This window comes from Sceloporus undulatus, chromosome 1 (assembly GCF_019175285.1).
Source record: "Sceloporus undulatus isolate JIND9_A2432 ecotype Alabama chromosome 1, SceUnd_v1.1, whole genome shotgun sequence".
Classification (NCBI taxonomy): Eukaryota; Metazoa; Chordata; class Lepidosauria; order Squamata; family Phrynosomatidae; genus Sceloporus; species Sceloporus undulatus.
In genome coordinates this window covers 252280186-252338670 of record NC_056522.1, presented here as the reverse complement: position 1 = coordinate 252338670, position 58485 = coordinate 252280186, and the positions used below count along the sequence as shown (strand labels likewise).

Genomic DNA, 58485 nt, shown 5'->3' with positions numbered 1-58485 from the left:
TCCCAGAATTTCATATCAAGGAGCCGTGACAGTCAAAGGGGTGCCAAACTGGATTATTTCTGCACTTGGTGCCCCCATGAAAAAAATCCCCAGAATTCCATACCATGGAGCCATGGCAGTCTGGAAACCATCCCTTATGAGGAGCGGCTAAGGGAGCTGGGGATGTTTAGCCTGGAAGAGAGAAGGTTAAGACGTGATATGATAGCTCTATTTAAGTATCTGAAAGGCTGTCATATTGAGGAGGGAGCAAGCTTGTTTTCTGCTGCTCCAGAGAACAGGATATGGAGTAATGGATGCAAGCTCCAGAAAAAGAGATTCCACCTCAACATTAGGAGGACCTTCCTGACAGTAAGGGCTGTTCAACAGTGGAACACTCTTCCTGGGAGGGTAGTAGAGTCTCCTTCATTGGGGGTCTTAAAACAGAGGCTGGATGGCCATGCTTTGATTGAGATTTCCTGCATGGCAGAATGGAGTTGGACTGAGTGGCCTTTGGGGATCTCTTCCAACTTTATGATTCTATGATTCTATGATTCCAGAATTATTTTTAAAGGGGTGGGGCTCAATTTTGGTAGGCAGGTTGTAATTTATTTTAATCTATTTTCAGGTACATTTTCACAAAAAAGTGAAAACACGGAATCCATTATATTGAAACAACAAGAACTAATTGAAGCAGGAAACACTCAAACTACCATGAAACCGAATAATAGATGAAATATTACAACATTATGTGAATAAAAAGGGGAAATATGTTAATAATCTATTAAGTGAATGCAAAGATCTCCTAACACATCTACACCTCCTCTACTACACTATTTAAAAAGCTGAAGCTGTGGAGATATGTTAGAAGGTAGCAGAATACCCTAACAATAAAACGCAGAACTTATATATCTACCATTCTTAGGGTACAGAGCATATACTGATGGAAAACCTGAAGTTAGTGATATACAGTGTAGTCGACAGATTTGCTCATGACAACAAATGATTTAGGGTGGTGAGAATAAAAAGAATTTGTAAAGGTTCTGTTTAAACTGAGAGAATGGACGTTTATATGATATATGAAAACTGTATGAAACCAAATGTAAAATGGTACGTAATGGAACAAAAATGTCCTGACTTTACATATAGACTGATGGATGTGAGAGGTGGTAGTGGTTTGGAACCATGGAGACCAGGGTTGAATCCCCACTCGGTCATGGAAAACCACAAGGTGACCTTGGGCGAGTCACACTCGCGCAGCTTCAGAGGAAAGCAATGGAAAACCTTCTCTGAACAAATCTTGCCAAGAAAATCCTGTGATAGGTTTGTCTTAGGGTCTGTGTAAGTAGGAAATGATTTGAAGGCACACCACAACAAAATGTGAGCTGGCAGGAGCTGACTAAGGCAGTGGTTCTCAACCTTCCTAATGCTGCGACCCTTTAATACATTTCCTCATGTTGTTGTGACCCCCAACCATAAAATTATTTTCGTTGCTACTTCATAACTGTAATTAAATACTGTACAGTATATGCTTTCTGTGAAAGGGTCGTTTGACCCCCAAAGGGGTCCCGGCCCACAGGTTGGGAACCGCTGTAAGGGATCTGGGGGTCAAAATTAATATCTCTGTAAAAATGTCAACCCAGTATGTGGTTGCTGTTAAAAAAAAATGTATGGCAAATTCCAAAGTGGAAATAATCAGAATGGAACCAGAAATAGCACTGCCAGTATCATAGCGCTATGACACAAATAAATGGTATGACCACATCTGGAATTCTGGTGACAGCACTTAAGAAGGATGTTGGATAGAAAAGGTGCACAAAAAGAACAATGAAAATGATGACAGGATTGGAGGAACTCACCTTCGAGAACTGATTACAATGGCTGAGGCTATTTAGCTTAGGAAAAATTCAAGGAAGGGAAGACATGACTCAGCTGTAGACAGTTATGCATCTCTTATAATCCTAGAACCCAAGGTCATCCTCTGAAACTGAATAGCTGGAGATAAACGTAAGTACACAGAGCATAGCTAAAGTGGGGGATTTACTGCAACAGAATGTAGTAATGGTTGCCAAGTTGGATGGCTTTAAAAGGAGACTGAACAAATTCATAAAAGATGGGCCCTGCTAGTCAGGATGGCTATATGTTGCCTCCTGTATCAGAAGCGTATGTCTCTGTGTATGCTGCTAAAGAGCACAAAATGGAGGGTGCAGCTGCACTCACATTCTGCGAGAGGATTTCCCACAGATAACTGACTAGCCACTGTGTGAACAGAATGCTGAACTAGATATTTCCTCCGTCTAATCCAGCCTGACTCTTCTTATGATCTTGAATCAGTCCCAAAGATGAAGGATAATTAAAATTTCTGGGAGGCTTCAAAGCAGTCTTAAAAGTAATAGAATTTTAAAATGCAAAAATGTAGCTTATGCAGAATTCATTTATTGGATTTATATCCTACTTTTCTCCCAAAAGGAGCGTCAAGAAGGAAACACTTTGGGAATAGGAAGTCCCTCCTTCTGACCAAAGAAATGAATAGCAAAAGATGTAAAAGACTTTGGGAGATGTCTTATACATCCCAGCCAAAAACAAAATGTGTAAACCATCCAGAAAAAAGAAGGAAAAAGACACACGTGTATTTCCTTGTTAATACAAATCTGTACCAAGGTTTCTCAGCCAGGATTCCCTAGAATGCTTGGTTTCTATAAGAGGCCACTAGAGTATCTGTGAAAGATCGTGACTGGAAAAAAACTTTTTTAAAAAGCTGTAGATATACTAATTTTTATGCAAGGCTTCCCTGAGACCTGACATTTATTTCAGGAGTTCCTTCAGGGTTTAAAGTTTGAGAGAGGCTACTTTTAGTCATTCAAACTTGTCTTGCAGCCCTTTTGGTTGTTACTGATTTTGTTAGGAATTTGCTCCAGGTACAAACTACTGTACTTTTATTCCTCAACCTATCACAATAAACATAGAACCAAAAATGAATTTTAAATGTTAGTGAGACCTAGGCCTGTTACAGACTGCTAAAATAAAGCTGCTTCGGGTCTCTTTGGAGGTATGCTGTTTAAATGATGCATGCATCCTCAGAGTCCGGAGGTCGTGCCAAAGCCACACTCCATTCCTAAGCACTGGAGTGCAGCTTTGGTGCAGCTTCCAGATTCTTAGGATGCATGCATCATTTAAACAGCGTACCTCCAAAGAGACCCGAAGCAGCTTTATTTTGGCAGTCTGTAACAGGCCTAAGAGATTACAAATAATGTATCAATGAGCAACACTTTTTTTTTTTAATGCACAACAAGGTCACTTGGAGGATCACTTCTTCACTGGAGATGTCTGAGCAGAGATTAGATGGCCACCTTCCAGTAATTGTTTACTATGCACAAACTGGACTAAATGACCCTTGGCATTTCTTCTAACTCTATGATTCTATGATCCAAATCTGAGCCATCAATGTTCCAAACTCATAGAATCATAGAGTTGGAAGAGACCACAAGGGCAATCCAGTCCAACCCCATTCTGCCATGCAAGAATTCACAATCAAAGACCCCTGACAGATGGCTATCCAGCCTCTGTTTAAAGACCTTCAAAGAAGGAGACTCCATCACTCTCTGAGGGAGTGTGTTCCACTGTCGAACAGCTCTCAGGAAGTTCTTCCTAATGTTGAAGTGGAATCTCTTTTCCAGTAGCTTGCATCCACCGTTCTGGGTCCTATGCTCTGGAGCATCAGAAAACAAGCTTGCTTCATCCTCAATATGACATCCCTTCAAATATTTAAATAGAGCTATCATATCACCTCTTAACCTTCTCTTCTCCAGGCTAAACATACCTAGCTCCCCTGTCTCTCCTCATAGGGCATGTTTTCCAGACCCTTCACCATTTTAGTTGCCCTTCTCTGGACACGCTCCAGCTTCTCAACATCTTCTTTTAATTGTGGTGCCCAGAACTGAGGCCTGACTAAAGCAGAATAGAGTACTATTACTTCCCTTGATCTAGACACTATATTTCTATTAATGGAGCCCAGAACTGCATTGGCCTTTTTATCTGCTACATCGCACTGTTGACTCATGTTCAACTTGGGGCCTACTAGAACTCCTAGATTCCTTTCACATGTAATCATGTTAAGCCAGGTGTCCCCCATCCTATATCTATGCATTTCATTTTTCTTTGCCCTAAGTGCAGTATCTTACATTTCTTTGTGTTGAAATTCATTTTGTTAACTTTGCCCCAGCTTTGTAATCTACTAAGGTCATTTTGAATTTTGATCCTGTCCTCTGGGGTATTAGCTATTCCTCCTAATTTTGTGTCATCTACAAATTTGATAAGCATGCCCCCTACTCACTCAAGGATGACTCTAAGTCATCATGCTGTAATAGGCATTTATTCAGATTTTTTTTCCCAACAACATAAAGTTGAAAATGGAGCTAAAAGCTCCCTTGCTCCATTTTGCTACTTCAGGAAGTAAGCCCACCCTTGGCTCAGTGGACCAACTGAAAGCATAAATATCTCAATGGTTCTTGAGAGTAGGACAGCCTACCTGGTATTGTTATTGTGAAACTTCCATCAAGCCATCACAACATTTATCATAGTGCCTGAGGAAAATTATTTTTCTCATCCATTATCATTAAATTATCCTTAATCAAGACTATTACAAGCACAGTGTACTAGAATTTCCCTTCATGTTCTGAGTATAGCTCACTCCCAAGTAAATAGGTATAGGCTAGGCTGCATATAACATTTGTAATTTCTTGGAGAGCTCAGCTAAAATAGCCAAATCTTTTTGTGGCGTCTAATCATTTTGGACACTTCTGATTGATAATTCATGATGGGGCTCAACTACATATGAGTCTTGGTGATCCAGTTTTGCCTGATCTTTTTTGGAAGGTGCTTGAGCCCCCTGGGCTCCCTGTTCTGGAGGGCCATGTGAATGTGCAACATTTAGGGTTGGCCTTACCAATAGGTTACAGCAAAGCAGCCACCCTAGGCAACAGATTTTGGGTGTCAAGAAAGGGCAGAAAAGTGTTACTCAGCTTATTATTGTTTTACTTTTACTGCCAGGGAAAGACTGCCTGTGGGACTTTCTGCCTTAAATGTCAAAATAATTTGACTGGTCTTAGATACTGTGTACTGTGAATTGGCGGATGGGGGAATTGGCTGTTCTGCCTCGGGGGTAGCAAAATACGTGGGCTGGCCTTGACAACGTGTTGATAGCTAAATTTGTGGATTTAATCAACCACACATCAAAAGGAATCGTTGTGCTATATGGGACACAAAGAGCAGATCTGCCCACTCCAAAATTAGATCTGATCAAATTACCTTCAGCTATTTTGTCAAAAGTGTATTAACATGAATGACAGAAACAACTGTTGGCCCAATAATTCATCCATAAGGGAAGACTTTGACATGAAGAATTAGAGCTTCTCTGCTGGATAGAGGAAAGCAGAACTGTTCAGTCTGTATAGCTGAGAAATCTTAACATATTTGTTAGATTCTAATTTGGGGATTGAAATGTTTGGTATGGGTTTATATGGGAATGTTTCCTTCCCTCTTCGTTTATTGGTTTATGGCCTTTTCTCTCTTCTTAATCCTTTTCCTAAGCTTGCAACATGTATTGGTTACATTAGCTATCTAGGTACAGTATATTTGTTGTTCTTTAATACAAACTCTGGCTGTAGTGATTTTCTATTTGTTGGTTTTCTGTTTTTCTGTCAGGCAGAGTGTAATCACTAGGCAAATTTGGCAACAGTTGTATATTCCTTAATGTACTTTTCAATTAGATTACTGTATTACACTTTACATGGGGTTGTTTATGAAAATGCAAAATGTTGCACCTAGACTGTTTTTGGGGTGCCTTTAGGGACCATATAATGTCAGTCTTATGAGAATAGCACTTACTTCCAGTTGGCTTCCAAGTACAGTTCAAGGGGTTATTTTTGACTTTTGTGGTTGTTGCCTTCAAGTAATTTCCAACTTATGATGACTCTAAGACAAAACTTATCACAGGGATTTCTTGGCACGATTTGTTCAAATATGCCTTGCCCTTCACTGAGGCTGAGAGAGTATGACTTGCTCAAGGCTACCCAGTGGGTTTCTCTGGCCAAGCAGGGATTTGAACCATGGCTTCTCAGAATGCTAGTACAACACTCAAACTGCTGCACCATGCAGCTGTCACTATACGACACTAGCGTTGACCTAGATACTCTAAATGTCTTGAGGCCGGGCTATCTGAAAGACTACATGCACCCAAAGGAGCCTTCCCAAAACTTGTGATTCCATGTTGCATGTCCTCGGTGGGTATCCTTGACAGGCTTTCTCTGTAGCAGCACCCCAAGAGAAATCAGGCTTACTGCATCTCTTCTGAGTTTCCAGTAGACAACCAAACGTATGCATCTGCACTGCAGAAATCATGCTGTTTGACACCATGTTAACTGCCATGGCTTAATGCTATGGAATCCTGGGATGTGTAGTTTGTTGTGGTGCTAGAGCTCTCCGACAGAGGTTAAATATCTCACAAAACTACAAATCCCAGAATTCCATAGCATTAAGCCATGGAAGTTATAGTGGTGTCAAACTGCTTTATTTCTGCAAAGCAGTGCTGTTTCACATAGCCTTTGGTCCTTGAAATTACTCTGGCTGCCTTAGCTGTCTGGTTCTGAATTGTTTTAAGATGTGTTTGTAGCATTTTTGAAGTCTATTTTTTAAAGTTTTTATTCATGTATTTTTAAGAATGCTTCTATCTACTTTACATTGTACATTTTGTTCACTGTATATTGCCCTGGCAGGATGAAAGGTGATACATAAATGTTTTACATAAATAAATAAATGAGGTGCCATGAAAATAAATAAACACATAAATAGTAAAATAATTTGCCGGTAGTTCCTTTTGAGGCTCTCTGCTGCTCTTGGCGAGGAGAGGGTGAAAGAGGGCTAGAAATGGTGAAAGAGAGTTATGTTTCACTTAGCTTCATGTTGTCTGACTTTGGCCAAATAAACCGGACTACTTGTTCAAATATGGTGAAGATTCTCTTCCATTGCCAGCATTAAAACTAGATTCATATTGGCTGCTTTATGTGGAATGACTGGAGATTTCGTCAGTATATTTCTTTGGTCGGTCCCAGCTACAGTATCCAGGACTTTGATTACCGGTACATTTTAGGCTTGTATTCAACGCTGAATTACACCCAACAGTAACCAGGGACATGCTGTCATACAGAAACAGAAGTTCATGGCAACTAAATTACTGAGTGGGTTTTTAAAAATTATTACTCACAATTATTGGATTACAGCTGCTACAGATGTAGGCTGCACACTTTAAAGACGGTGTGGGCAGAAAATGATAGGAAAGGATTAAGGTGAAGGGCCCACAGTTTGTAGAAGAATGAAAAAATGTAGAAGAAGGACTGCCTCTAATAGTTACAGAATGAATATAAATGAAATAAAAATAAAAGCAAAAAGACTGAAGAAGTAACTTAGCTTTGATTTGCTAGTATAACTCCTAGCCGGAGCATTAGGCACACATAACCTGGTGAGAGGAGCCTCTGGAAGCAAAGATCTGTCATGACCCAATAGGAAGTGTAAATCTTTGCAAACAGATGTCAAGTATGATAACCCTCACTCTCCTATTGATTAGCACAGCTAATAGCTCTGTGAATAAGAAATTCAGGAATCCCATATAAACCCATACCAAACATTTGAGTAACACAATAACCTCCAGGTGACTAGAGGACTCAGCTGCACACAGCATGGCTTTATTTATGTTTTTATTAACGTCGAAGGTATGTGTATGCCAGGAATCAATAGAAAATCCAGATTTCTACAAAGGGTTGTTAAACTGAACCAGCTCAGCAGAAACAGAACAGTAAATAAAATGTTATCTGTAAAACTTTACTGGCAGCTGACCAAAGGTTCTAGGGAACCTGGGAATACAGGGCTTTCGGTTTTTTAAAAATCTCTAAACTCCCCAGTTTTCTGTCCTAACAGCAAAGAAGAAACTGAGGCTTAGGTCCTGCCTGAAAACAAAGCTGAAACTGGGCAATAGCAATAGCAACAGATGGCTCAAATTATACCTCAGAGCAGATTGATACTTAAAGAGTGTAAAGACTAAAGCTTTATTACTATGCAAAAAAAAACCCTGTCCATCATGTGTCTTTCCATGGACTTCTATAAATAAAGAGCTAAAGTTTCCACCATTACAGTGTTTCCAAGGAAGAGCGAATGCTTTGCATGCTGTTGGTTCTAGGTTCAGCCTATACTAAGCATCGTAAGTTGAAACATCTCAGGTTTAACAAGGTATGAAATTGTAAACAGAATGCTCAGATCAAGAAGTGTGCATCTGATAAGATCAGGAAATTCTGTGGAAACGAGTTGTGGAACTGCTTTCAGGTGCCGATCATAGCCTTGTCTTGAGAAGGTGTAGTAGGTCTCTCAGATTGCAGTTAGCTTTATTAATACCCTGTTTTTCTCTGAACTGGATCTCATTATTAAAATTAAATGTACATATACTATCTTTTAGTGTTGCCTTACATCCCTTGATGTATATGGAGTGTACAGTAGAGCTAACATCCAGCATTTGAGAAGATACAGCTCTGGTGAACATGCTGATGCAGTGGATGTTCTAGAAATGAAATGCATGTTTACTATGCTCAGGGACATACAACTCACCCACTTCTTAGTTCGAGAGCTCCCTGACTTCTGTGCATACAGGTAAAGAGGCATATTAGATTATTATATGAGGGCTGGCTTTATAAGGAAGGGAAAATGCTCAATGTCAGTGTGCTTGCATAGGTATGCCTTATGTCTTCTTGTAGCAATACACTCATCCCTCCACATTTGCGGCTCTGACTTTTGCAGATCTGATTAATCACAGATTTTATTAATATGTTCTCTCTAGGAATCTCTAGGTCCTCCAGTGCAACTTATGGTCAACTTCAACTAAAAGTCACACTGAAGGAAGGACCTAGAGATTCTAGAGAGAACACTCCACCAGACATTTGTAGCTCCTCCAGTGCAACTCTATGGTCAGTGTCTGTCTGGCAGGTGTTGACCACAGAGTTGCACTGGAGGACCTAGAGATTCCTAGAGAGGTCTTCTCCCAGGGAAAAACACAGTGTTTTTGTTATTTGTGGTTTTTCCACATTCATGGGGTCCTGTGCTCCTAACCCCAGTGAATGTGGGGGGTTTGTGTAGCAGGGTTTATATTTTGGAGGAGGAAGGAAGGGACTTGAGATGGGAGCCAGCATGGGCTATGATTCTGGAGGCAGGGTTTGATTCCCCACTTGGTCATGGAAACCCATTGGGTAACCTTGGGCAAGTCACATTCTCTCAGCTTCAGGGGAAGGTGGCAATGGTGAACCTCTTCTGAACAAACCTTGCCAAGAAAACCCCATGATGGGGTGTCACTGTTACTCAGAAACAACTAGAAAGCACACAAAAATAACAACACACAACACAGGGACTTGAGGGCAGTGAAAAGGGGGGTAAAAGTTAGAGACAAAAGGCACCAACAACCCAGTCTAAATCCTTAGGGACCCCCACATCTATCATCTGTGGGGGGCGCTTCGTGTATTCCTGCATGGCAGAATGGAGTTGGACTCGATGGCCCTTGAGGTCTCTTCCAACTCTATGATTCTATGATTCACACTGCAGAAATAAAAGCAATTTGACACCACTTTAACTGTCATGGCTCCGCCCCGTGAAATCCTGGCATTTGTAGTTTGGTGAGGTCAGGGTGACCAGATGTCATAACCACGGAGGAGGACAAGGCACGACAAAATGCCTGAAGATGCCAGCCACAGATAATGGCGAAACGTCAGGAAGGAACTCTTCTAGAACATGGCCACATAGCCAGAAAAGCCCACAGAAAACGATGGATGCCGGCCATGGAAGCCTTCGACTTTGCACCACAAAATGTTGGACATTTCAAGAAAAACGGAGGATGTTACAAAATAAAAGCTTAAACCACTGATATAAATGTAAGTTCATGCTTCTTAGTCATGCTCCAAATGTAGGGCCTGGAGAAGGAGGTCGCCTGGTGCCTCACCAAACTCCAATGGCTGACAGTTAAAGTGGTATCAAACTGCTTTTATTTCTGTAGCCAGAGCCAGTGTGGCTCAGTGATTTGAGTCTTCGACTAAGGTCCAAAAGACACTGCAACAATAGTCCATTCTGAGACTGCTTTAAGTGCCCTGGCTCAGTGCTAGGGGATTGTGGGAACTGTAGTTTTATGGCAGACATTGAGCCTTTTCTGTCAGGGAGCTCTGGTGCCATAATAAACTACAATTCCCACATTTCCATAGCACTGTGCCAGGGCAGTTAAAGCGGTCTCAAACTGGGTTAGTTTTGCAGTGTGTTTTGGACCGAAGGCCTAGCTTGGCCATGGAGGAAACCCACTGGGGTGACCTTGGGCAGCAAGGGGAAGGCAGTGGCCAAACCCCTCTGGGCAAATCTTGCCAAGGAAACCCAGGGAGAGGTTCGCCGCCAAAAGACAGGAATGGTTGCAAGTAAGAAACTTTGACAAGCAAAAGGGCGGGGCTATTGGAGTCCTATAGAGACTTCCATGGGGACGCTCTAGCAATAGTTACTCTATGGTAATGCGGAAGTGAGTGAGCTGAAGACGGGAAAAGGGCTTTCTCGCCTTGTCTCTATGGTCAGGAAGCTGAGCCAGGCGCCGGCTCGTGACCGTCCAGGTGAAATGGGGGGATCCTACGGCGGCGGCGGCGCCGAGTAGGCCACACGCGCGCGCCGTTGCCATGGAGACTCCTTGCCTGCCGCCGCTCCCTCCTTGCGTCACGTGCTTTCCGCTTTCTCTCCCTTTCCTCCGTTGGAGGGATACGAAGGGAAGCCCCGACTCAGGGTCTCGTGACCGGCCAGCCTCCCATTCCCTTCCCTTCCCTTCGGACCTTCCGAGTAGGGCCCCCGCCGGGAGCCCCTGCGGCCTGGTGGGCGTTGTGGGAAGAAGGGCTGCCTCTCCTGTAGGCGGGGCAACGAGCCTGGTCTTATGGGTCTCGGTACCCCTCAAGGGGGGTCTTGTGGGTCTCATGGGTCTCAGCATCCCTCAGGGGGGTGATATAGGTCTCAGAGTGCCTCAAGGAGGGGCTCTTGGGAGTCTCCTAGTCCTCCAAGGGGTCTTGTAGGTCTCAGAATCCCTCAAAGGTCTCAAAGTCCCCAAGGGAGTCTCCTAGCCCCCAAGGGGGTCTTGTGGGTCTCAGAATCACCCAAGGGGCTCTGGGGGGGTCTCAAAGTCTCCCAGGGGGGTCTTATGGTTCTCAAGCCCCCCAAGGAGGTCTCGTGTGCCTAAAACCCTGTGCCTTGTGAGGTTGCGCCGTTTTAAAATAAACACTCAGAGACCAGCGTTGCGACTGACCACTCTCCTTGCTTTAGGGAACGCATTTCTGTTCTGCCGGAGACTGAAAGGGGTAACATGGCTTCCCAGAATATAAAGAAACCTTGTAGCACCTTTGAGACTAACTAGAAGAAGTTGGCAGCATGGGCTTTCCTAGACATTTGAGGACGTAGACTTAAGTGTACAAAAGCTCATGCTGCCCACATCTGTCTCTCAGTTAGTCTCAAAAGGGCTTCAAGATTTCTTTTTATACCAATTTTGCAGACTAACACAGCTATATCCTTGAATTGCTTCCCAGGTGATTTTTCTTTCCTTGGTTTTTGTCCTCTCTCTTTGCAGATGGCGCCTGCTGCCCCCAAGGAAATAATGCTTCAGAGCTTAGCGCAGTTACTGCAGGATTCTGGTGAGGTTATGATGATTTGATGTGCTTTCCCATCACTGGAACAAGGAGCTCCTAGCTCTGAGTTACAGCCATTACATGGCCACGCTTTGGGGTTTGAGGCAGAAGCTGTTGGTGGTGGCTGAATGAGGAGCTGTGGGAATGGCCTGTAGCAGACATGAGTGCTTTTTAAGCAGAAAGTGGAGAACTGTGCCTGCTGTTGTTGTGGTTGCACTGTGTGCCTTAAGTCATTTCCAACCTATGGTGACTCTAAGGCAACCCTATCATGGGGCTTTCAGACTCGTTCAGAGGAAGTTTGCCATTGCCTTCCCCTGAGGCAGAGAGCCTGTGACTTGCCCAAGGTCACCCGGTGTGTTTCATGGTTGAGCTGGGAATTGAACCATAGTCTCCATAGTCCTATTGCATCTGGCTCTCAGAAAACAGTGCACTACTCCTCAGTAACTGGCATAAGTCAGTATTTTGTCTGCAAATATTGTCTCCGTGCTGTACACCCTGTAAGGTTAAATAAATACAGTAAATAAATAAATAAATTACATGCACAATTGTGATACTCAACCTCCTCCACTAAACTCTCTTTCAGTTGCCATGACCTCAACTGAGAATCCCGTTGAATCTGACTTAAATCATGTGTTGGGAGAAAGGAGGGGTATATAAGTTAGTAAAACAAAACAAATTGTAATTATCATATTTCTGTACTTGAGCTTGTCACCAAAGTAGAATAGTGCTCCTGCCCTTCTTAGGTGGCTTATCCAAAAGGAAGAACACCATTACTTAATTTCTGGGAAGCAGCTTGCTCTCTGTGTTTTTTAATGTATTGGGTTAGCTGTGAGGATTTGCAGGTATTTTTAGGGGTGAGAAACATTGCAGTTTGGGAAGCCCTCCATATCGTTCCATTAAACCTGGCCATCTATATGTGAGCAGTAGCTGTGGTGCAGGAAAGTAGGGAATGCCCAGTAAATAAGTGTGCGATGAACCTAGAACTGAAACACTTTGGATAGCATCAACAAAAGCAACTTCAACATATTCTTCTTTGCTTATAAAGATGGGAAAGCTATGATGCCATGTTGTTAGACTTACATAGTATCAGCAAGTTTTTCTTCATGGTGCAATAAGTTCATGTCCATCTGTTGCTAATGGTTCTCTCTTTTCTTTTTAGGTGACTTGATTCTGGATGGTACTAGCACTTTGACTTTGTTCACATCCACATTGCAGACTCTCACTCAAATCTTTGAACAGCACCTACTGCCACGAAACCAGAATCATGGCTTCATTGCACTCTCATCACACCCTGCTGAAACATCTGCAATCCTTCAAGCCCAGTTTCTTTTTGATGTTTTGCAAAAGACTCTCTCACTCAAGGTGTGTGTTGAATTGCAAGGTTATGAGTGGTGGACCTGTGCTTTTCTTTGGAAAGAATCTTATTCTTCTGGAGCTGTTGTGATAGACCAAAGTGCATGCAACCTCCCCAGAAGCATTTCTGTGGCCCCCAGAGTCCTGTGGAGGGGGCAGGGGTGGGGGTTTCCAACCTTTTTTGCAAATTCTTTTTGCTTCAGAATGTCCCAGTTTGGAGGCTCCTTGGGCCTTCAAGGGATCAAACAAATTTTTTACAAAATGTTTGTTAAAAAAAAAAATTCGGAACAATGTGTTTTGCCCTAGATTGTCCTCTAGACTACATGGGGGCATTTGCACCACATTTCCCCCCACTTCAGTCCTGTTTAGGCCCAAGAGAGTGGCCTGTTTTAAAGAAGACTTAGGCACATTACAGACACGCCTAAAGTCCGTACTTGGGTTAGGAAGGGGCGTAGTAGAGTTGAGAAGGGGCATCACTTCCTGATGCCCCTCAACCCCAGTACGGACTGAGTCTGTACAAAATGGCGGCACCCATCCACACGGGGGGCGCCATTTTGACGTAGCGGATGCATAGTGTCCAGACGTTGCGCAGCGGAAGTGATGCTGCGAGTGCGCGACTAGCGCCTTGCGGTGCCACTTCCGGGCCACAGAAAGAAGTGCCATTTTGGCGCATCTTTTCGGCTGCGTCCAGGAACCGCGCAGTTTGGCCACTGCGGTTCCCGGACGCAGCAACCGGTGACGGTGGCAGAGCGCCCTTCTTGGGCATTCTGTAACACACCATAATAAACAGGAAAGGCCTAAATACCACAAAGGCACCAGATCCCATCATGGAAACTAATTAGGATCCTGGTTAGTACTTGGATGGGAGACCACCAATAAATACCAGGTGCTGTATTTCAGAGGAAGGAACTGGCAAAACTTTCTTGCCTAAGAAAACCCAATGAAATTCATGGGGTCGGTATAAGTCAGCATGTGGCTTGAAGGCGCATGCATGCACATGCACGCACATACACACACAGAGATAGTGAACAGGAAGGTTTTTTTAGGGCTCTGTTAGGTGTAGGTATAAGTCAGCATGTGGCTTGAAGGCGCATGCATGCACATGCACGCACATACACACAGAGAGATAGTGAACAGGAAGGTTTTTTTAGGGCTCTGTTAGGTGTAAAATGGCCTGGGGAGCTAAAAACATGATGAAAATACTCCCATGTCCTCTAGAGGGTCTTTGTTGGCTATATATGTGTGTGTGTGTATGTGTGTGTGTGTGTGTGTAGTGCAGGTAGTGTCCCCTAGACTTCCATAGTTGAGCGCCCCATAGAACTCAAGAGTTTTATTCTGTAAATGTTGCACAACAGTCTATAAATTTGTGATTAAAATGATTTGTTGTAATCTTGTACAAATGAATCATTCTTAGTTTTTTGTCGTTAAATCTTAACATGACTTTAAACAACATGAAGTGTAGATAAACTTTTCTGATTAAGAAAAATCTAAATAGGAAAAAAGGGGATGAAGTATCACTCAGGAAGCTATGTATTCAATGAGCCTTCACAGGTGCTCTCTTTTCTAGGACAGAAAAGCATGCAAAATGCAGAATGTGAAAGATGTATAGTCATCCCTTCTTATCCACAGATTTTTTTATCCACAGATTCAAGCATCCACAGCTTGAAAATATTCCAAAAAAAGTATAAATTCCAAGTTTCAAACCTTGATTTTGCCATTTTATATAAGGGACACCATTCTGTATGCCATTATATTTAATAGGACTTGAGCATACATGGATTTTGTTATTCATGGGGGTTCCTCGAACCAAACTCCAGCGGATAACAAGGACCCACTGTATTGTTATTATACGAAGCTACCCTTAGAGCAGGGGTGAGCAACTTGTGACCATCCAGAGGTTGGACTGCAACTCAATCAGTCCTAAGCAGAAGAATTGATAGTGAGTGATGAAGGGTCATAGGTTGTAAATCCCTGCCTTAGACTGTATCAGACTATTCGTCCCTTTAACTCAGTACAGGTTGGCACCAATTCTAAAAGATTCAAAGACAAGGATGCTATTTCAGATGGTTGTATGTGGAAATACTTGATGTTGAACCTATAGTTTAATGTGTGCAAAGAACATGCTGACCAGTGGATCTTGCTCTAGTAATCTGTAGTGCCTCAAGAAATACTAATACTTTGCTTGATTACTAGGCCAGAGTCAGAAGACCTAGTTTTTCTCAACTGATGTCAAAACTTTACTGAAATATATCTTCACTGACATTCTTCTCTCTCTGGATTCAGGCAATCTGGCAATTTGGTGCCGTAGCAGTCTGTACTTTGGCTATCATGCAGTATTGTGTGTGGCTGCATATTTAATGAGCTCAACAGCATTTACAACAGCTCTGATAAGAAAAGTATTAGATTGCCCCAACGGGTTTATTTAATGAAGAGTATGAAAGGTACTGACATTCCCAATTAAATGATAAAACATCTTGATTGTTCTCTACTTTGTTGTGTGGAAACTAGGGTGTGGGCACCAGCAGATTCAGCTATCCCTGACAGGCATAAGGCTGAGGGGGTGGTGAAAGATTGGCAAAGGAACTTGCTTCCTCTTGGCTGTAAATGTATATTCATGCCGTCTGTTCAAGCAGACAAAAAACAGATTGGGAGACTTGGGATGTGCTGGAGAAGCAGTTCAGTAATGCTCAGTGACTTGGTCTTAAAATAACTTAAGAGAAATGTTGTGGCAAAGATGAGGGCCAGTGAAAAGTAACTTAAGATATCTGATATTAAAGCAAGGAGTAGGAGTCTTGAATTGGTTTCTGTAACTCTGCTCTACAGGTTGTCAGCTTTGTTTACAAAAAATATGTAGATTGGACAGTTTACATATTTACTAAACTTGCAGAATTGTTCAGATGTTGTAATCTAGGGTTTTTCATTTGTTTCCATCTCTGTATTTATTGGGAATAGTAGCAGGACAAGAAGCCATTAGAAAAAACAGAAGACAACAAATTTTGAACTTCGGTGGGGTATCTTTTTTCATGATTAAACCTCAGCAGAAACTTTTTGTGTCATCACTAAATTGCTTCTGGGATGGGAATAAAATCTGAAGTGTTCTACAATATGTGGAATGCTATGATCCCTTGCCATAGAGATAATAATAGTTTATGATTGTTTCTAGGTAAGTGAAGAAAAGATTATCCAAAAAGGAAGTTGACAGAATGAAAGAAGCTTTCATTTCATGACTTGAGAAGGTGGTGTGTGGAAGCTGATATGATGTCATTGACAATGCTGTACACTTTGTTCTGTAATGAGAACACATCACATTCAAAAGGCCGAAGATTGGGATGAGGCTGTACACTTTGTTCTCTAAAGGGAATATGTGGCAGTCAAGAGGACTGAGAGCAATTATATGGGGCAGCCCACCAACATTAAATTGTTATCAGACATCATTCCTTGAAATATAGCTGATATGTGAGTTGTAATACAGGTTTTTTTCCCGCATAACTGCTAAATAGGCAGACCAGTCAGTGTATAAGCGATAAATGTTAATTAGCAACATCTGAAATGAGAAAGAAGGGCAAGGAATACAGTGTTCATATTTGTATAAGTGATAGATGCTAGTAAATTCTCTCTTGCTGTCATGTCACCTGGATACATAGAGTCTTCTTTCTGTGAAATAAGCTTTATGCCACTAGTCAGCTCCAGTAGCTACTGACTTCAATTTTTCCAGTAAGTTGTGTATGTTGTGTTGAATCTTTAAGGACACTGTTAATTTTATTTCCATTCTGCTGGTCATGGTTTATTTAACCAGAGCAGGAATGTTACTCAGATATGGACTGAATGTGTTTGCCACTTTAGTTATCTATGGTAAAATAATTGTGGGCCTTGTTAATGTTTACTTGAGTCAACACAAGAATTAATCTCTTTGTTCAAGAGGGATGTTTGCAGAATCTGAGTCCTTGATTAACCTTTGAAACGTGCTGGATGAGGGCTCCCTGAAGCCCCTACATAGAGTCTGCCAATGTAGCCTTATCCCCAACAGATGCCTTGTCCGGTCACATGATGCCTGCATGTTGACCACTGCCTCAGATCTGTGACTGGGTGAATTGCAGTTATATGACATCATCCAGAAATACTGTCTAGATAAATTGTGCTAGCATGATTGGAGCATATTTAGAGATGCTGATTATTTTGATTGACCAGCCTGCTAAAAAAAGAAAGGAAGAATGATGGTATCTGTGAGGCAGTGAGTTCACATCAGGGGCCAGATCTTAGGATTGGTATCTGATGCCCTCATGTTGGTTTATCTCTGTGCACCACCAGCTTCCATTGCATGCCTCTTTTCCCTCCCTAATCTAGTGTAATCTCTAAAATATTTGTAACTAGAGAGCATCATAAAATTTGATAGCATAGCTGTCTCAGTGATTACTGTTATTTTGTAAGGCTCCATCTATGTGTGTAACATGATAACATTAGGCCCTGCACATGTCTGCTCAGAAGTAAATCCTACTGAATTCAGTGGGTTTTACTCCTTGGAGAAGGCATACAGGATTGTAGCCTGAACTGTATTTCAAAGAGCATCTGTTTCACTTTGTTCCGTGCATAACCTGCTCTGTCATTTTTTGGCTTCAAAATGTCTTCATGTCCTTTTAGATCTTTGCCTTGTGGCCCTTGTTTGCTGTGGGTGAGACTTGTAACTTTACACATGCCATTATGATGTGATCTACTAGTGCAATGGCTCACTTTGTTCTTTTTTGCTATTAATATGGGCTTTAACCAAAAGTCTAAACAAAAAAACTTCATTGCAAATCATACTTAGTTCAGTTTGAATGGTTCTTCAGTAAAAGGAACAGTGGGTTACTGTCGGAACAATGAAGAACAGTGGTGGTGCTTTGTTGTAAGATACTGTGAGTCAAGGGCTGTTCTTCACTTTGACTATCATAATACTGTACAGTTGTGTTACATTAATTTTTGTATCCTGTTGCTCCAAAGCTTAAGAACATGGTGCATGGCACATTCTTTATTTCATTCTTCTAGCATTTCTGGTAGTTTAGGCACAAAAGGCAGACAGCTGGAGCTAAGTCAGACAAGGATCCCCCCCCCTTTTTTTTTTTAAAGCAGGCAGCTGCAGGGAAGCCCTCCCTGGCTGCTGTTTGACCCATCAAAGAAAATATATGCATCTGAGTTTTTCCTAATGAGAGACAAATACAGCTGGAGAGACTTTAACAGGGAAAAGATGCCTCCACCACTGTGATCCCAGTCCCATTGCAGCACACTCTTTTAAAAAAGAAGAAGGAATAATCAGTCAACGATTTGTGACTTCTTGTATGGTTTGACCCTTAATGAAGCTCATTGTTTGGGAGAGACTTGAAATGATCTGTTCCCTCACAACTGTGTTATTTTATCTACTTCTCTGCAAGAATTATTCGAATCCTTCCTTTGAACTTGGGCCTAATTTTATGTAGCTGAAAGGGAGATATGGGAGTATCTCCTCAGAGATGGCAAATGTTTTCCACAGTGTCAAGATGTAGTGAGGAGGCGTCCACTCAACAGGGATTTATGCATGGCATAATGAAGACTTCGTAGTAATGAGTTTTGGGGAGTAACTGTTCATAGGTTTGTTTTATGTTGTAAGTCCATGATGAAGTACTGATATACATTAGCTGACACAGGCCCATTCCGCACGGGCGGAAAGTAAGGGGCGTCCTTTCCGGACGCCCCTAACCCTAGTACGCGCAGAGCATGCACAAAATGGCGGCGCCCGTTCTACATGGGTGCTGCCATCTTGACGTCACGGACGCCTAGTGTCTGCATGTTGCGCAGCAGAAGTGATGCCACGAGTGCACCATTGGCCACTTGCGGCGCCACTTCTGGGCCCCAAAAAGAAGCGGCTTTTTGCAGCTTCTTTTTGTTGCATCCGGAAATTGCACAGTTTGTCTGTTACGGTTCCCAGACACAGCAACCAGCGGCGCCGGCAGAGCACCGTTTTTGGGCTCTCTGTAACGCGCCACAGTAAGCTTCAAAATATATAGCCAAATATCTCAACAACTCTTTCCATTGTATCCCAAGTAAACAATTACCAAAATACAATAGCATCATAGATTTCTTAGAATCATAGAGTTGGCAGAGAGCACAAGAGCCATCCAGTCGAACCCCCTGCCATGCAGGCATACACAATAAGAGTATTCCCGACAGATGACCATTCAGCCTCTGTTTAAAAACCTCCAAAGTAGGAGACTCCACCACTCTCCAAAGCAGCATGTTCCACTGTCAAGCAGCTGTTACTGTCAGGAGGTTCCTCCTTATGCTGAGGTGGAATCTCTTATGAATGTTATAATTACAGAAAGCCCTTCACATTCACTGCGATTAAGAGTGCAGGATCACCATGAAAGTGGCAAATAAACTTTTTTTCCACCTGAGAGAACACCTTTGCCATTGGACTATAATTCCCAGATTCTCTGACTGCTGCCATACTCATTGTGGTTTCTGGACACTGACATTAAGTATCATTTGGTGGTGGTTGAGACTATGACTCTGGAGACTAGGGTTTAAATCCCTACTTGGCTATGGAAACCCATTGGTTGACCATGGGCAAATCACACTTTCTCAGCCCCAGAGGAAGGCAAAGGCAAACTCTGAACAAATCTTGCCAAGAAAACCCATGATAGGTTTGCCTTAGGGTTCCCATAAGTTGGAAATGACTTGAAGGTACAGAGCAACAAACATCGGGGGAGCCAAGGTTAGGAATCTCTGATCTAGAATATTATGATAGCAAAATGGGTCTTATTATAACTGGAAATGCTGAGTAAGGCATTACTCCAGACCATGGTGGGCAAAGTGCAGCTTGTACGTCACATGTGGCCCCCAGGCCCACCCAAGAAGTCAGATTTTGTTTTATTTTCCCCAAAATGCCCAGATTCCTTCTCTAGTGAGTGCAGAAGACATTGTCACATGCTTTGAACCTCCTTGGACTCCTCCAGGACTGAGAACAAAATGTGGAAAATTTTCAAAAACCTTTTTTGCCCACAAATGTCCCAAAATGCTTTCTATGGGCTCAGGAAGGCCCCATGACCCATACATAGTGTGTGGATTGCAAAAAATACAATCTTTCTTTCTTTTTACTCCTGCAAAAAGTGAGGCCCTCAAAGATCTCCTGCAGGGCTAATATGGCTCCCTGTTCATCCAGAGCTGCTCATCCTTGCCCTGGACTATTATTTTCATGTGAAAAGCTAACTCCTAATGAAACTGACTTTCTGATGACCTGTGCATCTATTTCTCAGCATTTTAAATGTCAGTTCTTAGGGAAACTCAGTACTGGAACTCCGATAACTACATATATAACATACCTAGTGATTTTTGGTAGCAGTTCATAATTGCACTTGCAGTTTTCACACTGCCTTCAAGTTGTGCAGTTTGCGCCTGAGAAATGATTGAGGACTGAGCTGGCTGCTTTCTGGGTCCTTGGTAAAGAATGGGGATGGCTTATTGGGGATGGAACAGACTTTTAGTAGTGACCCCTGTTATTGGTGGTGGGATGGAATGATAATGGTGATTTACTTCATAGTGATTTACTTCTTCCTCCTGCTTCTTTTTAGCTCATTTCTGTTCATGATTGTGCTCTGCCAGCTGCTGTGAAGATTTCCCCCTTCAAATCTTTGCGACGTCTAGAGGTGAGTACTGTTATAGGAGTCCTCTTCAGTAGAGGATAGGCAATTGCTTTGTCTGTTTCTAGCTGGAACATGAAAAGCTGTACTTTCTGCCACATATATACAGAATGATAAATGAGACTGTAGTTGAAATTTCATAACTAAGGTTTTGTCATGTTAATTAACCAATATTACTTTCCTTCACTGAAGTCTAAAGCAAGACATCTTAAATTTACTGTACATCTTTAATGTAAGAGATGCGGCTTTTAACAGCTATTTTCTGCTTTTTGCCACCATCTCTAGCTGAAATGTGTTCCTTTACACTGTCTGCATGGTTTGCGGTTTATCTATTCCCAGTTGGAAGCTTTGACCTGTTCCAAATGTGTGAGCTCTCTAAAGGTAAGTGGTGATAGTCATTAGGTTGCTTTGCTCACTTTTGAGAGTTGAGCTCTTTCTTGAACAGGTTGTCATAACTGCAAACTGCATTAGATTCTCAGTTTGGGTTTTTTAACCCAAAGAAGCTATGGGAAACTATTCACTGGAACAGAACTTGGTATGGTTGAAATAGTTTCCCATAGCCTCTTTCGGTTAAGAATCCCAAACTGAGAATCTAATGTAGTTTGCAGTTAACGACAGTCTTTTTCTTGATGGCTGTTTTATTTTTACTTTTGGCATCTTGTTAGCCCATGGGCAAAAGGTTTTGATAAGGAAATGAAGAAAGCATTACATGCTTCTCCCGGCCCTCCCCTCACTGTACCTATACATCTTCATTCCCATCATTGATCTGACTATATTTGTTTTTAATCCACCTTAAAGAATACATTCATACAATGAATATTGTGCATAATTGTAGAGACTTGGTCCTGCAGAGCTTTTTAGTATTGCGTGGTTCTATAGCCAGTTGCTTGACAATATACCTTACCCAGAGCCACTGTTTGGTGTACCCCAGACGGTCAGTGTTCCATTTTTCCTTTCAGGTTTTGGGAGATAGGCAAGGGCACACAACATTTTATTAGCCATTTGGTGCTCCATCTTCGTAAAATAAGAGAAAGAAACCTGTTTCAGTGGTGGACAAATGGGTAGTATAAAAAATACCATAATATTTTAGCTTAAACCTCTTATTGGAAGAGACATTCCAATCTTTCAGAATGGGGACGAAAGCCAGTACAAAAAATAGAGGGTCAGCAAACAATGATGCCATGGGGAAGCTTGTGTGGTCTTTGCTGAAACTGAGGGAGATGGATTTGGGATTCCAGGAAGACCTCTTTCATCCCCAGGGCTGTAGGTTCCCCACCACTGTTGCAAAATGAATTATTACAGTGGGGCTTTCTGTCATCTAAACAGTAACCATTCTCAGAAGTTGTCAGTGAAATTAGATGGTAGTGATGCCATTGACCTGTTATCCTGTGATCCTTAAGTGAATATAAATGGAAAACCTGGGTTTGAATACTGAAGGTACATATATCTGATTCTGTAATTAGAACAGAGCTAGAACAGCCTCCTTGTGTTTGGAGCTGTTTTCTCTAGAGGATGATCCAGAATCCAGAAGTATGGTCTCCATCACAACCTGATCTCTTTGTGAATGGCCAGCCATGAACAGGCAGAACTTCATGGTTATTCAGTATGTGTGCTCAGATGGAAGGACAGAGTCCTTCAAGGAGATAGATATTGGAAGGGGCTGCCCAATGGAAAACTTGTTCTAACTTGAGACAAAAAGCTGGTGTTATATCAATAAACCACCTCCCTACAACATTGATTTCTTGGGGAGATATATATTATCTATAACCTTGGGTTAGGAGTAACCCCCCTCCCCCACCTCATTAAACATTAAAAAAAATCGGGGATCCCAACATTTCCTGTGCAAAATATAAGAATAGTGTAGGATTGCCAACTAGCTGGCTCTTGTTATGCAAGAATTAGCTAGTGAAAAGAAACTTGTTTTCAGTCACAGCATGGCATAGGCATTAGTTAATTGTTGCTAGTATTCAAACGGCTATTCAAGATTTGGCTTTGGGAGCTAGTTCAGATGTTTACAATCCTGAAGGCAAGATGTTGAAAAGGACACAGGGGGCAGCTCTTCCTTATTCACTTACCATTTACCCACCCTTATTCCTATAGGAGATTTTTTCTGAATGTGGAGGGGATCTCAGTTCTGCACTTCCTTGGCTGGAATTACAGACCGTCAACTTCAGCTATAATTCCATTGCAAACTTGGATGAATCATTGGTATGTCGGAGGACCTGGGGGTGTGTGTGTGACGGGGTAGGAGATGAGAACAGAATCTTTCCTGATAGAGTACTGTAACAGAGGGTGATAGTATGCTTATTTCTAGCAGTCTTATATTCCCTTGTTGATAATGAGGTAAAGGAGGACTTATGTTTAGAGCTGTTGTGCCATAGCTCATGACCTAGGGACAATGTGTTCCATAATTTTTCCTTAATTATCATCACTAATTTCTTACTTTTTCTTATTTCCGATAAGCAATTACTGAATGCTTTGAAGGCTTTGGATATTAGTCATAATCTCATCCAGGACTGTGAGCGCTACCTGACAGTAAGTATCTATAAGACAGTAAGTGCCACCCTTTTGGAGCTAATTATGACTAGTTAATAAACTTTTTTCCCCCTTTGCTCCTGTCACTGACCCAGTTCATTGTATTCAGGCCATCTTGCAGAGTCAGTTAAGCTTCTTTTTTGTGTGAGAAAAACTTCTTTCATTGGAAACACTTGTCTTTTCACTTGTATGCTCAATCCAGTGAAGTCAAACACAGCTGAGATGGGGATGAAAAATGTTCTTTCTGATGTGAAAGGCTAGAGTTATGTTTTTCTGCATTCCTGGACATTTCTTGGCTACTGCTGTCCTTCTGAAGTTATTACTGTCAAAAGCCTGAACCAGACCCCCAATTCCTGCTCAGTCAAAGTCATCATCCTGTGGTTTCTCACTATTTGCCTTATATTTTTTGTTTCATATTCTCTTCCTTTATAGTAATGCTTACCTCTTCTGCTTCTTTCCCTTACAATTTCAATATCATTTACTTCACTGCTATATTTTTTAAAACAAAATGTGCTGGTAAGATAGGTTTTTCTGCTGGCAAGATGGAAACTAACGTAGTGTCATTACACAGGAAGGGCTTAAATGGCAAAAGAACTTTGCTCTTGGATTGATTCAAACTTGCCAGTTTTTGGTTGAAAACTTTAAAAATTTAGCCATCATTCTTGTTTTTTATTTACAAGGTGGTCATTTTAAATACCTGAAGTGCCTTTCTTTATTACTTGCTCACAGTAATTATAGGTGGAAGTGATGCATGTCTGTGATCTAAATAAAAAGCCTTAGCAGAAAATTTTGTGTTGACAATAGTGTATATTGTTCTCCTTCGTTTGCTTAAATTTAATGATAGATTCTCTTTCTGCCCCCAACCCCTCAGTTTATTGAAGTTTTACTTTTTTTAGTATGAAAAAAATACATGGTACAACTTCAGGAAAGCTTGAATTTCTGAAAATCTTTGAACTTTGTGCCATGGTAATCTTTTGATTATCCCACAGCAAGTTTTCATGCATAGTATTTTAACTACAATGAGAGACATGCTTACTGTTTGTTAAAATCTGTCTCACCTATGTAATGCAAACTCCAGTTCATATTCAACTTGTCTGCCTTAGATTTATTGTATGTAATATTTAGACAATATGTATAAATGTCTTCTTAAAGAATGTTTTGTATTAGTTCCTGAAAATTAAAATTGAGGTAAATTTTGGGAGATATCTGGTTCTAGAGGGAGAGAAGAACAGGTCGCATTGCCCTATCATGTCTAGACCCAGCAGCTGGAGAAAGACCCTCCCTCCATCTAACTGTCACTGCTGTGGCCTTGGAAGGAGGAAAAAAACTTGCATGTACAACTCCATCAAGCCTAGGCCCAGCAAGTGATGAAAAGTCTTCCTTCCATCTCAGCTGCAACTGCTGTGGCCATGGAGGGAAAATTATTATTATTATTATTATTATTATTATTATTATTATTATTATCATCATTATTAAGATTTCCTTATGAACCTGGCAGGAAAGCATGCTTATTCTAATGTGGGGTATGTTAAAACTGAATTTATCTTATGTATACATTTTTTCTTGGTAAGTAACTCATACCCCACTCACTTGCTAGAGCTAACATTTATATTGGTCTTTAAAGGACTGTTCATGTAGAGGTGCATTGGATCCTTGCTCTACTACCGTAGAATGGATCTTTTCTAGTTCAAGTGTTTCTGCCCCCTTAAGCTTTTGCTTATGTTTTAAAACTATTATCTTGCCTTTCTACTAGGATTTTAAAGACAGCTTCAGTTTAAAAATGTGAATTATTGGCAGCCAAATTATCTATTACAGTAAATGCTTTTAAGATGAGAAGCAGTCTGTCTATTGGAGGAATTGCCAACCCTCCTTGAATGCTGCTTCCACTTGCTGTGAAATTACTGTCATTCTCACTTCTAAATACCTCATGTGGCTGTCATGTGCTTGTTTGGGCAAGTAGAGAATGTAGGTCATGTGCAACACTGGCATATTCATTTTGAGATAAAGAAAGCATCTGCCAAGAACTCTTAATCTTTGTGCTGTTATGAGCCATAGTGTTCTGAGTTTTGCTGTTTTGATTGGCTAGGATTAGCTTGTGTTGCATCACTTGAGGTACTTTTTAAGGGTGTTTTGCATGATACAGAAGACAAAAGAGTGAATAAAGGGGAGAAAAGTATAGATGAACAGTGTTGAAATTTGCCACCTTTTCTCAACAGGTGCTGACAGAGCTGGAATACTTAAATGTGGCCTATAACTTCTTAACTAAAATGCCTGAACTTGGGCTTCACAGCCGGGCTAAATTGGTGACCCTGATTCTTCGTTACAACCAGCTTGATAGCATTAATGGTAAGACTGTATAGGCAAATATCAAAAGTGGTCTTGGAAGTGGGTCAGGGTCATACTGAATTGGAGGCAGAGCACTACAGGGTGTTTGATGGGAAAGGTCTTGACCTTGCCTGGCTTCTTTCTCTGCAGGTGTGGAACAGCTACCAAGCCTTCAGCATTTGGACATTGCCTATAACTTGCTGCTGGAGCACTCTCTGTTAGCACCGTTGTCCTTGCTGCACAACTTGAGAAGAGTGAGCAATCATTTTGATTAGGGATTAGGACAGATAGATAAGGCATGGTTTGTGTTAGACTTGAACACTCTTTAAAAATCTGGAAAAAGAGTTTTGCCAGCAATGATTTCAGTGCACTCGCTGATAGGTGCCTATCTCTATTACAGTTGTAATACATATGGCATCTTACATGGCTGTGGAGTCACAATTTGGGAAGGGATCAGCCAAAATCAAGCCAAATTCTTTATTGGTTGTAGAGTACTAGACTAGGATTTGAGATGCTAGATTTCAGATCTCCACTCAGGTGTGAAACTCATTGAGTAGCCTTGGGCCTGTTGCCATATGTTAGACTAATTTATCCCATAGGATTGTGGTGAAGAGAGGGGAAGACTTTGAAAGCCACCCACAACTTTTTAATGGAAACATAAAATAATGTCATAGCAACGCAGGACTGTTGCAGTGCTAGAAAATGATATCAAGACAGGATTTTAGCTGTTCATAGTGATAAGTTTTTTAAAATGAAACAAATGGCATTATTTTCCCCACAGCTGCACTTGGAGGGAAATCCTTTATGGTTCCATCAGAATCATCGACTTGTTACCATAATGCACTTGTCTCCTAGAGCTATTTCCTGCAATGTGAGTACATATAATTTGCACAGAAGTTCATCACAGTTCAAAAATATGGCAGCCAGACTGGTTGCTGGTACATCTAGAGCCGACCATATTACACCTATTCTAAAGTCTTTGCACAGGCTGCCAATTAGTTTCTGAGTGTAGTACAAGGTGTTGTTATAACCTTTAAAGCCCTACATGGCTTGGGTCCACCTTACTTGAGGGAGCACATTCTTTCATACGACCCACCCTGCACACTTAGGTCCTCTGGTATGAATCTACTGCAGCCTAAGAAGACCAGGCTGGCTGTAGTTACCCAGAGGGCCTTCTCGTCTGTGCTCCTAAACTCTGGAACAGCCTGTCTCCTGTCTGAGGAGATCCATCATATTACTACCCTTGACACCTTTAAAAAGGCTGTCAAGACAGATCTCTTCCGGTAGGCCTTTCCAGACTGACCTCCCACTGCACTGACACTGACATGGATAGCCTTGTCATCAAGAAGATCTCTCGCTTCTAGTTTGTTGTTTTGATGCTCTTGCTATTTTATCTAATTTTAACTGGTTTTCATGTTGTTCTTGATTTGTTTAATTCTGTTTTAAGGGAGGGAAGGGTAGGGGATTATTTCGTTTTTGTGGGTTTTTATATGTACCATATATTTTATTGATATTTGTTCATTTTGTAACTTGCCTCGATCCGTAGGGAGAGGCGAGATATAAATAAACATTATTATTATTATCTTCAATACAAAGAATAACTCATAATGGTCAGCACTGTCCAGCCATTTATGCTGAGGATGAGAACTGTGTGGCCCTCCAAGAGGTGTTGGAGTTCATGCTTCAGTATCCCTTGGCCAGCATAGCCAGTAGTGAGGATTTCTGGAAGTTTAAGGGCAACAACATTTGGAGCACTGCACATTTCCTACCCCTGGACTATTCACAGCAAACAGAAAGTAAATTTTATGATTTATTGCACTTCAACATGAGCCACAATGTTCATCTATCTTCAAGGTGTACTGTTTGATGTTGATCTTCATATATTTATGTTTGCCACATAGTGTCATAAAATAAAGGCTTTCCCATTTCTGTGGCTGCATAATTGACACAATTGTGCCAAATACTTGGCAGTGATAGAAGATGGTGCTATCTTTTCTTCTTCCACCCCAGGTATAAAGGGAGTTTATTCAGGCACACCATAGTTCAGGTTGACCAAAGGAAAGAAATACTACAGAAGAGATGTGGGCCTAAATACAATTTTTTGTTAATAGGTCTACTTTACTTGGGACTAACAATTGGATGTAGGCTGGAATTTGTCAGTCATCACACCATGGCAGAACTTGAGACTCTCATGACCACATGGTGTGTGTAATCCTCTTCTCCGTGGAGCACATAGGTTCTCCCAGCAGTCCTAACTCAAAACAAAGATTTGAGAACATAATCTGTTTTGTGGTACGGTAGTTTCCTTTATGTTCATATAACAAGGTATTGTCTGCACTGAATGAAAAGGGTTCTGTAGAGTCTTAGGTGGATATCTTTTGCATCATTTGCTACCTGATCTTTGTAACTAGGGGGAACCAGGGACCCTCTGGAAGTCAAGTGTATGCTTTAACGCTAATCTGTGGTCCATTCCTGAAAGCAAATTATCAGTTGAATGCTACTGCCTATCAGAACCGAACTGACAACTTCCAATTGTCTTATGTTGCTGCCCCGTGTGGTGAATATTGCTTACTGCTGAAGTCATGATATGAAAAATGAAACTGCTCCATGAAACTTAATTCCATTTGCTGAAGTGGGTTCAGTTCCTTGCGGAAAACTGCTTTGCCAGTTGAAGGGAGTTTCAAAAGCAGTTTATGACATGACATGGGGATATATTGTTCAGAGGATAGCCCCGGTAGCCAAGGTAAAAAACATTAATTGTCTTTTAACTCTGGGCTCTCAGCAGAAGGTATCAGGGCAAGTCCTTACAGTTTTTGGTTTTGTTAATATACATTGTTCTGTCCTTTGCTAACTGTGTCCTGTGAGTATTATAATTTTCTTTATGGTAACTTTACAGTAGCAGTGTCCAATATGCTGCTTCTGTGTAATTTAGCATGAAGATGGTCAAAAAGGCCCACTTTTCCTTTAAAACAAGATAATGTGGACAGTGGAAGCTTTATTTAAAGGAAATAATCATGTCCTTTGGCTGTTCAGCACATTTAATGGTAAGAAGTTGTCCATCTGTCTTCAAACAAGTTCTTGTTTTTCTCTATTGTGATTGAATGTGTATATTCTGTGGCTGAGGACTGTACCTTGTGCCCAAAAAAAGGGTTGGCAGATTTGAACACCTTCTGGTTTTCTGTTTGCATCAGAGCTGGTGGACTTACTGATGGTAAGATTTAGACACCAGTATCTTTGAGACAAGAGTTTGAATCCTGTTGATATTTTAAACATGTGTAACATCCCATACTGAAGTGATTAGGTTTTTTTTGTCTGGTGTGCAGTATCCATATTCAGTTCAAGATCAGAGTGGCACATGTGGTGCTGTTGCTCATGAAGATGCACATTCTCATCTGATGCATATCCATCTATGTCTGGTGAAAATGGTGGCAATAACTCCTGCAATTGTACACAGTCGTGTTGCTAGGGTTGGTGTCACCCAGTGCAGGTGCCCAGAAAGGACTTTCAGGGGTCCACAGTGGACCACCCTGCCCTCCAGCTTCCTTGCTTGTACTGCCCTCTGGCTGGCCAGATTACTGGTAGGGGGCAGCATTGTAGACTTTCAATAGCCCATTTTGGGTTTGGTTCAGCTGCTCACCCAGATCCAGAAGGCACCACGCACCCCTCCAGCAGCAGTTGATGGGGAGTGCTGCAGCTACCTGGCAACCCATTCCGCGTCTTGTGCGGCTACTGGGCAAGCATGAAAGGAAGATGGCACCCTTTCTCACTTGCCCAGAAGCCACGCCAGTCCCACTGGAGGTACCACACCACTGGATGTACACCCCCTCCCCAAGGTGTGCACTCCCCGCACCCTGCTCATGACACCCCTGGTAGTTTGGTTGCACAACACTGTCATTCAATATGAAGATCATGTAACAAAATCAGTGCCTAAATCTGCATGGGGAGATGTAGGATCTCCACCAAGGAGATTTTTCTGTTCCCCATTCCCACACTGACTCACTGCCATAATCTCCATTTTCATGAGTGAGAGGCTGCATCCTTTTGCCAAACTCAAGAACCTGATCTCTCTTAACTGTGAACTCTGTACAGTTTCCATTTGTGATAAACAGCCTTTTTGGAGGGTTTGTTACACAGTAACAAGGAAATGGGGATGCTGATATCCTACTTACTGATCATGGTTTGTTCTTTTACCAGTTACTTCTTGATGAGGAGTCACTGTCTATCGCTGACCTGCGGGTGAGTAGGAAAATAGATTATCACAGCTTTCAAAGGGTAACATTAAGTGGAGTTTTTTAAAAAGACAAAGAATCACTTTCTGATGAAAACAATCTTATCCTAGACGTGACCTAGAATAACAGAAAACCAGTCATACCTCTTCTGTACTAAAGAAAATGTTTAGCTATTTGGTATCATGCACTCAAGATTTGAAACAACATATAGACCCCCAAGATACATGATGAATTTTTGGAGAAACCCTTTCTAAAGATGAACTAATTATTACTTTTGACTACTGTGCTATATTGAAATGATTGTAAATGCCAATATTTTCAGATTTTTAAAAAAAATTAGTCTCCTTTGAGACCTCCTTTCTGTGTGATGGCTTTATACCAACATACAGAACTATTCAAAAGTCACTTCCTAGCTACCCTTCAAGAAAGAAGGATTAAAAGAGTAGGAAGAAGCCCTTGAATAGGCTACCTTATTTCTTTACAGCTCATTCTGCCTTTCAGAATCATTCAAAACTGGATCAGACTGTTGTTCAGCCACTCTACACTCCAGCCTCAGAGAGGGCTCTGACAGACCGCAGTGCCCTGGAAAGTTCTTGTGCTGCAGACCAAAGTGACAGCCAGTCTCCTGGAGAACATAGATTTGCAAGACTCCCCACACAGAAGAGAACTAAGGTGGTTCTGCCATTGGGAGCATTTGGGTTTTGGAGCAAGCATGGGTGGCTGAGTGAGTGAGAGAGAGAGAGAAGAGGCTATTCTGTCATTGGTGTCGTTTAGTAAATGATTGGTGTCAGAAATAAGAGGCTATTCTGATATTGGTGTCTTGTGCTAACTTGCTAGAAGAGTGGAACAAGTTTTAACTCTATACTCTTCCAGAAAAACACACAGTATGCTGTAAGATCTCTAATAATAAACTAATAGAGCTTGTGCAATGTCCTGGAAACCTTTTCCTGGTTTTTTTGTTTTTGTTTGTTTTTGAGAAAGTGATAGGGATGGGGAGAAAACTTTCAGATGTATTGCTGTTTCTGATTACAACCTAAAATCAGACCAGAGTTTCAAACACAACTTTATAAGGCCTTCTTTCCAGGGGTGCACAGCAATTATGACAGTGTTATGATAATGCTATCACTAAGGAGCCTGAGAGAGTCACTTCCAGCCTGTATTTACAGGTTGTCTCTGTTTTAGGGGAAGGTTAAAGTACGCAGGGCCAGCATTTCAGAACCCAGTGATACAGAACATGAGAACAGAGTGTTGCCCCTCTCAGCAGGTAAGATGTTAATTACAATGGAACCGTCACCTAGGACTGGGTGTGCATGAGACAGTTTGCAAATTTTGTGGATATCTCTCTACCCACAGGCTTAGTTCGGCAGCACCAGGCAGAGATGGAGCGCATGGACAGCTTCCGGGATCGCTTTGGGGCACACTGGCTCCAGTATCGGCGGCACTTGGAAGCAGATGGACAGGCTGGGCTTCTTACCCCCTCTGGTAGTCCCACAGTGGAATCTCCAGACAGCACAAGTGAGGCCTCTGAGCAGAGTGAGAGTCAAGTGCCAGAGGACATTCCTGATACAGCTGAGAGAAAGGACCTGGACCTAATGCAAGTTGATAATGTGGTGGAATGTCTCAAAGCAAAAACAGAAGTGGATGTGCTGGCAGCTAAAGAGCAGGAGGAAAATCTAGAAGGTAAATGGTGCTCCTCCTGGGCCACTTTACATTTCCAAGGGTAAGTGAGAGGCTGTAGGCATTCACCCTCTGCATAGGGTTGGCTCAGAGGATTCAAAAATGGCTCCACCTGTGGGCCAGTGAGCATGCTATCTCATAGTATTCCTAGTCCTAGCTTTCTTATTTCTGTCACTGCTTGCTGAGTCCTGTCCCAGCTCAGCCATTTAAATCTTTGAGTGCTTGAGCTTGCCTAAGTAGATGTGTTTTTTCTAGTGTAAGCTTGCTCACCAAGAAATCTGCTTTGATATCATCAGAACATCATATCTCTGATACTTCCATTGAATAATACAGGAAGTGCTTGCTGAAATCATGCTCATCACATTTCTTGTAAAATCTTATATCATGCCCTTGTTAGAGGGAAGATGTTAGAACCTGAAAGTGGTTCCTGTCAAACTTACATAAAATAGAGTCATAGTCTAGCACAGAGTTTAGTGTATATTAGTTCTCTTGGAATAAATAATGTTAAGCACTACAGCACTGTAGGATTGTTGCCTAGGTGGAGATTATAGTCCTGTGCTGCCTCCTGGAGTGCTGATATTTCTCTCTTCATCTTTTAGGTCCCTACTTATGTATTCCTGATAAAATACTAAATTTTTATAATCCCAACTTCCATTATTTCCCTATGGTGGCAGAATTCTGTTTCTTGCCAAACAAGCACGGCTGGGGAGTAGTGGTGATTTTGGGGTTACTCCTTGTATTTTTTCTCAATGTTACTCCTGCAAAAACCTCTTACTCCTTTACTCCTACTCCTCAGCCCTGGGCAAAAACCCTAGTTGCTTTGAAAGGCTGGTGTGTGTGTGTGTGCGCGCGCACACGCATGTACACACACAAGTATCTCTCTTTGCTTCCCAGTCCCTTACCCAGTGTAATATAATAAAATTGTTTCTGGGTGTTTGCATGTACAATATAATAATAGGAATAAAGACTAACAAATATATTTTGTTACTCTTTATTCCTACTCCTACTCCTGAAAAAAGTCTTACTCTTTTACTCCTTACTCCTACTTCCCAGCCCTCCAAACAAGTTAAATTGAAAGCCAAGTGCACAACCAGAAAAATATGACAGCTGATGGAAATCATGCAGATTTCCATCTTGCATAAAAATCTGATACATTGTATATTTGTCGTGTAGATCACACAGAAGGACCAGCACAGTTCTCTTTAAACAAAGGAAGCTTATCTAGTCTTATTTGCTTTTAAACATCCTGGTTCATTCTTAATTAATCAGGGAACTGAAAGCTGTTTGCTTGTAAAAACCAGTTTGACTGTTCCTCGTTCTGTGTTTCCTTTCTTCCCCTGATCACCAAATGAATGCATAGTGTTGACTTGAGTAGAATTGGTCTGGTTCCCTGTTTCGCCTAAGTGCTGAACAATCTCTTCCTACTTTGTTGTGCTTTAGAATTAATGTTTCTTCTGAATCTACTAGCATGATTTTGTTGTTGTTGTGTGCTTCTAAATAATGTTTGACTTAATGCAACTCTGAGGCGAACCTATCACACGTTTTTCTTGGCAAGTTTCTTCAGAGGAGGTTTGCTGATGCATTACATTTTTCCCTCAAAGGAGTTCACAGTGACCACATGTCTCTTAAATAATGCTGGGAGTGGAGTGGTAGACACATATAGGTATATTGATCTTGGATTTCAGTTTAGGTTCATTATAATCCCAATTCCAACATTTGTGGAGCAATATTGCATGATGAAATGCTGGAAGAAAATCCTTTGCTTTCATCATGATTGCGGTGAAGGAGCCATGCTTGTTCCATTGTTAACAGTACTGTATGTTATTCAGCTTCTTTTCTTTTCTAAGTAGTTAGTCAATCAAGTCACAGCCTACACTGTCCACTTCCTTGTGGCTTAAAGCTCAGGAACATGGATCAGATGGGCTGAGGGGTGGGAGTCCAAGGGAGTTTCTTAAACTCCATGTAAAATTTCAAATCCAAATTGGAAATGCATATTAAAGAATATAGTGAGAAAACAAGGGAAAGGAGACAGGTACAAAACTTAATAAATTGATAACACCCTTGCTAAGCAGTTTGGGGAAGATGGAGCATACAAGGAACACCTTTAATGTGAAATAGCTTTGGATTCTCAGAGGTGTAATAACAGAAGACAAAAATTAAAGGGAGCCCAGTCCCTTTTTCTTAGGATGTATGCCAGAGTAACTGGCAGGTATGACTGCCTGACTTGCTTCACCTGTTACCAAAATGGCACATAAACAAGGTGACCCACTTCTCAGCATGACTTGAGAGTGTATGTGTAAGACTGGCTAAGAAGGTGTGAGCAAGAAAGCAAGAAAGCAAAAATGTGGAGCTGAGCACATGTGTGCATGTGTGTGAGTAAAAGAGAGGCTTGTGTATGTCACGAAGAGATACAGGAATTCTGTATAGCACCTTTTGGGACTGAAAGAAATTCCTCTCAGAAATGGGTCTGCGTATAAGAGAATGAGTGTGAGTGAACATGTTGGGGAAAAAGTGAGAGCAACAGTGACTTCAAAAGCGTGAGAGCATGGGTGACAGTGTAGGGCAGAAGCCAGCCCAGGCTCACTCCATGCTCTAGTGGCGCATAGGGTGTGGTATGTTTGCACCATTCCTCCTTGGTTGGTCTGCTGGCCAGCTATTTAGCTCAACATGGCTTTCGGGAGCGGAGCTGCTGAGGCCATTTTGCCTTTGCCTCTGAGGGTTCCCAGCCAGAGGCTGGCAGGGACAGCAGCCCCAAGCAAGGGGTGCCCCAAAATGAGCAGGCATGGTGGTTGAGACTGCAGTGTTTCATCCTGAGAACCAGGGCGCCTTCTCTTCCCCATGCTCCACTTTTCCACGTTCTTTCTCTTCTTCCTCCTCCTCCTCCTCTTCCCTCAGGCAAAGTGGCTGCTCTAAGCATTCTCCTTGTCTGTCTCTTCCCATCCAGGATGCACAAGTTTAGGAAGCAGAGAAGAAGGAAGTATCAGGGCCTCCAAGTGAGCAACTGTTACGTCCTTCCCCCCAGAATTGCACCCCACAGATTGAGAACAACTGATATAATTTATTTAAGTGTTGGATCAATACCTGTTAAAACTTCTTCAACCAGTGTTTTTTATTACTTCTCAGCATTCACTATGGGCTGTGAAATCCTGTTGTTCTTTTATTATTATTATTAACCTTTATTTATGAAGCGCTGTAAATTTACACAGCGCTGTACATGCAATCTTTTTAGTTAGACGGTTCCCTGCCCTTGGGCTTACAATCTAAAAAGACATGACACAAAAAGAGAAGGGAGTGGTGGAGGGAAAGGGTAAGAGGTCCAGCAGTTCCTCTCTACCTCCAAGGCCTGGACCAAGGCAGATGGACTGGAGGGAGGGCTTGGCTTCATAATGGATGATTAATCATTTTCCAGGGAAAATACATACTCTCAAGTAGGATAATGCATATACAGTACATAGCAATACAGGAAATAGTTTGATAAACCATTCTTGTAGGTAATTTCTTTAAAGATACAGGATTGCTAGGGCTCTAGAGGCAGAAGTTGACCTAGGCTGATATTTTTGTATCCATGCTGACAGTGGACCTCTGCCAGCCAGTGCTGGTAAGCCAGATAGAAGGTGATTGTGACCCAGAACCAGACTGGATCTTCCTGCGAGTCACTGCCCAGCATGTCATGGAGGTGGAGCTAAAAGCAGCCAGAATTCTACACAGATTGGAGCTGCAAAGTCTTGAGAAAGTGGAGACCTCAGAGATTCCCTGGAAAAGGATGGTGAGTTGCATCTCCTTTTATGGGGAAGAAGATTTCTAGTGATGTGGCCATTGTGTTTATCATTGCCTAGCTTCAGTCTCCTCCTTTGCTTTGAGATTATTCAAAGGTATGAGCACCAGTACCTGGAAAAACATGTGGAAAGTACAATTATTTTTCACTATGTGGAAAACACACTTCTCAGTTTCACCCAATATTCACTGTTAATCCAGTTGAGAAAATAGCTAACTGCATGCACAGCATTACTCTAGGATATAAATGCCTCCATAGAGAGCTGTGTATGTAGTTGCTTGTTTGTGTTTGCATGTTCCAGGTCTGCCCCATCGCAGTATCTTCAAAGCAGGAATATTTTGAGCTTTTCAAGCTGTCTATTTTCAACTTAGGGCAAGGGTGGGCAGAGTGTAACTTGTGCCACCTCAGGCTGTTTTTGTAGCCTGTGGTTTTCCTGCCACCCTGTCAGAAAAAAAAAGTAATTGTAAAAATAGATGTCTCCGAGTGCAGTAATTTTGCGTTTAGAGAGAGGTTGAGGTTGCGGGGGGAAATCTCACACACACACACATCCAGAAGGGGCAAAAATCAAAATTGGAAATACACATTCACTCATCTCCAGTTCTGTATTGTTCTGTTCTTTAAAAAACACACATGTTTTCCCCCCACTTAGGGCCACTATGTGGCCTGTGGCATGTACTGTGAACAAAGGTTTCTCCTTCAGCACTGACAAAAATTGCCCGCACATTTCTTAAGTCACGTTCCCTAAAGCATGCCAATCACTCCCAATATTAGAAAAAATGCTTTACCTTAGTTGGATACAGAAGCCTCAGAGGGCAAGGTCCCAGTGCACTGGCCTTTAGGATTCTCCTGTGATGGCTAAAATGTGGTGTCTTGACATCCAAAAAACATCTAGGAAAGGCAATCAAGCACTTACAGTGGAGCTTGATGACTCTCTGTAGCTGTTTCCTGCTTCCTATGATCAACAGAAGAAAATTATTCATGTTGCTGGTTCTGCATAACTGATAATAAACACAGAGGGTAGGATAGCTCATAGGGGCATTTTCAGATGTCTTTTTGTGTAGGGTAGCATATACTCTGCACTAGCAACAGTGACTGTAGCTGCTGGCCTTACGGATGTTCTTTAGCTTAGCTTAGGCCAACTCTATTTGAGACGGCACCTAATGAAGATTGGGGGTGGGAAGAGAAAAGGATAGTTTTGTTGGCATCTGTAATTTGTTTGAACTGGAAACCTGCCTTTTCCTTCTAGGATCTGGAGTGTGTCTTTCCAGTTCTTACACTGCATTTCAGTTACATCTGCAAAGACCGTCAGAAGCGTCGCTATGTAGTGCTGGATGACCAACCTGAAATCTGTGTACAGGTGAGAACATGATCATACTGGAATGGAACAGACAAGCGACTAATGTGGTTTTATGGTGTAGCAAGGACCTTAGCTACTCGACTTACGGAGAAAAAGGAAGAAAATGCCTCATTGTTCTGTTCCTAAAATGATGACGGCTGGATCTCTGATGTCTTAAGAATACCACTGCTGGATTAGTGAAGCCATCCACCACAGCCTGGTTTCATGATTCTTATAGTGCCCGACCAGATAGCTGGAAAGTCCACAAGCAGGGCAGGAACCGTTCCCCCAGTTCCTCTTTCGAGATATGGTGCCTCTGAACCTGGAAATTCATGTAGCTTTTATGACTGATAGCAACTGCTATTAGTCTTTTGCTGATTTTTCCTTTTCCTTTCTGAGCCACAGTTGGTAATCATAATTTTGAGGCAGCAGATTCCAGAAATTATGTTTTGCCTGAAAATAAATTCTTTTGTTTGTTCTGATTTTGCTGCTGATCAGCTGTGACAGAAGGACAACCTCTTGCTTCTCTGCCGCCTTGTACTCTGTGGCTAAGGGGGTGGTGGTGTAGGGCTATTTGTGATATTCACTCTTACAAGAGGATGCAAGATATTCAGAATAATGGAGGCCTTTGCTGTTGCCATTCTACCCATATCCTGCTACTCCTTTCAGGAATTGCTCAGAGTGTTGAAACCTATCCTGGAGAAAAACCAAAACAACAGAAGTCAGGAGAAAGGAGGCTCAAAGCTCCAGTGTCTGAAATGCAAGCAGGAATTTCCAGGGTGCTTGCTGCTTGGGTGGCAGGGTCCAGGCCCTGCTGAAGAAACTACTACTTTACCTGAGCAAGGTATGAGGTGCAAGCTAAGATCTTGCATTTGATTGCAAGGCCCAGCTCTAAGCTGCTGGAGTCATGGCAAGAGGAGTGGCCTGTGTGATTCTGTAGTGAGGTTTTAGCTTAAAGAATGCTTCTCATGCCATAGCTTGTTTTCTAGTTTTAGAGAAGTAATCTTCACCTCTCCTATCTTAACAGTAAAATGAGAGTTGGATGATTAAGGACTTTATCACACTGGCTAAAAAGCAGAATATTAACAGGATAAAAGTGACTTGGCTACTAGTTATCACACAACATTGTAACCATCCTGCTGCTGCCTTGTGTTCCATTTGCTACTAGAGTGCAACTTTTCATTGACAGGCAAAACCCATCAATAGGATTTCAGTCTCACTGCTGTTCCATTACTGCCTTTGTGTGATAGGTTCCTTCTGCTGCAGTTCTGCTTCTCAGGCAGTTATGTGGTGTGAGTGAGCATGATTCTGCTCCTCTCCCCCCTCACAACAATCCTAGCTTTCACCTTCTGAAGCTGGCTGCTGTATACACATTCACATAGCAGCTGGTTTTAGGATGCAGTTAGCAGCTGGAATTGATCGTCCCTCTCCTTTTCCCTAAAGCATGGGGCTGCTTTGTGAATGTGCAGCCCCAGCACTTTGGAAGAGGAGTGGAGCAGAACTCACAGCTGCCAACATGTTTTCCAAGCTGGCTGCTGTGTGCACATTCATACAGCAGCTGGCTTCAGGAGGCAGTTGGCAGCTGCGCTAGCTCCCTCCCCTTCCTTCTGGATGGTGGCATTTGGCAATGTGGAAAATAGATCACCCAACCATACATTGACAAAGCGCTATCAGGGGTAAGGGGGAGTGTGATAAGAAATGATGGCAAACTGGTATGCTTCCATTCGTGGTGGGCCAGCAAGCTGGTGTGATAAAATCCTAAGTCACTGTACATTGCTAGAAGGCAGTACTAAGGGTATAAAATGACTCAACTGTAGACTATGTGTAATCTAGTTTTCCCTCAAATAATAGATATCTGAACTGGATTATTAGGTTGGATTCTTGGGTTTGGTTGTCACAGAATATTTCCAACCTCCAAGGATATGCAGACTCAGAATGTATAGTTAAACAGATTAGTCTTTAGTCATATCTGTATCCTATGTTAGGTGTTATAGAATCTTAAATAGAATCAGTTTTATGTTTCTGTATAGTGTTGGAAATACAGTTGGCCCACCCCTTCTGCGGACTTGAGCTCACGTGGAAGGCAAGCCCGAATAGAAACAATGGGGCGCGCTGCAGAAGTGTTCCCCCTTATACTTAATGGGATTTGAGCATATGCTCAGTTCCCATCATCATCATCATCATCATCATCATCATCATCATTTAGTTATACTCCCTCTTCAGCCAAAAAGCTATCAGAGCGGCTTACAAATTGTTAATTAGACTTTTCCCTACCCTCAGGCTTACAATCTAAACAGACAAGACACAAAAGGAGAACGGAATGGTAGTGGGGAAGGGGGGAAAGTCCAGCAGATTTTCTCCCCAGAACAGATCCCCTGTGTAAGGGGCGGGTTAACTGTAGATTAGTATTTTTGCTTTGTTTTTGTGAGGTGGAATGTGGGATTCTTGACAAAAGTCATTGCCTGGGATGTTTGAGTAAATTTCTTATAGGAGAGGAAAACAATTAGCCTCTGCTGAATTTATAACTGAAATAAACTGACTGTGTTTCTTTTGAATAATTTGTTTTTTTAAAGAAGTGAATGTGAAAGATTTATAACACACCTTTTGGCATAATTAGTCAACTAATGACAAAAGTGCTTGAGACCAGAGGATCAAGAGATGGGTGTGGAAATCCTAGGGAAAAGGCAGGGTGGGGTGGCACATGAGCGTTGAGACTCCTATAGACCTTGGGCCCTGACTGGTGCTTGACTTGTTCAGTTCAAGGATTGTGGCACCTAGATGTAGGTTTGCTATCTTCCCTTCAGATGCTGTTGCTGCTTCCAGTGATCCCATAATCTGCCCCAGCTGCTCTAGTGACCATGTGGTCATCTTGCCTTGCGACAGACGTCCCAGCACACCATTGCTTCCTCAAGATAGCCTTGGTGAAAACCAACAGGAGGCTGGAAAGTTCTATATTGGTGAAGATAATTCGGAAACTGGAACCAGCTCCAGTACCCAGATTCAAGAGCTGAGTGGTGACCACAGCAGCAATGTGCATTCCAGTTCCCGCAGCTCTGAAGGGGCTGATGCAAGCAAAAGGGATTTGAATTTCAAGAGCCAATATTCTTCCTTCGGTCACACAGATACCAATGGAGGGAGCCTGATGGGCAGCTATCATTATAGTACATCTCGTGGACCCACTCCTTCCCAGCTGTCCCTGAGCTCAGAGCATGAGGAACACTGGAACCTGAGCCCCCGTGAGTACATTTATAGGCAGCTGCTACAAGAGTGGGCCTCTGAGGTAAAAGGGACACTATATTGCAAAGGTGGAGTGATATGAAGCCTCCAGAACTAGATTTTTTAACTATGGAGCACATCAACCAGTTGGCCTATCTATACTGTAAATGGAGGAGTATGTTGCAGCAGGAGTAAAGCAAGAGCTCCACCTGCTGATTGTTAGTGGTGTTGTACAGTTACTATTTTAAAGTGCCTTTTAATTATTTTCAATTGCCATTTTGAATGCAGCCAAAGGTCTTGCTGACTGATGTGTAAATCATTGCTGAAGTGTTAACGGCAGCTACACATGCATTAGTGGTGCTGAAAAGAGATGACAGTAGCCAAAAGACGGGTTAAACTCCAGCCTGTATAACAGGTGGTCTGTGGATTCTTGAGGGAATTCCAGATTATCTATTTCAATCTCTGTAGAGAGTAATTTGGGGCCCTGCATAGCAATTACAGATGCGGGTGGAATTGGTTCCGAGTTTTCCAGCCAGCTGGAACCATGGAGCCATGTTACACTGCCTACCTTGATCTACTCTAAGGACCAATGTCCATGCTTACTATGTCTGGATGTGTAAACAATGAATAAGTGAGACAAATGCAAGTGGAGGAGGGGGAAGTGTTGGATATGCAAATAGGAGCATACCATGAGCAGTGTTAAGTCCATTATTGAGCCAGAATTTGTTCAGCTACAAAGCTGGTTTTCTGCCTTGTGGAAAGAAAGGACCTTAGTGTGTAAACTGGTGGGAGAGAATGCCTTGTGTTATGTTTCTTATTTCATTGTGGTGGTTGGGTCCTAGATCATAGAAATTGAAGGAAGCAAAGGGAGATTGTGATGCAAGAGTTCTGTGAAGCAGGAAGGAAAAGCAGAGAGGGCTAGCTAAGAGGTTTGTAGAGAGGCTTGTAAAGTGGAGAAACAAAGGGGAAGGGAATGGTGATAATTTAGAGTCACGAGAGTGTTTTACAGTGTTAAATAGGGGAAAGTTTAAGCAGGAACTAAAAAAGAATTAGTTAAATGAGACAATTATATCTAGCAGTGTTGCCCTCTTGAATTAAGAAAAATAATATTGATGTACCTGAGATGTTCCTGAGAACCAGTGAGACATAGTGGTTTGAATATTGGACTAAGACTGTGGGGACCACGGTTGGATTCCACTCTGGGACATGAAACCCAGTGGGTGGCTTTGGGCAAGTCACATGCTCTCAACCTAAGGGGAACGTAATAGCAAACCATCTCTGAGCAAATCTTGCCAAGAAAACCCCATGATAGGTTTGTCTTAGGGTCTCCATAAATTGGGAGCAACTTGGAGGCACACAACACACATGCAAGACGTTCCTGGGTGCTCAGTATGTAGGAGAGCAAGGACCTCACCCTGAGGCAGTTCATGGGATAGTTACATAATATAAGAAGGGAGGTTTGTGGTGGTCTGTGTGCAGTCCCTTAGCAGATTTCTGGATGGTAATCAGTTGCTCCAGATATTTCTGGTGGTCTGTCTGACTTGGGCAAAGTCAGCCAGTATGCACACTTCAGAAGAGGGAGTTTGGTCTTTAAAAAAACCTTTGTGTCAGCTGTAACTGAATGGATCCCACATGATTTGAGGAATTAGAGCTCATGATCTGTAATGAGAAGTATTTTAAACTTTGCTCATGATGAATGTGTAATGTAATTTCAGCAAACTCAGGCCTGTTAGGTTGACCTCTGTGCTTTCCCAGATGAAAGTTCAAATTATGCTGTTTATTCCTTAACCCCACTAATTCTGTTGCTTCCCCCCACCCAGCAACCAACAGTTTGTTAAGCATGCGGGACTTCTTCTCTGTGGACCATCGTCTAAAGCTTTATTTGGATATGGAGGTCTTTGACAAGACTGAAGAATTCAAATGCTTTCTCAAGGTATGGGAAACATGAGCTCAATGCTTTATGATCTGTCAGATCTGGCTTTGTTGTGCCACGGTGACTTGAATAGCAGTGTTTTTTGAGGCACCATGTCCCTCAGAGAAGAGGCCATCTTCTACCATGTTCTTTCTAGGTGGCTGTAGTGAAAAATGGTCGGCCGGGCGAGTTCCAGGCACTCCTGGTGGGTTCAGATGTCCGACTTCATGTGTTAGAGGTTAAAGGGGAGATAAGGTGAGACATGCTATTTTGGGGTAGTTCTAATTTCTGCTCAGTTTTCTGTCATAACATGCCTTGGATATATTATACCTAGGAGAGTGATTAAAATAATTAGATATGCACACAGTGCTATTTCAAATTGGACACAGGTTATTTCCAGCATCCTCCATTGTGCACACTGTGTTCTTTGGCAGAGGTCAATTTGCATTCAGCTTTATGTGAGGGAAAAAACTTATTCTAAGCCTAAAATGGATGCTGTGTCTCTGTGGCAAAATCGCCTCCCACCCCACCTATCATGTTGAGGGGCATTTTTCTCCAAACATTTTTAAAAAGTTAAAATTAAAAAAAAAGTTTTGAGTTGGTAGGGTGCCCAGGGGGCCACAAAAAAGGGCTTTGATGGCTGCATACAACCTGCAGGTCACACTTTCCCACCCCTGTCTTAGATGACAAAGGGCTTGCTGGAGAATTTTGAAAGGCAACCTCACTGCAAGGGCAGGTTCTTACTGGAACTGGCATTCTGCTCCTCACCAACTACACTCTTATCCTTCTCAGTGCTGCTCTCTAGTAGATGAACCACCCTGTATCTTTCTGTGTAGTGTGGGATCCCCATCTTTATATGTGGAGGCTTATAATGTTTTATCTGTGCTAGGGGACAGCCGTCAGAGTGGTTGAAGAAGTGTGACTGTCACTGCCTGTCTAACCTTTTTTGCCTGGAGGTAGGACTGTGCCACCAGAGCTTGCATATGGAATTCGTGAATCCTTCTGCCTCCTATACTCTGTTGCTTCGTAACCAGAGCCGCTGCCGACGATTCCTCCAGTGTCTAACACGTAAGAGGGGGTATTGGGCTACATCTACGCACACATCCTTTACTTTGAGATGGAGTGCTCACATATCAAAAACTCTGAAGGGTGACTAGATGATCTAGTTTTTTCTCTAGTTTTCTGTCACAGGAAAGAAAATGTATCACATTAAAAGTGACTTGGGATACAATGCCAGCCAGCTAGCCAAGGGCTGGCAGTTTGTACAGCTGTGCTGAGTTTGATCCAAAGCTAAAGTAGTGTGACATCTTCTCCTTTGTCCTGTGTGTTTCCTCCTGTTTCATTCTAGTTTAGTGCCTTTTTTATTCTTCCTTCATCTTGGCTGCTGTGTTCCTTGTGTTCTGTGGGCTATGGCTTTTCTTAGGATCATTATAAAGGAAAACTTTATTAGCAGCACACAACTTTGTTGCAGCAGTGGCCCCTTCCTGATTGAAACTTTAGTCCTGGAAAATATAATTTTTCTCAATGTCCTATCCAGATCTCATACAGGAATTGCCAACCAAAAGCAGAAGAAACATCCCAGATGTTACTGTTCTGGAAATGAACCCCCAGCATTCATTATGGTAAGAGGCTTGTTGCATTTGTAGAATATAAATAAGGTTTCTCCCTACAGTTGGTGCTAGCACAATATTTAGGAGATGCAGTGAGAAATTCAAGCTTTGCAAGAGAGGTAGACAGGCAGAGTGGAGGATGACACCTTTAGACATTGGAAACTGACTTATACTGAATCAGAACCCTCATGGTTCCTCTAGCCCTGTACCCTTGAGTGGCAGCAACTCTCCAGGGTGAGCTGCAGGATTTTTTCCTAGCCCTGCCTACCTGAAAATGCCTGGCATTATTAGGTAGTCACCCATCCATTTCTTAACCAGGTTTGAAAATGCTTAGCTTTTGAAATCAGTCCTGAATGCGTGTGTTTGCGATGGCATGGTAGTGTTCACTGAACTTAGTCAGTATACTATCAGTCTCATTCCAGTCATTTGTACCTGTCTCTAGGCCACTGATTGACAAAGACCTAGTAAAAGAAGCTGCAGGTGGCTCAGCCAGACCCTTCTTCTACCTATTGGCATATCTCATCCAAGGTATGGAAAGGTCTTGGATTTATTGTTGTTTTCCCAGCCACAATAAGAGAAGTGTGTACTTGCTGTTGTGTTGTTTCATAAGCAATCTGTACAACTATTCTTCCTAGGGGCTTCTGCCTTTCCTGTGACCTTGCTGAGCACCCATAGTAACATTTTCTTGGTGGAAGAAGATCACCAGTGGCAAAAAGTCCCACCTTCCTCTGATTCAGACAGTGGTGCTGAGCCCAAGAATAGCTTCCATCTGAAGGAGAGTGAACCAATCAGTAGCATCAGTGGGGTTGTGCTTTACCGTTTCTCTCCTTGTGATATAAAACTACAGCTTTATGATGAAGTAAGTGACAGTCAGAGACTTCCCTCTGATATACTGAATGGGTGACAGAAAGAGACTAAACCAGTGCTGTTTGGGGGGGAAATATGAGCATTCTTCCATGTCTTTTTCTCTTAATTCCTTTAATTCAGTGGTTCCCAACCTTTGTTGGGCCGTGACTCCCACTGTGGGTGAATGTCCCGCCCACGGCCTCCCTGATTGGTTGGGAGGCCAGGAAGGGGTGGGACTTTTGGCTGCCTACAAGCCCCAGCGGCCTTTGCAGTTGGAAGTCCCACTTTTCCTGGCCTTCCAACCAATCATGGAGGTCACCGCCAAAGAAGGGGCGGGACTTCCGGCTGCAAAGACCACTGGGGCTTGCAGCCCCATCCCCGTCCCCTTCTGCCCGCGGGTGCCTGGCAGGTTTTATGTTTTGATAACTCTGTAAAGTTCCATGCAAAACTTACAGCGCTATCTAAATAAACACTAATAATAATAATAATAATAATAATAATAATAATAATAGTGACATAATCACAACTGGTAGGAGGAAGGTTACTTACATTTGGACATCTGTTGTCAAGAATTACAACAGACAAATGGGTGCTGAAAATAGTTATGTTTGGGTTCAAAATAAATTTCACAACCACACCAAAAGAAAAATACTTTAGTTCACCAAAGAAAAACAAAAAGTTATACTTCAGGAGATACAGCATCTAATAGAAATAAATGCAATAGAAAAAGTTGCAGAACATCAGCTATGGACAGGAGTGTATTCAGTATTGTTTGCAGTACAAAAACAAAATGGAACTTACTGTCCAGTTTTGAATCTGCAGCATTTGAACAATTACATTACATACTTCATATTCAAAAGGGAGATGCCAAAGACAATTACAGAATATTTACAGATGAACAGTTTGATGTTTTCGATTGACTTCAGGGAGGCATATTTGCAATACTCACAGACAGCAGAAATTATCTGAGGTTCATGTACCAAGACCAGCACTACCAGTTCAAAACACTCCTATTCGATTTGGCATCCATGCCACAGGTCTTCACCAAGGTATTGATACCAATAATACCACATTTACAGAAAGAGGGAATTCAAATTCACCCATATTTAGACCTACTGTATTTTCTGGCGTATAAAACTACTTTTTAACCCAGGAAAATCTTCTCAAAAGTCGGGGGTTGTCTTATACGCCGGGTGTTGTCTTATAGGACAGGTGCTGAAACTTCCGAGCTGGACTGGAGAATCTGCAGTCGCCGCATATGGTAGGGGGAACTAAAAAACACCCACGGCCGTGTCCCCACCATATGCGACGATCGTATGAAAGCAGCTACCGCTCTGATAGTCTTGGAGACAGGGAGGGCTGGGCAGGCAGGGAGAGCTGACCAATCCAAGCAGGCTTTGTATACAACAAGGTTTCCTGCTAAGTACCTGCATGTCATAAGCATTTGAATTAAAATTACCATATTGAAATCAAATCTGATGTTTTTTAAATTTTTGTTTGGTGTGCATTGAAAGAGGGGTAGTCTTATACGGTGAGTATATCCCAAACTCTTTATTTTAACTGGAAAAGTTAGGGGTCTCCTTATATGCCCAGTCGTCTTATACGCCAGAAAATATGGTACTATTGGCATGAGACACAACAGCAAATACAAACACATATTCGGCAAATAGTGCAGACGTTAGAACAATACGGAATTATCATAAACTACAAAAAAGCCATTTAATACCTTCAACCAGAATTACACATTTGGGAGCAGAGATAGATACAGCAGAAAACACGATAACCTTGTCAGTAGAAAGACAATCAAAAATAAAAGCAGCGATGGTAGCATTAATTCAATCAACTACAGATGTAATGTAGTTGGCAAAAGTACCAGGCTTACTTACTGATCTTAGCAATACATCTAGTAACATGGGATTATTACCACTCCAGACCCTTACAAATATTCCTCGGTTCTCACCTGAAAATAATTACTCGAAAGAACCACTGAATAATATTAATCCCAAACAAAATTAAACAAGAAATGTGGTGGTGGATGAAAAACACAAACCTGAACAGTGGTCTACCACTGATAAAGCCACAACAAGTAAAAATAACAACAGATGCGAGTCAGGTTGGGGAGCTCATTGCAACCACCTTACAACTCAAGGAGTGTGGCATCCTTCAGACAAGCAGAGAAATACCAATTATCTGGAAGTCAGAGCAGTATGTCCAGCACTTCTGAGTTTCAAGAATCACATTTGCCAGAAACACGTACCGATAGTCACAGACTATATATATATATATATATATACACACACACACACACACACACACACACACACACACACACACACACACAGTATATGGATGGAAAAACCCAGGGAGGGGGAGGGGGGATGGAAAAAAATGGGGAAAAAAACAAGAAAAATTGAAAAAAGAAAGAAAATCAATTATGGAATATTTTATTTTAGCATGATTCAGGAAAAGCATGAACAAAAATGTTTTTCCCCTAATTTTTCTGCGGACCTTCACATTTCTATCTGCACTATCAATTAACCCAAATTTGTGTACATTTGAGAAACACAATTTTGTACTTACATTAGATCCAACATTTTTGCCAAAATGTGTTATTCAGAAATATCACAACAACAGCATCTACTTACCAACATTTTGCCCTAAGCCGGTACATCCTGAATAGAAGAGGTGGCACACTCTTGATGTGAAATGAGCAGTGAAGCTCTATTAAAAAGAACATAATCAATTAGAAAAACTGAAGCTTTGTTTGTTTCCTTTAATCTGAGGACAGTAGGACACAAGGCATCCATAACTATAACAGGAAGATGGATCAAGGCTTGCATTCTGCAGTGTTATGACTTTGAATGGAAGGTACAGCCAAAAAAATGTATGGCCACATTCCACCAGATTATGGCCACAAGTAAAGCTTATGCAGTATCTTCGTCATTACAAGATGTATGTAATGCAGTGGATTGGACCGAACCAACAACCCTTAGATAGTATAAAATAGATAAATACAGGTCAGCACAGGCAGCATTTGGCAAGACAGCGCTGCAGGTTGTGTTGGACCAATAGAATATCCTGCCCATAAATTCAAAGCTTGGGTATATCCTACTGGAAGTGGAGTGATAGACCCTGCCATCCTGAGAATGAGGAGTTGATACACACCATGAACAGTCATTCTAGGATGGCAGGGGAATCAATCTACGCCTCCCCCCCCCCCCCCAAAAAAAAGCAAATAGGGCTAGATAACAAAACTGAGGAGAAGGGGTTAGGGTCTCAATCGATTTTAACTGAAAAGAACGGGACTCCTGCCTCGCGGTCGGTGTGCATGGGACGAACCCAGATGAAGTGGATTGATTCACCTGCAATCTTAGAATGACCGTTCACAGTGAGTACCGACTCCTCATTCCCTGATAATTTGAACTCTGCCCTCTTCCTCTGCAGGTCCTAAAAGTGGAGAGCACTTGGCACTTGCGAACAGAGTGTCCGGACCTTCTGGCTGAGCTGGTGGAATGGTTGCGTATGCCCTGGGAAGAGATGTTTTCAATTGCTCTCCGGAAGACTGTGCTTGAGGTGCTGGAGTGAATTAAGGAGAATCTGACTGGAAAATTTCTACTCTTGTTGGATTAAAGTTCTTGGGCCACTTCCACGTCTCTGATTAACAAAATAATTGTGAATTTTGCTGGTGCTGCTGGGAAGTCCCAGCAACAACTGGTAACTACAGCAGGATAGTGTGGGTCCTTTATGTATTTGTACAACACAGGAATATGGACAGTTGTGAAGCCTCTTTAATGATTTCATAGGTCGCTTCTTGTGGAGCAGGAAGTGAGACAGCCACTGACAGGGACATAAATCACCTCCTATTGGACTGTAGGAGCCATCTTCGAGTTTCCAGGAGCAATCCCCAGCTATCAACAACGATTCCATGAGCACTCGTCACTTTCTTCTGGGTAACAGCTGCTGGAATTCGTGGAGCTAGTCATACAAAGTAATTATTTCTAGATTGTGCACAGAACTGAATTCTTATAGTTCTGGTTCAAGAGACCTAAGGCTCTCACTGTAGACCCCAGAAACTTTCCAACCTTCCTTGTTTAACAATGAGGGCCTTGCTTTTCAGACTCATCAAGAACATACATGGGAATCTGTGTCTCTGTGCTGGACTAGCCTTTCCAAGGATGGTCTTAGCTGCTAGGTGGAGAATCAAGAACTCTTGTACATTATGTCTCTGTTGATGCAGAGAGAATTCAGGGTCTTTGGGTATGAATCACTGGAAACTGTAGCCTTCCCTGGGCAGGACAAAGATCAGTTTTAACTGTGAGACTTTTATTTTTGTTGTCTAATAAAAATGTTTTTATTAGCCTTTTGCTTTTTTCTCAGCTAATGCATTCTATACAGCTCAGATTTTGCAAGCAATTGGTATTGCTGTTTTCCTTCCAATGCATACGTGAGTAGACCTAATTTTTAGTTTAAATGTGAAGTGATGGGTCTAGACTTGGGGACTAACGTGGTTCGCCCACCATTTATTGATTCTAGTACTCCAAGAGCACCATAGGGAGATGAGTAAAAAGAATAGAGCTTAGAAACACTGTTTTTCCAGACTACAATTTCCAGAATTTCCCAGCCACCATGGGATGTTTGGGTGTTAGTAAAAAAAAAAAAGTAAAATTGCTGAGCTCTCGAAAGGTGTAGATCAGCAAACGTGTTATGATCCTCACTTTCCTAGGACAAACATTAAAGTAGATAACATAATTATGTTTTATATCCCTATGTGAAACTTGTCTCTACAGCTTATATTAAGCTAAGGAGGACTTTTGTCCTCTTGTTTCTGGGCTTCCTTTCTTGTTGGTGGCGGAACAAGACTGACATGTGTTGGAGACATTGTGTTGCTCAGACCAAGGCACTGTAGAATGATGCAACCGCCATCCTAAATTTCCTCTCCTCTTGTTCCTCCACCCCACCCCCCCAGCATTCTGTTCTTTGTGTTTGTGTTAAGTGGAAAACTCAAATTTCTTCTTGGATCATTCTTGGGAGATTTCCTGGCAAAAATGTGAACTGTTCCTCCAGCAGTATACCCTGGAGCACAAAAATCATCCCAGTATGTTGCGTGACCAGTTAGCTGACCTTCTGCATTCTAAAGAACAAAGCATGTCTTGATTAGCAGCCCCAGCTAACAGAGGACTGAAGCAGCAGCAGTGTTTCAAGAACTAAGGTTTTTGTGGAGTCTGAGAAGACACTGCAAAAGGCCAACTGCTACGGCAGCAGTCTCTGGTGTGCCGTGAAGCATATCTGCTTGGAGGAAACACCCAGTGCATTGAGACCCAGATCCTCTTTGCCTTTGCATTGCATAAATGCTTACAATGTAATCCACTTCACTCCTCAAGGCCCCAACCCACCTCTAGTCATTCTTGAGTAATTAAGGTCATTAAGTGTCAGCCTGTGAAGCTAAGAAAAATATTTTTCCTACTGTTACTATACAAGTGATTCTGGTCATCACAATCTAATTTTTTTGGGGGGGGGAGGCACTACATGTGTGACCTTAAACTTCTTATGCATTCCAAGGCTCCCTGTGTTCTCCCACTCCACAGGTAAGAATCTTGCAAGTCAAAGGAAGCTAGATTTTAGAATGATTTCCAGAAGGCTATTCAATAATCCTTTAATAGAATTTGAATTAAGGTTTCTTGCATTCAGTCTCAATATATTGTCACTATGCTACACTAGGTCATCAGTTGGGTCTACAGTCATATACTTTCTATTTAAATAAATAATTGTTGCAGTGTATGGACATGTAGTAAATCATGCTGTTGCTTCAAAAATGTTTCCAGTTCTGTTCCAAGTGTATGCAAACTCTCCGGGATCCCTGCCCAGCGGCACCAATATAAATTAGCTGTTCCACAGCCGAGATCCTCCCTCAACAACTTGAGCATCCAGTCTTCAGCCAAGTGTGAAGAGATGTAGACTGGGGGAGTAATTGCACATTCTCATTAGAAGAAGAATAGGCCAGATAAAAGATTTTTTTCCATTCTCAGGATGTTTTAAGGACGTACTTTTCTATTTAAACACACCTAGCTTGAAGGTCTTGGCAGTAGTTAAACTGCCTGGCTCTTTCACTATGTTTGGGAGCAGGTTTTAATGGAAATGACTAAAAAATATGCTAATTTCAAGAGAGTTTAAAATGTCTAAGCTATCTTCTTGGTCTACTAGTTGACAAATTTGTCAGTGGCAGAGGAGGACCAGCTCACATAAAGCTGTCTTTCTCTTGGGTTTTAGGGACACTTCTGTGTGACCAGTGCTAGCTCACTTGCCACATCACATTTGAGAGCCTACAGTTAGAGAGAAATTATCTTCTAACCAACAAGATGTCTAAATTGAGACTATTATACTTTGGCCATATCATAAGAAGATGAACAGGTAAGCTCCACTAGAAAAGATGATAATGCTTAGATGGAAGTAGGAAAAGAGTAAGACTGTATACCAGATGAATAGACTTGGTTACAGAAGCCACAGGCCTGTGTTTACAAGACCTGAGCAAGGCAGTTGATGGTAGAGTGACTTGGTGGGCTTTCATTCATGTGGTTGTCATAAGTCAAAGTCAATGACAGTTAACACAACAACCAGCACATGCAGGTTTGCAGCTTTCCAAAGGCTGGATCAATAGACTGGAATGTCTCTAGACAATCAGAGAACATATGCCACAACTAGATCTTTGTCTTAGTCCTGTAAATCCCTATTCAGAGAAAGAAATGTGATAGACAGTAAGTATATAATATGGATTGGAAAGCAAGGGAGTGGCTTTACTGATAAAGAGCATAAGATGCTGATAGACACAATGCCTTGCAGAATTGCATGGCAATACTTCAAAATGTTGTTCCTCATGCAACCTGACAGAGCTGGAATAATTTTGCCAAGAAGAATGGGCAAAAATTATTTGATGCACAAAGCTGATGGAGACTAATACAAGAAGACTGACAGCTGTAATTGCTGCCAAATGTGTCTCTGAAGAATTGGTGGTGGATGAGATAGACATTTATGCAACCAAGAAGTGGTCAGTTTGCTTTTGTTTATTTCACTTTTGTGCCACAATAAATATATTTGTACATTGACAGTGTTGAGAATCATATTATATACATCAAGCAGTAACAGTGCCAGTTGAATGCATTTCAGTTCTAAGTTATAACAATGAAATGTAAAAAAGTAAAAAATGTAGACAAGCTGAAATCTAACTTCTGCAAGACACTGCAAATACTTGGGTGAGAGGAAGCTGATGTTGGGTGCTTTAAAAATATTAGAGATTAAGTCTGTATTTGTTTACATTTTAGGTAGAAGTGTGTGTAAGGGTAGATGCTCCCAGCCCAAGCCTCCAGGGCTCATGGAAACATACAGACTAACAGAGACAAAAAAAAAAAAAAAACCCTACATGAATAGCAACATGATTTGTGTAGCAGATTCCATACATGGTGTCTTTTACGAAATCAGATAATTGGTTCATGGTCGTTCAGTACTATATAATCTGGAACCAGAGGTTCTGTTCAGAGAGAGCCATAAATACAAGCAACTCTGTTGATTCATTCATACAACCCCATTCACCCCCCCCCCAAATCTCAACAATGCACAGCACAACATCCACTAAGATCAATTGGCAGTCATAGAATAGAGTGTTGGCAAAAGAAGAGGGCTGCTGACAACAGGATGAGTTGGAGGTCTCTCATTCCTTGTTGGTAGCTGCCTTTAAGATGACTTTGAGTTAAGGTCACCTAAGGAATGAGAGACCTCCAAGCCACCCTATCATCAATAGCCCTGCTCAGCTCTTGCAGACTCAGGGCCTTGACTTCCTTGATTATGTTTATCCATCAGAAATGCAGTCTTCCTCTCCTCCTACTGCCCTCCATGTTACCAAGCATTATCTTATTTTTTAGTGTGTCATGGCTTCTCATGAGACAGCCAAAATAAGACAACCTCAGTTTGGTCATATTTGCTTCTAGAGACATTTGGGGCCTGATTTGCTGTAGGGCCTATCCTTTGGCCTTTTTAGCAGTCCAGTTTTCGCAGAACTCTTCTCTAGCACCACGTCTCAAATGAGCTGATTTTCTATCAGGTTTCTTCACTGTCCACTGTTCACAGTATTACATAAAAATGGCAAATATGAGAACATGGGCCATCCTAACTTTAATATTCAATGTTATATCTTTACTCTTCAGGATCTTGTCTAGTTCCTTCACAGCTGCCCTTCCAAGTATTAATCTTCTACTTTCTTGACTGCAGTCTCCACTCAGATTAATTATTGTGCTCTAAGGTATGGAAAATCAATGTCTTCATTGTCTACTTTAAAGTTATGTAAATTGTCTGTAGTCATTATTTTTGTTTTCTTAATGTTTAACTGTAAACCTACCTTTGCATTTTCTTCCCTGACTTTCTTCAATAATTATTCCAGGTCTTTACTAGTTTTTGTTAGTAATACGATGTCATTTGCATATCTTAGATAGTTGATGTTCCTTCTTCCAATTTTCACTCCTCCTTCCTCTGAATCTAATCCTGCTTTATGCATGATATTTTTGGCACACATGTTAAACAAATAAGGTGATAAAATACTGCCTTGCCTGACTTCCTTGCCAACGAAACCATTCAATTTCTTCATATTCTGTCCTAATAATAGCCTCTTGTCCTGAGTATAAATCAGAACCGTTTCTTTAGTGATCCATAGCTTTTCCTGATCTATACAATCAAAGGCTTTTTTGTAATCTATAAAACACAGGCTGATTTTCTTTTGAAAGTTTCATTCACAGGGTTGCCTGAAGTCAGCTTACTGTATGTTGAGGTAATTGGCATCATGGCCTTTGGCCACAGAAAGCTGAAACTGCATTGGGAAGAGGACAGAACATGTCTCAAGCAGTACATTTACCACCAGTACAAGATTTTCCAGAAGTTTCTTTCCCAAGCATTACAGCAAGGTTGGGAATGAAGGCCTCCAATTGCTGCTAGACTGCAAGGCCCATCAGTCCTGGTCAGCATAGTCAATTGTAGGAACTTGCAGTCCAGCAAATCTAGTGGGCTGCAATTTGCCTGCCCCTGCACTCAGGAGAAACTATTTGCTTCAAAATCAATAAACCCACTCTCCTATTTTTCATTTCTTCCGGAAGCACATCTTTTATAATGTTAATGAATCTTAATTTCCCATTCAAAGGAAGTCACCCTAAATGCTTTGCATTCTTGTTGTTGTATGGCTTCAAATCATTTCTGATTTAGGATGAAATTAATGTGACCCTATCACAAGAGTTTCTTGGCAGAATTTGTTCAGAGGGCATTTAGTTTTGCCTTCCCCTGAGCTGACAGATTGCAATTTGCATTTGCCCAAGGATGCCCAGTGGGTTCTCATGGCTGAGCAGGAATTTGACCCCTAGACTCCCAGTGTCCTAAACCATGCTGACAATATATTGGGTTTTTTTGGGGGGGGGGGATTTTCCCACAGCTACTGTGAGTATTGCAATAAAGGTCAAGAGGGAACAGGGAAATCTGAAGAGTGGCAGATTATGTCATGTTTGTGAGTGTATGTACCTTCAATTTGCCTGTCAACTTAGGGCAAGCCCATGAATTTAATAGGGTTTTCTTAGCCAAGGAATACTCAGAGGTGGTTTTGCCAGTTCCTCCCTCTGTAATATAGTCTATAGGACCTGTGATTTGTTTATGGTCTCCCATCCAAGTACTAACCAGGGCTTCACTTGTTTAATTTCCAAGATCAGACAGGATCTGGTGTCTTTAGAGTATCACAGTCCCTGTTAATCAAAATACCAAGTTCCAGTGCTTTGTTCCAGTGCACCCTAGCTCCTCTTCACCACTGACTTTGCAGCCAGCTGTCTGTCTATGATTCTGAGAGAAAAGACAATAATCTCTTATCCCCAGTTGTTTGGTATTTAGCAAAGAGACAGAGCATGAAAATGTTACCTTCTGAACTGCAACTCCCATAATTCTCCAGCTGGAGGATTCTGGGAGTTATAGTCCCAGGAGTAAAGTGAGTGCTCTGATGATGTGGAATCTGTTTCTTTGTGCAGGCTTTTACATATACTCTTTGCTCGCGGACATGGGACACACATGGTTGTTGAACTCCAACTCCTATAATTCATCACTGTTGGCTAGGGCTGCTAGGAGCTGCAGTTTGACAATATCTGGAGGGCAGTACTATTCCCACCCCTGCTCTGAAGACATGGGGAGAAAGTGCTATAGCCAGGGGGATCTGTTTCGACATGTAATCCATTCCTTAACTGGGTGGAGACCACACTCCTGCTGCTCTCTTGTGTAGGAGATTGCCAGTTGAATTTGTCCATACTGTATTATGTCCTCCAGCATAGAGAGAGCTGATGTGGGGGAAGAAGCTATAATCTTGGGATCTCTCAGGGGGAGGGGGGGTTCTTGGGGTCCGGACCCCCCCTTCCATTAGAAAAACGAATGGTGTGTGCTGCTGCGCTGCCGCACCCAAGCCCCATTATAATGGTGGCACTTAGTCTGGACCCCCCCCCTTCCTAAAATCCTAGCTACGTCCCTGGATCTCTATTTCTTTATTTACTTTAAATAACTGATCTGCCAGTGCTGGAGCTGCTAGCAGGCAAGGTGGGATTCAGCATTAAGGGAGGGAACTTAATGACTAATAAGCCAGCCGCTCCCCTCTAATGTAATGTCATCACATGATTTTGTACAAACAACAAATTTGGGATTATATCAACTTTAGGTTGTTTAGTGGTCTGTCTAGCAACACCTTAATTATCATTTGTTGTTTGTTGTTGTGTGCCTCCAAGTAGAATCATAGAGTTGGAGGAGACCACAAGGGCCATCCAGTCCAACCCCCTGCAATGCAGGAACTCTCAATCAAAGCATAGCCATTGTTGACTTTTGATCTAAGGTGGACCTATCATAACAGGAATATAGAAAGCACAGACTTTCATGTGCCAAGGTAGTAGAAATTCTTGGAAGGGAAGGGGAAGCAGGCTTTTCCAGTTGTATTTATGAGTTTGCCTCCCTCCTCCAATGAATGGAGTTTCCTTCTATTGTAGTGCTGGGAGAAGCTGGCTGCAGCATGTCAAGTACTGTAATATCTAGAGTATTAATAATTTTAGTGATATTATTGATATCATCTTGCTGTTGGTGACTGGTGTTTTTTGCAGGGTGAAGGCTACTATTCTGCCTATACAATTTATTCTGCCTAAGCCTTGAAATGTTGGAATAAGAGTTGTGGTATACAGTACCTTGATACTGAAACATTAAGTGTAAAAAGACAATCCCTACTGACCCAGATAACTAATAAAAGGGGATGCAACGATGTGCAACTCCTCTTTATCAGAAGCATGCATGACATATGCAGGAGTTTGTGTTGTTAACACAGAAGGTGGGAAACTTGTGGCAATCCAGAGACTGGACTACAACTCACATCACACTTGGCTATTAGCCAGTTGTGGAAATGTATGTTATGGAAATGGATCAGTTGGAAATGTCGGGAAGGGGAGCAAAATTAGGTTTGGAAAAGCTGCTTGGGGGAGGAAGGAAGAAACAGATGCCACAAAAGTTTTATGGGCCTTTGCTGTAATCACTGGGACTGATGGGAACTGGGGTACAAAAAACATAAGAAGGCCACAGGATCCTCACCCCTGTGTTTGGCATGTACAATTGCCTAGTAATACATGAGTAATGCAACAACAACAACACATTCTTATTAATATTAATATATATTAACTCCAGGTCTCTGATATTCTCTTAATTATACATGGAAAATGCATAGAAAACAGTTTGTGTGGATGATTGCAATTACTTCTTTAAAAGGAAGGTAAATGTCATCCAAAAATAAGCCTGATAGAGAAACAGAGGGGGACTTTTCAAAGTCCTAGGATGATTTAAATAGTGGCATGTTATAGTGGAATTTGTGAGAACATTTTGGAAAGGAATGGTAGAAAAGCCAGTTTGGTGAAATGGTTTGAATGTTGAGCTAGGACTCTAGGAGAGTTGAGTTCAAATCCCCTCAGCCATGGAAACCCACTGGGTGACTTTTAGCAGATCACCATTGTCACTGTCTCTCAGCCTCAGAGGAAGGCAAACTTCCTGTAATTAAATCTTGCCAAGGAAACCCTGGGATAAGATCACCATAAGTTGGAGCCCACTTGAAGACATGAAACAAACACCACAGACTTTGGAGGGGAGAGAGAAAAAATGGGATTATTATTATTTTGGAAGGAAAACAAATGAGAGAGAAAAAAGACGCAGCTGATTTAGGAACAAATAAAAGAAAATGGCAGTTACATCCTTGTGGATGCTGGAATCCTTAGGAAATAAGAGATAAGATAGATGGGGATGGTTGGTAGTGTTGGTCTCTTGAAAGGGAATGAGGCTCCTTCTGGACTGAAGACTTCCCACAAAACTAAAGCCTGGGATATCTCTTTTACTCCTCAGAATGAATGAGTCAAAGTAAAGTAAATTACTAAATCAAAATCAATGAAGATTGTCCAGTTTGGAGAGATGAGTTTTAATGTGCCAGTGGAAAAGATAAGCATGGGCATGCCTCTTCTTCCAGTTGTGAGTTTTTTGCCTTCTTATCTCTGGTGATAGCCAGGGGTAGATTTCACAGATAAGGAGGGTTTCTGTGATTGCCGCAACAAAGGCACCAAACAGGTGATAAAAGGCTGACATATAGGCTTGGGTTTTTAAAGGTCAAACTAAATGAACTTGGTTAACTAAATCAAAACAAGATGTTTCTTAATGGGTACTTCTCTGGCTGTGCCTCTTGGGAGTGGAGGAAAGTTTAGTCTCCATGCTCTGTGTGCTGCAGAGAGAAGGGGCTTTATTTTGGATGGGTGTGGTGGTATTCTTTTGTGTCTTCAACTGTGTTTTGAACTCTTTGTGCTTATATTCCTTTAATGTTTTAGCTGCATTTCCTAAATTTGACCCAAGGCCGCTCACAAAAGAGGCTTTAAAAAAACTACACTTTTAAAAACACAGTTAAAAACATCACATTAATAGAACAAGTTAAAAACATTCAGTTAATAGAACAAGTTTTTAACATTCATTTAAAAACATACTAAATTAAAAATATAGAACCTTTAAAAACATTCAAAAGCAAACACCCCAATAAGAAGCCTTGTGTGCAGTCCCATATTAAAAACCTGCTTAAAGGGGAAAGTGTTTGCTTGCCAGGGAAAGGAAAGCAGGAAGGCCAGCCTCCTCCCCTTCATGGAATGGAGTACCGAAAGGCGGGAGCAGCCACCATTCTTGCAGCGATCTTTCAGATAGTCTGGACCTAAGCCGTGTAAGGATTTATAAGTCATGATCAGCACTTTGAATTGTGCCCAGAAACAAACCTGTAGCCAGTGAAGCTGTTTCAACAAGGGAGTTATATACATTCTATAAATGACCTTGGTCAGAATTCTGGCTGCAGCAGAAGTTTCTGAATAGTTTCCAAAGGAAGTTCCACATAGAGTACATAACAATAATTCAAACAGGATGTAATCAAAGCATGTGTCATCGTAGCCAGATCTGACGTCCCAAGGAACGGGCACAACTGATACACTGGTTTTCGCTGTGCAAGTGCTGAAACCTGGGCATCCAGAAGAATGTGTGAACTGTGAGCCTAAGTTTTCAGGGGGAGTATAACTCCGTCCTGCACAGGCAGAGTCCCTGTTCTTTGAGCTGCCTTTCAGCTGAGCAAGAGCACCTCTGTCTAGTCTTAAATTTCAGTTTGCCCTCATCCATCTGACAACAGACATTGGTTCAATATGTAATAAGTTTTGGGGATCATGTTTTGTTTGTTCAGTCAAAGTTAGAGGCTGCATTGCAGATGATGTGATGGAGTGGCTAGCATATTGGTATAGCAGTTTGGAGTAGGATGGGGTAGTCCCCGATCCAAATCTTCATTCAGCCTTGAAAGTCACTAAGTGATCACCAGCCACTAAATCTCAGTCTAATCTACCTCTCAGGGGGACTGGAAGAAGACTTCCTCCCCTCCAGATGAATTTTTTCTTTATTCCTCAAATTTCTAGTAGGTAAATTACAAAGGGAGCATGAACATGGCAAATGTAAGAGCTCTAGGTGTAAACAATTTTCAGTGTTTCATTCTCTGCAATGCTAGAACTTTTGGGATGGAAGGAAATTTAACTGAGGCAGCAGACTTTTTTTTTTTTTTGGAGGGCAAGATGCCCATTTTGCCCACCCATAACTACACCCCAGGATATTGCTAGGGGTATAGAGGTGTGTTTTGTTTGTCTTTGTGTATCTCTGTGTGTGTTCTGTCCCTCAAGAACAACCGTCAGAACACTTGCAGGTTGCTGCTGATTGATTGAGATTGCAT

At 41.9% G+C, this 58485-nt stretch overlaps 1 protein-coding gene across 5 annotated transcripts; it reads left to right on the top strand.

Annotated features, from left to right (window-relative positions):
• The first annotated feature begins 10568 nt into the window (after positions 1–10568).
• On the top strand, positions 10569–48525 carry LOC121930980 (serine/threonine kinase 11 interacting protein). Of its 5 annotated transcripts, none has more exons than XM_042468069.1 (25): positions 10569–10652; positions 11648–11711; positions 12865–13067; positions 20639–20713; positions 20993–21088; positions 22808–22915; positions 23171–23242; positions 25459–25588; positions 25718–25821; positions 26349–26438; positions 29762–29803; positions 30298–30468; positions 30979–31060; positions 31150–31476; positions 35049–35239; positions 36495–36605; positions 37254–37428; positions 39389–39820; positions 41621–41733; positions 41870–41967; positions 42602–42780; positions 43250–43334; positions 43765–43850; positions 43958–44181; positions 47613–48525. In XM_042468069.1, exons 2-25 carry the CDS (start codon positions 11648–11650, stop codon positions 47751–47753), a joined length of 3399 nt encoding a protein of 1132 aa, XP_042324003.1. In that variant the 5' UTR covers positions 10569–10652; the 3' UTR covers positions 47754–48525. The 5 variants fall into 5 exon arrangements, with proteins under 5 accessions (XP_042324003.1, XP_042323994.1, XP_042323984.1 ...); XM_042468060.1 differs by lacking the exon at positions 10569–10652 and adding an exon at positions 10659–10904; XM_042468050.1 differs by lacking the exon at positions 10569–10652 and adding an exon at positions 10659–10937.
• Positions 48526–58485: the final 9960 nt, after the last annotated feature.

Bases quoted from the DNA above. Each gene is read 5' to 3' on its own strand.
- LOC121930980 (XM_042468050.1), top strand. From the start codon at position 10,716: ATGGAGACTCCTTGCCTGCCGCCGCTCCCTCCTTGCGTCACGTGCTTT. The intron at 11,712-12,864 runs GTGAGGTTATGA...TTTTCTTTTTAG, and splicing joins GCAGTTACTGCAGGATTCTG to GTGACTTGATTCTGGATGGT. The intron at 35,240-36,494 runs GTGAGTTGCATC...TTTTCCTTCTAG, and splicing joins AGATTCCCTGGAAAAGGATG to GATCTGGAGTGTGTCTTTCC.